The 61,080-nt window shown below is 36.6% G+C and overlaps 4 protein-coding genes and 1 long non-coding RNA gene across 6 annotated transcripts; 2 read left to right on the forward strand and 3 right to left on the reverse strand.

The window, feature by feature from the left end:
* The first annotated feature begins 6,397 nt into the window (after positions 1-6,397).
* On the forward strand, positions 6,398-8,119 carry LOC149679545 (uncharacterized). Its single transcript, XM_089835684.1, has 5 exons — positions 6,398-6,526; positions 6,965-7,134; positions 7,474-7,506; positions 7,883-7,927; positions 7,997-8,119. The coding sequence occupies exons 1-5, from the start codon at positions 6,430-6,432 to the stop codon at positions 8,117-8,119; spliced, it is 468 nt and encodes a 155-aa protein (XP_089691810.1). The 5' UTR covers positions 6,398-6,429.
* An 11,011-nt stretch (positions 8,120-19,130) lies between these two features.
* LOC149679546 (uncharacterized) lies at positions 19,131-22,976 on the reverse strand. The gene is made up of 3 exons (XR_016365930.1): positions 22,898-22,976; positions 19,328-19,399; positions 19,131-19,230 (listed from the first exon to the last, which is right to left on the reverse strand). It is a non-coding gene; the product is annotated as an uncharacterized LOC149679546 (long non-coding RNA).
* Positions 22,977-36,168: 13,192 nt separating this feature from the next.
* Positions 36,169-39,292, forward strand: LOC149679547 (cytochrome P450 2B15-like). The gene is made up of 5 exons (XM_089835685.1): positions 36,169-36,652; positions 37,024-37,130; positions 37,290-37,545; positions 38,568-38,758; positions 39,117-39,292. Exons 1-5 carry the CDS (start codon positions 36,318-36,320, stop codon positions 39,290-39,292), a joined length of 1,065 nt encoding a protein of 354 aa, XP_089691811.1. The 5' UTR covers positions 36,169-36,317.
* An 11,449-nt stretch (positions 39,293-50,741) lies between these two features.
* LOC149679548 (uncharacterized) lies at positions 50,742-52,820 on the reverse strand. Of its 2 annotated transcripts, none has more exons than XM_089835736.1 (2): positions 52,653-52,820; positions 50,742-51,419 (listed from the first exon to the last, which is right to left on the reverse strand). In XM_089835736.1, the coding sequence occupies exons 1-2, from the start codon at positions 52,720-52,722 to the stop codon at positions 50,794-50,796; spliced, it is 696 nt and encodes a 231-aa protein (XP_089691862.1). In that variant the 5' UTR covers positions 52,723-52,820; the 3' UTR covers positions 50,742-50,793. The 2 variants fall into 2 exon arrangements, with proteins under 2 accessions (XP_089691862.1, XP_089691863.1); XM_089835737.1 differs by having other exon boundaries at positions 50,742-51,374; positions 52,653-52,803.
* A 1,201-nt stretch (positions 52,821-54,021) lies between these two features.
* Positions 54,022-56,004, reverse strand: LOC149679549 (uncharacterized). The gene has a single exon (XM_089835686.1). It carries the CDS (start codon positions 55,888-55,890, stop codon positions 54,022-54,024), a length of 1,869 nt encoding a protein of 622 aa, XP_089691812.1. The 5' UTR covers positions 55,891-56,004.
* Between the last annotated feature and the right edge of the window lie 5,076 nt (positions 56,005-61,080).

Below are 61,080 nucleotides of genomic sequence, written 5' to 3' on the forward strand. Positions count from 1 at the left end.
AGACTATAAAAATTAGCCAATATTACTATTGAGTCCATGTTTTTACTCAATTCACCATTAGTTCGCGCTGTTTAAGCATCTAAAATACAATTCAACGGGGTTTAATAGGCTACATACACGTGAAAAAATAAGAACAATTACCTATGGAAACGGTAATTTCATTTTTCCCAAAACTTTAATCGGTAGTTTTTTTTTTAAATTACGGTAATTTCAAGTGAAAAAAAAATAGAAACAATTACCGACAGAACTGTAATTTTATTTTTCCCAAACCTTTAATCGGTAATTACCGTAATTAAAATTTCTTAGTAATTGCTTTTAAAAATTACGGTAATTTCACAACTGTAATTACATGCGTGGTGCATTTTTAATTAGTTTCGAAGCACTTGGGAAATTCGTACTATATTTAATTGTTTTTCTTAAAATCTAATGGACATTGAAATTCCTTGATTAGTAATGGTTTGTACGGCGTTTGATAACTTATGGTTAACCTAATCCTGATGCCATAAAATAGTTGGTTGGCGTTTTATACCGTGAACCAACGCCTCCTCTTAAATTTGAGATCATTTTCGGGCACGGGAACGTTACGACATCTATCTGACCCTAGGGAAAACTAAAACTTTAATGAATTTTTTTTTCTCTCAATCGCTCCAAGCTTTTCATGGTTTTTACCACTACCTGGAAGGTTAGTTAAGCATTGGACAAAGACAATGATAGCTGGACAGTGATTTGAACTTTTGTTCAACCATAAGCCTATCATACATTTCCGAGGGGCCAGTCACTCAGCGTAAACGATGTACACGCAGCACGTTTTGTCTGTACCAGAAGTAAGATGAGACTAGAAGTAAAGAGCTCTAGCATTGGTAGTAGATCCTGGCACGAGCGAAAAAATTTGAGGATTTCATGCCTACCCCCTTCCCCTCAACCTAAAGCCGCGGAACACGGACGCGGGTGCTTGAATCTAGTTATTCAGTCTACCGCCGCGAGAGTCTCACGTTTTGGAGGGAAAACTCAGAAACCGCTACCAGAGGGCCAACCGTTGGTGTGTTATCAAGAATATTCACTTTCGCCAAGTGAAGAATTTGGTTAGCTCAGTACTTCTAGTCTCATCTTACTTCTGGCTGTACTAAAGTGATTACGAGTAATCGGTGTAAAGGGAATTTGAGAGTGATTAGCCCCTCGTACATTTCGTAAGCATGGTTTTAAATTATATTTCGATGTATATACAGGGTGTTTCTGATAAGTCTGTTATAAATTAAGGGGGATGTTCATTGAAAAGTCGATTTTGAGTCGAAAATGTTGTAACTTCTATCTCCATTTTGCCACAAGGGACACTGTTTTCCAGTTATGATTGGAGTATTATATGGATTACACCTTTATTTTAATTAAGAAACTGAAAGACTATGATATCTAATTTAACTAAGGGGTCATTCCTAAATTTAACACTCAAATTAAATAATTAAAACAGTGTCATATTTTCTACTCAAAGAGTCAAAATCGCCCAAAGAACATCCCCCTTATTTTTTGGTAGATATATCAGAAACACCCATATATAAATATATATGTTTTAGAGTCTGTATCTCCGTAACTAAATGTTATAAATTTCATGTTCTGTGACACTTTCCCTTTATTTTGACCCAAATACCTTTTACTTTATAACAGACTTTATCAGAAACACACTGTATAATAAAGTATTTCTTTTTAGTATTCCATTCGAAAAGTATGTTTCAATACAAAATTTAATAATGTATTTACTATCCTTATAATATCTGCTATAAAGCTCAATTTAGTTGTTATTTTTAACCTAACCAATACCCAAGAACATCAAAAATCTGAGTAAAGCCCTAGGGTTAAAACTTTGTATCTGAAGTCTGTTACAACATACATATATGGACAAAATATTGCATTTCGCAAAATCTCGGGAGCAGGTCGAAAAATGTATTGACAATGAATGATAAAGTCGTCTCTGAATCAATAACAATCCTTTCCAACCCCTTGTCGAAACAGCGTTGCTTGAAGAAATGGTGCTTCAAAAAAATGGAACGTATTTTTTCATTTCGAATTTCAAAGATATTGTTGACGTAAACTACAGTATAAGGAAAACGGAGAAAAAGATCTTCAAGACAATCATTAACGAAACACGTCTTGATTGACTTTGACTGACTGATAATCAACGCCATGTCTAAACCGCTGATATTTTGCCGGCACATTATTCTTAACAGAAGTAAGATAAGGGACTAGAAGTATCGAGCTAACCAAATTCTTCACTTGGCGAAAGTGAATATTCTTGATAACACACCAGTGACACCAACGGTTGGCCCTCTGGTAGCGGTTTCTGAATTTTCCCTCCAAAACGTGAGACGCTCGTGGCGGTAGACGGCCGAACTAGATTCAAGCACCCGCGTCCGTGTTCCGCGGCTTTAGGTTGAGGGGAAGGGGGTAGGAAATGTTTTTGGAGCTCGACCAATTTTTTCTCTCTATTGTAGGGGCGATTGAAGCGGCATAAAATCCTCAAATTTGTTCACTAGTGCCAGAATTTATTACCAATGCTAGAGCACTTTACTTCCAGTCCATTATCTTACTTTTGCTCTAAAATGAAAACGAAGAAGTCTTTCCAAACCCATGAATTCAAGAAGCTCTGTCTCGAGTAGAACTACCCTTGAATGTCTTGTAAGGTTTTCAATAACGCAAGCTTCAAGCAGGGTAGGGTGAATTACAGGGACCTCACTCGGTGGTACATTGACAGCCGATAGAAATCAACATCCACGAAAGCAAAGCGCGCGACAAGCAAGTAACGATTTCTTTTTTTGGAGCACTGACCAAAAACTCTGTTCGCTAAACCATAAATACGTGTGACCACATCTACAGATAGAATCGTATCCAAAGCGAAAAATATCATTCAGTAGTGCAATGGTTAGAAATAATTGTTATTAATCGACAAAATTTAATTTTAAGTTAAAGGGAGGGTGAGGAGGAAAATCAAGTGATTAAAATCAAGTGATTTTTTATCGTTTCAAAATTCAAATTAGGTTCAGATTTTATGGATAAGTTGAAATAAGGACCTCCGATCAATCGCGTAACGCCCTGCCTTACTGTTAACAAAATTTTCGTTGCACGCTCTGCATCTCGCACCACGATTTACACATCGCGAGCAAATTTTATCAAATCTCGCGCTAAATTTCATTCGGCATGGAGCACGTGACAATCAGAGAATTTTGTTAACAAGAAGGCAGGGCGTTACGCGATTGGTCGGAGGGCCTTTTTTTTCAAATTATCCATGAAATCTGAACCTAATTTGAATTTTAAAATCATTCGGAGACTGTATTTCCTGGAGGTTTCACTATGCAGAATGGTCTTATAAATAGTAGAAGAATCGATAAAAATTACTTGATTTTCTACTTCACCCTTCCTTTAACGTAGAGATAATCTTACTGAAACATTCATGTTTCTGGTAAGTCTGGCATAAATTAAAGGGGAATGTTCTTTGGGTGATTTTGAGTCGAAAGTGTTCTATGACATTTTGCTGTCCGGGCAACTGTCTGCAGCTGGTATGGCGTTCCTTATATTTTAAATTACAAAAATAATAGCAAAATATGGGTCAGCATCTATAACCTTAGTGACCCACTAATCCAATAGCCGTTCCAAATTAAGCAATCAAAAATTAATTTAAAAAAGAAAAATCTCAGCCATACTTAACCATGCACCTGAATAAATACTACAAAGCATTGTAACAAAATATGGTTTTTCGACAATAGATTCTTATATTATTAGAAACAGAGTAATCTGAAATTATCTTAATGTAAGAGTGCTAAAAAATTCCCAGTATAAACACACGCTTTCGTTTTATTTTTTTTTTATTTAAAATTTGAAGAAATGTAGCTAATAAGGTGACTCCATAAATTGATAATCTACCATTAAGTTTACATGTCTAAAGAGGATCTATAGAAGACTAGTATGTCTCCCTGCTGCTTACGACCGTCCCTTAGTATGACACGCGAGATATGATAACAAAACCTCTCCTCGACTGCCGGTGAGTTTTTCTACAGTATTTTTCTCCCCAAAATATCTGTACCACAACATGATCGCTGGGGACGTTCCACTAAAGACCTAACGATGGACACTTAAAGAGGATTATTTGCTTATGATGCTTCCTAAAGTTCCTAATTATTGTTTTATAAAGGGTTTGCTGTTTTTGTCGACATCACAAAGATGCTTTCAGATGCAAATACCTTAGAACGATTCTGTGTAAAATTATAGACAGGATATATGCGTGATCTGTTTCTGTCCGCTTGAAACTTGGATCACCAAGTCTTAGGCTTCCAAGTTTTAAGTTTTATTTGCCTCTAGAGCTCGGCATTATCTATCCATTATCCACGTTATTTTATCTTTATCCATACTCGAAAATTATCCACAGAACTTACATGTTAAATCGTATTATAATCCACAACTTAGTTTATAAATAATCGGTTATCCACCAATTTGTGGATAATGGTTAGAAAATTCCGATCTCTATTTGCCTCCTGTTTTTGTTATTTGCATATAATTAAAATTTTAGTATTGATAAGCATATTTGTCCCAAATGTTAAAATGAAAACTTATCTTCCTCAATTCGCAGCAGAAAACCCTAAAGCCAAGGCCTAATTTGAATGTTTATTTTAGACTATGAGTGCTTTTAGACAAATTTTAAATCATAAATATTTTACAGGAATCTTCATTCAAAATTCAATTTAAGTCTTCAGTCTAATATACTTCATGTATTATGAATTAATGACATCGGAGTTTCTCGTATTCTACTTGACATAATAGAAAGTACAAATTTACTTTTCAATTAAACTAATTTTATCTCAAATCTCATAAATATTTAATTTAACCCTGGAGCAAAATCTGGAGTCTCTCATAGAATTCTCCTTTCTATACCTATACAATAAATATTCAATTAAACAATAAAGCAGTAGGGAATAAGACCTAATTCTACCTCATAGTCTATACTCGCATCTCATTTTGCTTCGTGAATGAAACTAATTTTCCGCGTTCTGCGTTTCGACAAAATTCATCTCGACCGTAGGATACAATACCAATGGATTGGTCGCTTACAAAGTACATGGTAAGCCTCGTCAAAGGAAGAGTCTCGCAATAGACCTTTCAACGTAAATAAAGGGGGTAGGCATTCCTCAATATCGGGGCATAGATGGGAGTTGATACATTGCCATCCGTCTCTGCGCACTTTCATGATACAAAAAGACTACAGCGCAGTCGCCAAAAAGCGAAATGGTGGGCAGAGTTTTACCCCCTAGTCTTTCCCTCTTAGTTACAATGAAATGGTCTATTGAATATTCGCGTTGTACTATGAGCTTGTCATACCCTCCGTTACATCGAAATGGTCTATTTCAAAAATTTTGGGTATTAATCTTTGAATTCACCGTTTACAAATATTAACTGTTTAGAGTTTAGAAATCGTCTAAGGATTTCTGAATTCAAATTAAGAGTAGACTAGAATTATTTCTTCATTATTCAAAGATGTATACGAAATAATGAACGATTCAAAATGGAATTATGTTTCTATTTACAATTTAATAAAGATATGGCCAGTTAACACGGGTGGTTTGAAAGTATAAAATTATTTTGGTCAACTAAACCATGCATCTCTTGCACCAGGGATAGATGTACTTTTAGAAGTAGGAATGGAGAACAGAGTAATCAGGACGCACGTCAAAGTCCCGCACCCCCATTCCCCGGGAAATAGGGTGAATGAAAGAAGAGGCGGGTCATAGGAAGGAATTGCATATTTTTCGCCGACCCAGTCAGCAACGTCATCAAAACGTACTTGAAGTGAGCCAATAAGAATTTAACATTTTCATTACGTGTTCGAGGGAGGGGCTCTACACTGGGCTATGATTCGGACTAAAGTAAATACTAACTGTTCTCCATTCTAGCTTCTAAAATTAAATTTATACCTGCATGCACATAAAGGCCCAATACGCAGTTAGTTAACTTATTAAGTCATGTCTAGGCTGTAAATTGAACAACCAGTATAAGACATTGGTTAATTTTGTTGTTTGTTGACAGGTTTTGGTTTCATGACAAACCCTCGTAGCGAAACTAGAAATATTATTTATTTATTATTATTATTACTTCATAAATTGTGTTTTTTTTTCTGAGAATTGTCCTTTAAGTCTTGCACCTATGCACCTATTTAATCGCACAGAACCTTCGCTGTGAAATGAACTAGCATTGTATTTAGTCGGATGAGCGGTTCAATTTGTGGGCGGGAGACCGGAGGGGGGGGAGGGGGAGGTCTACGTAATAGATATAACTTTCACTGATTGTCATAATTGGATAATTAGAATTTATTTAGCTTAAATAAAAGTTTATATAAAGCTCTCTATTTTAAACAATTCATTTACAACCAAAGTTTTCGAATTTTCAGGAAGTATGAAGCAAATCGTTTATTTAATTTTGATTTTAACGGCGTTCGATGTTGAGAGAAGTTTGGCGTTTTTCATGCCATTGCCCATTGGACAGTTTTGTGGTGAGTTTATGAATTTATTTTTGAATTGGACAATATCCATTATCCACTATTTTTATCCATAATCTAAAATAATACACGTTAGTTGTTTGCTAAATTGTCTTGAATCAATAATGTATTTGTGTTATTAAAAATATAAAAATAAAAAAAAAGTTAAAATAGAAATATTGAAAATTTTACATGGAGAAATATTGGTAAATAAATAGGAAATAATTAAACATTAGAATTCAGGTTTAGGTTTTTTTAAGAAGTGATTAGCTCCTCGGTTGATACGTATAGACCGTTATTCTGTGAAAACGTTCTTAAAAAATCATTTCTGGCCGCCATTTTCCAAGATGATTGCAGATTATAAAATCTAGGTGTTAGATAAATTAGTTTTTGCTTGTTGCCTATAAGATTCAAGACTGAAATAGATTAACAAAGAAATTTTGTATCTTTTAGCTATGTTATTTGAAAAACCGCTTATAACCCGCTCCACCGAATGCTTAATCATGAACGCACCAGACGTGATACTAGAAGCTACTGCAACGTGTCAAGAGGAGATTGACCCAGACGCTGACCCCATGGAATTCCTCGTTTCGTTATGCGCGGATCCAAAAAGAACTATCACGGTATATTTTTAATTTCGACCTCAATTTAAAGTGACTGTAAAGAAGGCATCGGTTGGTGGATAAAAATTATTTGAAATACGTCAGAGGCACGTGACTGAAGAGAGGTGTGGTTCAAAGAAATATTTTTATTTCGAAAATTACCACTTCGAGGAATTGGCGCTGCAACCTCGCCAAAAACAAGGACTAGGCATCCAAAGTCCCACTCCAAGTGGAGGCTTTGTATCTGGGCGTCACGTGGTACCTGTGACGTATTTTAAATAACTTATCCTCACCCGACGATGCCAATTATACAGTCCCTTTAAACCTAAATTAATTTATTTATTTTAATAAATTCCATAGTTTGGATTATGTCAAACCAGGGAACTAAGCAAGGTAATATCAAGAAGTGAAATCTAGTTTATTAGGGAGAAGGTATAAGATGCCCAAGTACTCGCGCACCATAGTCCCAGTCCCCCTTTCAAAATACTAAGGGGGACGTAAAAGGAGGCCGGGCTATTTCGCCTCTCCTCAGTCGGAAAATACGTAATTTTCGTCATTCACGTCGCGCTGACGTGAGTTTTCAAGAACCAATGAGATGCTGGTTGTAATTTAGAGGCGGGGATTAACTCCGGACCTACGTTTGGACTGGAGATAAAGATGAAAAAGTTGCAAATTTAAACCTTCTCCCAAGTAAACTAGATATCACTTCTTGGTAATATAATGTAAAGTAACTGAAAACCTATTAATTTCTAATAATTTTTAATTATAGCATAAGTTCACTAAAATGGAAATTCAGATGCTATTAAATATTCCAGTATGAAAATTTACTTTTAAGGATCTTAAAATATTTTGCAGGAACTAAATTTTATTGAAATCCATTTAGAAGTGTATTTTTAAAGGCAGTGGAAGTGAAGGCGGATCAGAAGAGGCAGAACAAAGACTTTTATCATTTCGAAGATATCGCAATAATTCAACCGATTTAAATTCTCCCATAACCAATGGTTAAACCTTTAAACACAATCATTTTAAATAAAACAAACGTCATGAACCGTTGCTTTGAGATTAATTCCTAAAATTAAGGCACGTGGTCTGGATTAGCCAATGATAGACGATAATGATATCTAGATTTGGCTCTTCCGGACTGTGGAGTCTCAATTTTAGCAGAAGTAAGATGAGACTAGAAGTACTGAGCTAACCAAATTCTTCACTTGGCGAAAGTGAATATTCTGGTAGCGGTATCTGAATTTTCCCTCCAAAACGTGAGACGCTCGTGGCGGTAGACAGCCGAACTAGATTCAAGCAACGGCGTCCGTGTTCCGTGGCTTTAGGTTGAGGGGAAGGGGTAGGAAATTTTTTGGAATTCTACTCATTTTTTCTCCTCTAGCGTAGGCGCGATGGAAGCGGCATAAAATCCTCAAATTTGTTCACTACCGATGCTAGAGCTCTTTACTTCTAGTCTAATCTTACTTCTGATTTTAGTAAATAATTTCACAGCTGTCTTTTATGAAATAAATAACGTCACTGTCATGGCGGCGCCCAAGTCTTAAATTTTTTTTTTGGTATATTTTAATTTTTCATCAATGAGATAATTTTTTAAAATAAATTAGTGTTTAATTAATTTAAGGATAGTAAAATAGAGCCTTTCATTTAATCAATATTTAAAAATATCGTTCTTTATTCAAATAAACAAAGTAATTTTCTAAATTGTACAAAATATATAATCTTTTATTTATCAGCTATCTCCTCCGATCTAGTCTAATAAATGTTTGCAATAACCGAGCAATCGAGAGGTAGGGCACTTGTACCGAATACCCCGTACCTGAAATACGTCACCACCTGTAAAAACCTCAAATAGTTAATTCTCTAATTAATCACACACCTTGACCCTGATTAACCGTATCCGCTCTTGACCTTAGCTTATGATTCAGTTTAATTTTTACTATTATAAGGCGCTACTGTTGTCTTTGAAACCCGAAGTTCAAAAATTCCTGTTCAAATTCATGATTATATAAAAACGTGGGTCACGAATTATTTGGGGGAAATTTTTCACGATAAAAAAGAGTGATATAAAAAATTGTAAGCGATCTGTCCAATATCATTAAATAACTCGCGAATCACGATCGCATAAGTACGTGAAATTTTAAATATAAAATACCTGAGGAAATGCACGACTTCTCACGACGAAAAAGAAAATATTTTCGGTGTTTTTGACCATGGTAATAACTTAAAAAATAATAAAATCGGGGTTAAAAATTTTTCAACAAAAGGTGTGAAAATTTTTATGGAAATGAAAACCACCCTTAGCAACTTTATTTTTTATAAAATTAACTAATTAATGGATCTTTTTGAAATTTTAACCACATATTGTGGGCCAGAATTGTAGTTCTGTGGAATTTTTTCAATACAGTTAATGAAATACAAAAAAAGTTACATCCAATCAAAAAACCCTCCTTATACATTAAGAGCAGTATGAAGTCTTATCTAAGAGAGCTACCGCTCTCTCAGAATTATTCTATTCAGTTTCCCTTTAAAGACGTTACAATTATTTTTTTTGTTAAAATAATTAGACAAAACCAGAAGTATATAATACTTCTCTTCGAGAGAAGTGTACCAGCACAAAGCGGGGGTAATTGTAACATCATTTTACATTGGGAGTGCACAAGGTTACTAAACCGAATCACATACACGATAAATAGCCCCCCTATCTTTACTCTATTAGTGCTTAACTATTTGCCAAGGCGCATGCGCTTGTGTATTATTGTCCCACGTCAAGACAATCAAGCTTTGTGGGTTGATTGCCTTGGATTTAATATCAAACAGTTATAGAATTCACCCTAGTACGGTGCGATGCCCATACCCATCTGAAGTTTGATGAGCAGGAAAGTAAACTAAAAGGGTCATTCTTAGAAGAATCATGCTACATAACCATGAGTTAATAATATGTTAGCTCCTTATAAGTTACTCAGGCAATTCATTTTTATGCTCCAGCGTTTTCTCCCGCGCCGCCGGCTTCCCAATTATATGCGACGCTCTGCGGCCGCCACGTGAACGAAAATCTTATTTGCTCTTCTTTCCGGTTTTGCCCCGGAAGCGCCTGTAGTGGGAGCTAGCCAATGATATCGGAGCTATTTAAGCAGCCGAATATTTCGCTCAGTAGCCTCGGTTAAGAAAACAGTTAAGAGATCAGTGGATTGGATTTAGCTGTTGTATAATTTTCTGGTTTCAAGTCACAATAACAAATCTTATCTTTGGCATCCTTTATCAATATCTGCAAATTGCATTGAGTTGCTGCATTTTTTTGTCTCAGTACTGACACAAACGCCATGATTTAATGTTAAATTGTTAAAACATAAACATTCACGACTAAAACGCTCCCTTGGTGAAAAAGCAGCCGACGACTCGAGGTCGAGGAGTACGAGCGGGATTTTTTTTCGACAAGAGAGAGCGCAACATTCGGATTTTTTTCACGCGCGGGCGAAATGAGAAGAAAACGCTGGATACATTACGCCTATGGAGCCTGAGTAACTTATAGGAAGCTAACATATTTTTAACTCATGACATAACTTAAGTATTAAGAGCATACAGAGTGTCATCCTTCTTTTATTATCCCCTTCTGATAAAACGCATCTTGAAAGACCGATAGATGGCGAGCGCGAGATTTGAAATTATAAGCCACTCCCTAAAAACCTACAATGCAGTCGAAGATGGTTTAAAGAATTCGCTACGTTCAACGTTCTTCTTACATTAATACGTTTTTGATAACAGCACAAAATATGCTAATTTTGAAGAATACAAAAGTACCTGAAATTCCAAGGATATTCCAAATTTTTCTCGTCACTCTAATATGTAAATGGCCGTCACCTTACACTAATTTAAGCTCCATTTAAAATATCTTCTCGAAGTTTCGGAGAATAAAGCTATGGCCTTCATAACACTTTGAATAGAATTTCCATGTCTTAGGTAGGCAGTTTTAAAATATTATAAAATTTTAATCTTTCAAAATTACCTTTGTTTTAAGAAAGCCATATTTTACTCTATAATAGCCGAGCTTAAAGGGTTAAGGACTGTGTTTAGTTTGGCATTTAAAAGGAAAGGTAGTTGCGAAATTGGCCTGGGATATTTGAGAGATTTAATAGGTTAAAAGCGTTTTGGGGAAAAGGTTTTTGTAACCGAAATGAAACCTTACTCTCGAGGAGGAGTAAATAATTTTATATATAAATAATGAAATAAAATAATATAATATATAATATATAATATATAATATATAATATATAAATAATAATATAAAATAATTATATAAACACTAATATAAAACATAATATAATTGTGTAAATAATAAAAATTAATAAAGCAATAAAATATATATAATTAATAAAATAATGTATTTATAATTTATGAATGCATTTTAGTTTATTGTGCGTAAAAAAAGTCACAAGCGACTCGCAAGATTACACACATTATATGGTAAAAGAAAAATAAATATATACATCAATGTAAGGCTGAAATACGCAGTGTATTTCAAATCAAATAAAATAATATAATATAATATATATAATTAATAAAATAATAAAAAATGAAAAAATATAATATATAAATAATGAAATAATATAATATATAAATAATGAAATAATATATTATATAAATAATGAAATAATATATTATATAAATAATGAAATAATATATTATATAAAAAATAATATAATGTAGTATATAAAAATATATATATTAAAAGTCACTGCATACTTCATAAGATGCAACAGTGCAATGTAAATTTCGTGAGCTAGCTTAAATATTTTCAGAATTCCTTTAGGAGCCTATTCTTAGATAATCCCGATTTTGATACAAGGCTTAGCACAAAACACCTCTTGATTTCAATCGACGTCTTCATTTTCCTGCCCCACGTGATGCGAAACGCGTGCTTACCCATCCTTATACGAATCCTAAACAGAATTAAAGAATTTAATGAAATGCTTCCCACTTGGTGTTATATCCCAGCATTCAACAGGGCAGAAGTAGAAAAGTCTAGCTAGCTATACGAGAATGTAATTTCTAGATTCCGTTTTATGGGATGGTCATCATTTTAAAAGTCTATGGCGATTAAAAATGGGAGAGAGACCTAAGCTATAATAGTTACGCAGGCTGGCAGTCTGGGAGTAAATCGTCCGAGGGCAAAATTTAGTATCCTCCTTGCTCTTAAATTTCCAGAGAAAAGGTGAACCTTTTGCTCTGAAACCCTTTAAGACCTTTAGCATCAGTGATTTACTTCTTAACGTCACGCTACCGTTTCCACAGGCGTTATTTTAAAACAACACTCGAGGGGTCATTCAGTAACACGTGGTGAATTTACTATACTAATTTCGAGTAGAGATGAACAGATAACGAAACGTATGCAATAAATCGTATTAATGATGATTTAATGTATTTGGAAGATTATCCTCCGGATGTTGCTTATTTGATATGGCCATAGATGTAATTTTAGATGTAGGAATGGAGAACAGAGTAATGTGGGCGCGCGTAAAAGTCCCGGATCCCCTTCCACGGGACGGAGGGGTATGAAAAAAGAGGGGGCATAGCGACAGAGGTAAAAAGAAATACGTATTTTTCGCTGTCCCCGTCAGCAACGTCATCAAAACGTAGTTTAAGTGAGCTAATAAGATAATTTAAAATTTTCGTTACGTGTTGGAGGAGGGAGGAGCTCTTAAATTCCGCGTGTTGAACTGCGTCACTCTTTCATTGCTGTAATCGATACTTTATCAATACTCGTAGTTTTTCGTTAATTGCCCTTGCGGTATAAGACATACAGTATATGGCTATTGCCTTCCAATAGCTGCAGTTTCAATTGTTTAAAAAATAACTCAATAATAGGGATATATATAAAGTTGAACACAAATTTTTATGGGCTTCAAATATTTTTCTAATATTTAAAACAGTCAGCTCACATTTGTCAAGCCAATGGCTCTTTCAAAGAAGTGAGATTGGTGATATTAATTACAAATCTGCATAGCATCAAAGAGCACTGTAATGAAAGGTGGCATTTCATAGCGTAGATATTTTTTAATTTAAATGGCATTTTCAGACCGAAACTCCATAAGGCGCTTTTTAACACTTTGTAAAGCCTTGAAAAGTAGCTATTCTTTAACAATTGTACTAGAAATAGGTCAAACTTCGTCCATTTAGCAACAGCCTACAAAATTTTTGTCTCAGCATAGATATGTTCCATAAGTATGACAATACAACGCCTCACCAGGCGTCGTTTTATGAAAATCTATGACCTATACGTCAGTTCATGACAAGCTCTTAGTAACCAGTGACAAACATATAAAACATATCTTATGAACTTATGGTCTCAGTAACATTATCCAAGCTGTACTTCAACTATCTCTATACCCCAAACCTTGCAATACACCAAAAATATACCGTTCTAGTCTGTTAAAGGTAAACGTTTAATAATAATAATAATAATAATAATAATAATAATAATAAATTTATTTCCCATTTGAACATGGTGGCAGCCAAGTAAAGGAGAAACTCCCAATACGAGCTTGGCTACCAGTACAAAAACAAAAGACAAACAGATTAACCTTAGACCTTAGGTAATGACCCCTTCAATGTCGTCCAGCCGTTTAACGCGTAAGTTAAAACAAGAGCGCGTATATATACTTCTTCCTCAATTTTAAGCTGCAGACAATAACCCCATTCTAAGTCTAGTGGAAAAGTGCGTAAATTTTTATAGTAAGTGTTATCCCGCGTCACCTTCGACTACGGGCTAATATCCCTGAAGGTTCCCCCGCCCTTAATAACGCTGTAAAGCAACGTCGATCACAACCCCTTTAACAAGTTGCGGCCTTTCACGCGCACCGACATTAACATACGAACGAGCTCGTCCAAAAGAGTCTAGGGTACATTATGCCGAAATGTCTACGTTAGATGACCTTAAAGTTAGACCCTAGTTAAGGTATGCGAACTTTGCAATATTCTGGACTAGTAAGGTTGTCTATGGATCAAGTCTCCGAAGCCCGAGTCGCGAGGAGCCTACTGAATTATGAGGGGTCAAAATTAGCTCAGGGAGTCGTTGAGAAACTTCCCTCTACAATACACCGTAAAACATCTAGCCCATGGATACAGAACACACTCAGAAGTTGATTAAAAGACGAAGTAATGAGATCTATATATTTATTGTTTCATGGAAATGAAGCTTGTCTACATGTACTTACCAATAAGAAGCTAATTCGCTACCAAGGAGTAAATGATTCTGGATGAAAGTTTGACAGAATAGGTAATTTCGATTGATTGAATTACACGAATTTCACTGAGCTGATGGGCTTGATAAGCTACCTCTGCTGTAAGTAATACCAAAAAGCGATATCTATCTTACTAGGGAGAAGGTATAAGATGCCCAAGTATTCGCACGCCATAGTCCCAGTCCCCCTTTCAAAATACAAGGGAGGACGTAAAAGGAGGCCGGGCTATTTCGCCTCTCCTCAGTCGGAAAATACATAATTTTCGTCTTTCGTGTCGCGCTGACGTGAGTTTTCAAGAACCAATGAGATGTTGGTTGTAATTTAGAGGCGGGGATTAACTCCGGACCTACGTTTGGACTGGAGATAAAGCTAGATATGTGGCGAATTAAACCTTCTTCCTAGTAAACTAGATATCGCTTCTTGGTAATACTGTACAAGTTGAAGAAGAACGTCTGTTCATTTAAAAGAAATATTCCTAGAGACTCTTTGTTTATAAAATGTCTAATTTTGCTTTGCAATATAAAAAATTTGACTTACGTCAGAGCATCGGAATTAATTAGTGAAAAGCTTAAACGATGCCATGGGTGATCGATATCAGTCAAGGCTAATTTGGACAGTGTTGTCAAGGGTAGAATTACTCTTTAACCCTTTGGTATCTTCAGTCAACTTCAAGTCAGCAGACGCTATTTCAAAATTTAATCGGCTGTATTAACTACTAATCGAGTAAATAGTTGAGTGTTCTGGTTGTTCGGCAAAGTTTTGGGAATATGACACATGGTGTCGGCGATCTTACTCTATAGATACCGACTGCTCCGTGTTCGCTGGAGGTGACTTGACTTGATCCCACCACCCCTTCAGTCCCTGATTAATAGCGTCATGAAACCTAACTAATCGCATCCTTAACAACTCAATTTGTATTGAAACTCATAATAAAAAAATAAATAAATACATAAATATTGTACTTCAAATAAGAAGAAAGAATGGCTATCGTTGATGAAAATACACGTGAGCATAGAATTTGATAACTTCTACACATTTTAATTAAAATTGGTTCTGTGAAGAGTTGGGGCAGACGCTCAAATGTAAATTTTCTTAGTTTACTAAAAACAATAAAATTTTAATTTTTCTTGCAAGAAATTTTAACGATAAGGTTGTTTTTAAAACAAGTTGGGAAACCAAAATAAACCTCTCCGAGTCAAGACGCGATTAAGAGGTTTTTCTTAAATAAATAAATATAACTGATATTAGTTATTTTAATCGTCACTATTTTACCTTAATTATAGTTAAATAGTTTTAAGTAACTTTATTCCTAAAATAATATTAAACATAGCTATTGTTGACGTTTGAATTCAAGTGTATGCCTCTTTAACAATTTTTGGAAATAAGACGATTGATTCACAATAAACGATAAGAAAACTGGCTATTGCATGAACCTTTTGTGGTAGCCCTGCCAATGGGACGCTAGACGTTTCGTGTAACACTTGCCGAATGCCGCGTAAATCTTAACCCTAACGATGATAATGAACACGTTTGCTCCGATTTGCCAACTGCGAACGCGGTGACAGACACACACACAGATACGTCAAGTATAATACCTCTCCTTGACGCCACCGTCATTTGGAGAGGAAAAAATAATCCTTATCATAGGCTTTCTAAGGTCTAGTTTAATGTATTCGTCAATATAATTCCTATAATAATTAATTCAATACTTCTAAATATAGTTTTCAACACATCACATAAAAATAGACAAGTTGGGAAAACCAAAATATTACCTCTCCGAGTCAAGAGGTCTACTACTACTTCGTAAAAATTTACGAAATATTGAAGCAGTATTCCAAACATAGCGAATGTACAGTAAAGCAGACCACATTTTACATCCAATAAGGATAAATCCTGGACACATGGAAATCAGTCAATGGGGAAAAGAACAGGAAATGAAGTCTACGCTTCAGCTGTTTACCCTATATTCTGATAGCTACATTCACAACTGGTTTGCAGTGTAAACACTATCGTCTCGTCTCACCTCAACAATACTCCTAGTTTGCCAACATGAGTGTTAACGTTAAATAACACCAAAGCTAAATTGTAGCTAGACGCACTAATAGTCAATGCGCACCATAAAGAGAATAATAAGTCTGTAGCTACTACCCGTTTACCATTAGCCATTTTACGAATATAATTGCCATCATGATCTTCTCTTCTATTATAAAATTAACCTGATTATTTAAGAGTGTGTTTAACTTTCGGTTCACTCTGAACCGTTTATGTCTCTTCATTTCAGACACGAAAATCAGAGCCAAAAGTTTATTTCACCTCAGGCCTCAATTATTTACACTTTGTTTCACTAAGCCTATTGCGGATAATACTTGTTATACCCGCCGGAGTCTAGGTCTTAATTTTCTACATGAAGTCACTAAACCAAGGATTATTCTATATACAGATGTAGTATAGCTTAAGTAATATATAAACAGCCATTTCAAATAACAATATTAAAAACAATCTTTGGAATATCAAAATGAAACAGAGTTTTAAAGCTACAAAAGTACTAAATGCATCATAATTACGAAAAATACTTCCACATATTCACTTTATATTATGGAAAAAGGGAATATTAAGGTTTTGTACGATTTCTTAACACATCAACACAAGGCTAACTGCTAACGCGACGCACTAGTGTAACAATGGACGGACACACACAGACAAAAACATAAGCTGCTTTTTAACTCTTTCCGTATTAATTTTGAGTTGAGAAACAAGATTATCTTTAATATTTAAATAAATATAATTATTTTTAATTATTTTAATCTTCAATAATTAACATTAATAATAGTTAAATCGTTTAAAATAAAGTTATACCTATTATCATCTTAAACTTTGCTAATATTGACGTTTAAAGTGAAGGGTACCCCTCTTGCCCGCTTTCTTCAAATTTTGGGGTATATATACGATTCGTTTCCATTATAATAGTAAGGAAAAAGCGCAATTGCGAAAACCTTTGGTGGCGATCCCACCTTAGGGAGGCTAGACGTTTCTCGTAACCCTAGCTGATCGCCGCGTATATCCTAAAACCAAACGATGATAATGGAGTAGAAGCCAATGAGACAGATTGGTGTCTATGTGGAATAGACGGAAGACCAGTAGATGGTGGTGTTAGAAGCCAGAATGTACAGACTGGTGTCCAAGTGGGATGGACAAAGACCAGAAGATGGTGGTGATTAGAAGCCAGTATGTACAGACTGGTGTCCATGTGGGATGGACGAAGATCAAACGATGGTGGTAATTAGAAGCCAGTAAGTACAGACTGGTGTCCGTGTGGGATGGACAAAGACCAGAAGATGGTGGTGTGAGAACTCAAGTAGAGGAGCCATTTCCGTGACTGTGAAAGCAGTTCGGAAATGGCGAACACGTTTGCTCCGATTTGTAAACTGCGAACGCGGTCACGTGGGGTCTGACAGACAGACACACAGACAGACACACAGACAGACACACAGACACGTTCAGTGTAAAACCTCTCCGTGACGTCATCGTCACTCGGAGAGGTAAAAATTTGGAAAACGTTTTCAATTATTATAGGGATATTTTTCATTAAAATCTATTCAGAAAATAAACATATATAATTGAATCGGGCGGAAAAATGAGATAAAACGTTTTGGGAAAATGAAAATGGATTTCAAATCGGAAAAGTTCTATTGAAGATTTAAAGGAAAAGGAAATTGCTCTTCAGTTCTTTCCATACATTACCAGCGACATGGATTAACTAACGCCAGGGATTGTTCACTAACCGTGCTTCCCATGTATTTCTATCGCCAACTGCATGTTCCCAATTATTCCCCCAATTTATTGGACCAAAACGGATGTAGATATAGCGCCATCTCTAGGCAAAATAAATTGGTTTTTGCGGATTTTAAAGATGCCGGCGCCCAATTTTAGGCGGGATTTTAATTTTGACGTCATAGGACACGTGATATTTGGTCCAATTTTCTTGTAACTTCCGGTTAGGGATAGTAGCTGCTGCTAGGGGGCGTTTGGAACATGCATGCTTAATATTTTAGGGGGAACGAACAATCCCTAGCGTTAGTTAATCCATGCCAGCGACAATCGTGTCTAGAGTTCGAATCGAAAGAGCTTGTTGCGAGTAGACGGAAAAGTTTCAAAATTTGCATTCGCTCTAAGTAGCAACGTAAAAAATTGTAGGGTAATTTTTTTTCTTAAGTTGCAAGGCCGAAACATTCTTTCAAACTCTTCCTTTCTAAGAAGCAAAGTAGGAAAGTTCTCGGTATAGAAACAATCTTGCGTAATTCTTTCCTTGCAAGTGGAACTGTAGAACAGTTCTAGGTCAATTCTTTCAGTTTAAATTGAAAAGTAGAAAAAGCATTTATCCTTAATAGAACTAAAGAACAATTCTTTCATCCTAAGTAGAAATGAAGAAGAATTCTTTCATCCTAAGTAGAAGTGTAGAACAGTTCTTTCATCCAAAGTAGAAATGTAGAGCAATTATTCCATTCGAAGTAGAAATGTAGAACAATTCCTCAATTCTAAGTAGAAATGTAGAACAATTTTTCCATTGTAAGTAGAAATGTAGAACAATTCCTCCATTCTAAGTAGACATGTGGAACAATTCTTCCATTCTAAGTAGAAATGTAGAACTATTCTTCCATTCTAAGTAGAAATGTAGAACAATTATTTCATCTTAGTTGGAAATGTAGAAAAATTCCTCCATTCTAATTGGAAATGTGGAACAATTCATCCATTCGAAGTAGAAATGTAGAAAAATTCCTCCATTCTAAATAGAAATGTGGAACAATTCATCCATTCGAAGTAGAAATGTAGAAAAATTTCTAAATTCTAAATATAAATTTGGAACAATTCCTCCATTCTAAATAGAAATGTGGAAAAATTCCTCCATTCTAAATAGAAATGTGGAAAAATTCAAAGGTCATTCTTTCATTCTAAATAGAAACATTTTTGCGTACTTCTTTCCTCCTAAGTAGAAATCTAGAACAAATTTTTCATCCCAAGTAGAAATGAGGAACAATTCTTTCATCCTAAGAAAAAAAATATAGAAGAATAGTTTCAACAATAGTTTAATCTTGTAGCAATTAAGATAGAAACATCGTCAAGGAATTTTTCCTCCTAGCACGTTAGAAAGCCTCTCATGCAGGCAACATTTCCTTTCGAGTGATAATGTAGAAAAATTATTATGGGAATTCCTTCTCCCCATGTAGAAATGATGAACAATTATTTCCTATAAAATAGAAAGGTACAAACAATATTGGGAAGTTCTTGCTTCCTATATGGCAAAGTAGAAAAATTCTGATTAGATTTTCCCTTTAAGAAAGGGCAGCTTTTTGTTATTTAACGAAAGAATCTTTAGGTGGAACAGACAATTCATGTGTGAAGAAAATGAATTTAATATATCCGCTGTTTGGGTGGGATACAAAAATTCTTTCGTCGTTTACTTAAACGGACTGTTACAATGGGACAATTTAAATGAATATTCGTAGCACCTTGCGCTGGGACAAGTTTCAAACCAGTCTCATAGTAATGGTTTAAAGTGACCATGGCATAGCGTCACGTTATTTACTAGTCCATCAAACTTACGTGTGTAGTCTGTATTTTGTTCCCAGGTAACATATTCTTAAGATAAATTACAAAGAGCTCTTGAACTGAAATTTACTTCCAATTTGTTTCTGTTCGTGGCTGATGCTTAGTCCAGTTTTTGAAACTAAATCGTGCTGACCACTATAGATATTATATACAAAGGACTTGGTTTGCCCAAGCCTAAAAATCAAAACGATAAGAGTTTTTTCCAGTTGACTGAAGCGCGGATATTTTATTTTTCTATATAATTTTAAAGACAATCCGTATTTTACTACTCTTTAGAATTTAATTCAATCTCCTGATTTTACTGGTAATGGATTTATTTCCTATAAATTAATTGATATAAAAAATTACTTATCTCAGATTTTTCATGATAAAATTTTACGAAAATGGAATTGTTGTTGAAAAATCTGAGATAAGTAATTTTTATATCAATTAACTTATAGAAAATAAATCCATTACCAGTAAAATCAGGAGATTGAATTAAATTCTAAAGAGTAGTAAAATACGGATTGTCTTTAAAATTATATAGAAAAATAAAATATCCGCGCTTCAGTCAACTGGAAAAAACTCTTATCGTTTTGATTTTTAGGCTTGGGCAAACCAAGTCCTTTGTATATAATATCTGTTCCTTCAGTCTGCATTTGTATTAATCTATTATAAAACAATTTCTTGCCTGAAATGCGAAATTTTTCACTTCTAGGACGAGGTTAAAAATGTTTCTACACTTCTAGGACGAGGTTAAAAATGTTTCTACACTTCTAGGACGAGGTTAAAAATGTTTCTACACTTCTACTAATTCTTAAAAGATACGGCTTACAATTCGTTTTAGAACCCGAGCTTTATAGTCAACATAAAAACCAACACCCTGCCACGATTTTTAAACTATCAAAGCCGTATCTTTTACAGTCCACTTTACGATTGCAATTATCCATGACATTGCGTTCACTGCCCTTGTACGTTTACAGTGAGTGGCACCGTGGCCAGTTATTTTAATTAAAATACCTAGGCCACAGGTCCAGTTTTAGAAAAATTCTTATTTCCAACAGTGATCCATCTATCCTTCAAGCTTTTACAATCACCCATTGCATAGACTCACTCAATAGTCTGCTAAGCATGGATTTATAATAGAAGCTTACGCTTCCTTGATATTTCACTCACCTTAAAACGCGCACAACATTTATTCCTCGTCTGAAATAGTACCAGCCAGGCACGCGCGTTTGTGACGTAGAATTTGAGGAAAATTCGGAGGGGGGTTGAAGTTTTTCACATGATCGAGATCTAATTTTTAATAGCGCGCGCGAAAATATTTTTAGAAAAGCGCGCGCGAAATTATTTTTAGAAAAGCGCGCGCATGCACGCCAAAAGAAAAAAGTTTGCCTCAATTTCTACGTCATCAGCGCGAATTTTTATGACATAAATGTGTTTAAAATCAAAATGCCTTACTGAAGGCTACAGTGAAATATCCATGAAGCGTAAGCTTCTATTATAAATCCATGGCCTAAGTAAGCCAACTTAAGCCTTGGTCAAAACTAACATCTAAAATATAAATTAAAGAGGTATCTTAAGTATAGAATTTAAACCGAGACACATAATTAAACGAAAATTAGACCCGACAGAGAAATGTTTAATAAATATAGTGTTATATTTATTGAAAACTATCAAGTTAAAAGTTCAAGGCGGTGAAATGGCAAATTAGCGTCGTCTACTTTAGAGTAATAAACAATTAGCGTCGTCTGCTGTAGAATAATCTTTTGAGGTACTTACATTTTTAATTAAATTAACATACTTAGACTTAATTAATTTTCATGAAACTTGAAAAAGGCACACCTTGAATAGTTACTTGTTAATTTGAAAGTATTCCGAAACGTAACTTCGCTTTAGTTTTTAAATGATTCGATGTACAGGAGCACCAAAAATCCCATGTTATTCCTATGGGAAAATCGGCGAAAATCTGTGAATTTTCATTTAACATTACGGGAGGGTGTGGGATCTTATCTAGAAGGGCCTACCGGCCCTCTAGAATACAAACTATGTTTAATAAAACCAGAAGTAAGATGAGACTAGAAGTACTGAGCTAACCAAATTCTTCACCTGGCGAAAGTGAATATTCTTGATAACACACCAACAGTTGGCCCTCTGGTTGCGGTTTCTGAATTTTCCCTCCAAAACGTGAGACGCTCGTGGCCGAACTAGATTCAAGCACCCGCGTCCGTGTTCTGCGGCTTTAGGTTGAGGGGAAGGAGGTAGGAAATTTTCTTGGAACTCGACCAATATTTTTTCTCTCTAGTGTAGGCGCGATGGAAGCGGCATAAAATCCTCAAATTTGCTCACTAGCGCCAGGATCTAGTATCTACTACCAATGCTAGAGCTCTTTACTTCTAGTCTCATCTGATAAAACGTTTAAAGAATAATAGTATTTTCGAAAATAAAACTGTTTTGAAAGACTCTTTAAATCATACCACTATAGACCTTAGTTGGAACTTGGTTGGACAGTCAGTTATAAAACAAACAGACTTAATTTGGCTAATTAACCCACTACAGCCGCGAAAATGAATAACTGAGGTTACATTGCGATATTATAGTTTTAGGTTGTGGTAAGATTAGACACCTAAACGAAACCCCCCATCCATTGAAAATGAAGATAAGAACTGACGACAAGAAACGTCAGAGGAAAATCTCCCATATCTGAAAAAACTTCTCACGCAGTAACGAACAAAAATAATATAAAATAGATTCGCAATATTTTTCACCATCAGATGACACTAAAACCAAAGGGGGACACGAGGAACTCAGTTCAGTGAGAGTAAATAACGACGGGAGGTCTTTTCTCGTTCACTTTCAACGAAACGTTTCGATCAAAAGATGTCGGTTAGTACGTTTCAGGACACAACTTGAATTGCGATTATTTTTCACGATAGATTTCAAATCGCGTTAATTACCTGACCTTTTCGATGTAAAACAGGGGGTAGGCAACCCTCAGTACCGTGACATACAAGGGAATTGATACATTGCCTTCTCTGCACATTCTCATGATGCAAAAAGACTACAGCGCAGGCGCCAAAAAGCAAAGTGGAAGTCGAAGTTTTAGCCCCTTGTCTTTTCCTCTTAGTTACATTGAAATGGTCTATGGTTACACAATAAGCAAATCGTAATCTCCGTAAGTATATGTCGTAACTATAAGCCCTTTGGCGGGCCATTACCTATGCAGATAGGAATGAATTTGTGTTTTCTGATTGGACAGGACCAGTTGGTTTGAACCGATACGTCTATCTCATCAGATGTGTAATTATCTCTGAAGATAAATAATTGTAGTGAAATATTTGTTCCAATAATTGTTACCAGTTTAGCCTGATTCTAATTACTGTTACCAGTTTAGCTTGATTCTACTTACTGTTACCAGTTTAACATAAAGCTACCAGTTTAATCTGATTCTGGGCGCGTTCAGTAACGCTCAACGGAGGCTCCGTTGAATGCGCATTCGCCACTGAACGATTTTCGGAACTTCCGGTTTGACGTCACGATTGTAAGCGAAGAGGCATCGAAGTCATCGGCTGTAAGAGCCGATTACTTCGTTGAGGAACGCAATTTGTGACGTAGTGGCAATGCCGGAAAGTTATTGGGTTTTAAATCTTAAGCCTTGGCTAAGTTACTGGTCAGAGTTTACTCTTATTTCGGTAAGCAGGCCCTCGCTTATACATTTCCATGAACAGTAAGCAGACGACACAACGAAAAGTTCGCAAAAAACCGTTCAGTAGCCTAATACGTCGCATGACGTCACGTTGATCAACGGAGCTCAACGCGATTGGTCTCCGTTGAGCCTTACTGAACGTAGCCTCTATTTACTGTTACCAGTTTAGCCTGATTCTATTTTCTGTTACCAGTTTAGCCTGATTCTACTTACTGTTACCAGTTTAGCCTGATTCTATTTATCCTGTTACCACGTATCTAAAGATGTAAAATTATAATAATTATTAAAAACAGCCAGTTTAAACTACGGATAAAAGTACAATAATATTTTGCATTAACACTTTTATGTTCCTTCCGCCTCAGAGCGCCAAAGATAATAGAAGACATGAATGGTTGGTAACTTACTAGAAACATGATCGGTAATTTACCGATGGTAAAGTATACTCACGTGTCATCCATATACCTAAAGGTAACCAAAGAGAAAAGTATAAATTTCCAAGAAAAACTTCGGAATCATTTTTAAGATATCAACTCCTTATTTTATTTCTCTGATACAACGCTAGTATGGATTCGATAAATTCTTAACCTGAAAAAGAAACTGAGCAAAAGAAGATGGAACGCGAACGCGAGCGATTCTGAGAATCGCGTGCTCACAAGAGCGAAAACAGACAGACAGAAATCCTATTCAACGATATTTCTTATCGGCAAAACATGGACATGTATATTGTAGCCCTTTTTTCCCAGAGAAAAAATTTATAGCGATAATTTTCATTCAAAAGATCGCCCTGTTCAGACTTTCCGAGCATTAATCGAAATTTGATTAAAGAAAATGTCTCGTCTCATAACATAATACCAAGAAGTGATATCTAGTTAATTAGGGAGAAGGTATAAATTCGCCACATTTCCAGCTTTATCTCCAGTCCAAACGTAGGTCCGGAGTTAATCCCCGCCTCTAAATTACAACCAGCATCTCATTGGTTCTTGAAAACACACGTCAGCGCAACGCGAATGACGAAAATTACGTATTTTGCGATTGAGGAGAGGCGAAATAGCCCGGCGTCCTTTTACGTCCCCCCTTGTATTTTGAAAGGGGGACTGGGACTATGGCGCGCGAATACTTCTCCCTAATAAACTAGATATCACTTCTTGATTAAATGTAAGGGGTCATCTGTAAAATACTCTTAACAATCTTAACTTGAAAACAGTGTCCCTTGTTGCAAAATGGAAATAGAAGTCAAATTTTTGACTCAAAATGGATTTCCCAATGAACATCCCCCTTAATTTATGCGACACTCAACAGAAACATCCTGAATAGATTAATTTTTTCGAATGTTTCAGTTACAAAATATCGAACCTGAATTTTATTTTTATTTTGACATAGTTTGTTTCATTCTTCAGCTATCTGCGAACTCTCTTTCCCGCCACTATCTTTTTAAGTTGTTGGTAGTCTTCTGATCAAACATTTTAGCTTAAGTAACTAAATTTCGGTGTTAAATTCAAACCAAATATTGAAATAGATGTGTTTTAGGGTCCGTGAGGATTGCTTAGATTGGGGGTCGGGAGTGCGTGGGTTCTGAATAAGGATAAGTGTACTCTAGGGAGATTGATTTGGCGTTCCTGTCGATATGGCGAGAACTTCACCCTATAGGCTATAGGATCATCCCTGGTGGTTTCCTCGTGGGAGAGATTGCCTAGTACCATGGGATATTCCCATCCGCCATTGTATACTTAAGAGTTAGAAGCAACATAGGCCCACTTTCACGAAACAAGCGCGTTCGCATACAAACTTTCTCAGAAGTAAAAATAACGCTTTGAAAATACACCATGGAGATTTCAGTTAAAAATCTTATTCGTTTTTAGGATAATAATAAATGAAACAAAAATCTTGATAAGCTTCTCAGAAAGTAATTAAAAGCTCTATGTTTCTTTACGCATAACCTTCTGGCATGTGGTGTTTAGTAAGCTGCAGAAATAAAATTATTTGGCAATCAGAAATCTAGTAATTATACATTTTGATCAGTAATATACCAATATCACTTTTTACATCTACTTTTGCTTTTTGTAGTAAAAGCCAATGTTACAGATTGGTGTCTATGTGGAATAAAAAAAAAAAAGAAAATAATGGTGTTTGAAGCCAATAAGTACAGATTGGTGTCTAAATAATTTTCGAACTTGGGATTATATATGCTTAAATTTTGATTTGTTGCTATATTTTGTTTTAACCTACGCTTATAGAAAAATAATTTTTTAAACACTAATTTTAAAATTATAAGCTATAATTGCTTTTCAAAAGTAGGACTAAGTACCTTACTCTTGGGTCTTTGCTTTTAAATTTCTTAAATTTCTTGAACTGAGCCTTCCAATAAATAATTTCAGTCTTAACAGGGATAGAAGCAGGAATGGAGAACGGTTAGTATTTACTTCAGTCCGACTCATAGCCCAGTAAAGAGCCCTCCCTCCAACACGTAACGAAAATTTTAAATTATCTCATTGGCTCGCTTAAACTCCATAATATGTAGTTCCTTTTTTCCTTTTTCTAACTTTGTTAATTTCAATAAGTACTGCTCCTTCATGGAATTCTTAAAACTATACTTTTATTTACAAGAAAAAATTATTATTTTGGGAGCATTCGGGCCGCGTTTCTTTCTCAGCCAACTTTTAAATCTATACCCTTTAAATATATTAGCATTGTCTTTCAGATTCTTGCTAAATTTAAGGCTTCCTCTGTAAAACAATGTAATCATATTTTGAAAACAGTGGTTCTTTGAGGAAAATGTCATAGAACGTATCGTAGTACTTCGATCCTAATACCACCCTTTTTGGAACACCCTGTATTAATAGAGGCTGACTTTATTCATTTCAAACCTGACCATGTTATGTATGCATATTCGAAAAGTATTTCTACGCGCTAGTCCTGTCGGAAAAATGCGACTTATTCATGAAGATCTGTAATTATTTTTCAGATATACTGCCCTTAGCAACTGAATGATGAGCCCCGACTCGGAATTTAATACTAAACTAACACTAAGACCATGCATTAACAACCTCTGGGACTCGCAACTCAATAAGATCCTCGTATTGAAATTTCCGCCTCTAGGAGTTACGGCTATTTTCGCGACAAGGGTGCCACCAAGCGGCAACGGATAGAAACTTACAATGTGTACAGAACTTCCGGTTCCGGATATCGCTTAAAAAAGAAATAAGATTGTCTTCTTCTAAATTCGGAAGCCGAGGCCGCAATGGTTTAATGTACAATTATGATAAAATAGCGAAATAATATATCGCTAAATTAACTTGATATCTGCAATATGGTAGTTAAAGGGAGCCATCGGAGGGTTTGCATTTCCCTCCCGCGGATTTCCGAGCCCTCTTCTAGCTACGAGGGGAGTGAATAGAAAGTATCCCCCTATGGCCACCTAGAACCAGGCTTCTCCCACAGAAAACTGAAACAAAGTTGGACGTGCAGATTCAGCGCCACAAAAGTGCAGCGTCGAAATTTGAAACGAATAGGCAGACTGGCTAGCATGCCCTCCGGTGGCTCCTTTTAAAATACATAAGTCTCTCAACTTGCTCAAACATATGTACACGTTAGCATTTTCATTCTCATCTTCTTCGTCGTGGTCCGCCATTTTTAAATAGCAAAGAGAAACCTGTAAACCGGAAATTCGGTACCCCCTAAAAGTTTCATCAATATACCACAAGAGTCGCTAGGATCGCGCGTAACAGAAAACCTCGAAAAGTAGAAAGCTTGCGTAGCGAGTCCCGGGGGTTGTTAATGGTCTAGAATAATAGCAGAGTCATCCGGCGGTGCCCGTCAGTCAGTCCGCCGGAACCATTTATTACTTTTTGGCTCTCCATTTTAAAAAATGGCGGCAAACCGAACTCCAAAATCCATAAAGCCCGTCAATGGGGTATAGGCGGAACCAGTGTACTAAATATTAAAATGAAGCCTCATAGATTTCATGAATTTCAAGCGACCATAACTCGGGTTCTACGCATCGTAGCTTCATCTTGCTTTGTTTTTCTTAATTTAGAATGACTTTGCTATGGAACCATAGTGTCCAAACTGCGATAACTATTTTATTTATTTTACATTTACTTTTAAACATGATGTCAGAAGCAAAACATTCTTCGGGAGAACATACGCCTTTTGCCTACGGATTTTCTCCGAGAGTTGTGCTCTTTTCTAGTATACCTTAAAAGGGTTAAATCAGGGCATCATCGTATAGAAATATGTTGAAATACACGGAATTTATTCCACCAAAAATAGTAATTTACATTTCTGGCTGCCAATTTTCCAGATTAGTCATCTTTATTGAAGATATTCCTTTTAGCCTATGGATAATTTACAAAAGGGTCGTTATAAACTTCAAGTTAAGTATACAACTTCTATATTGGTTAAAATTTTACAGATTTAATCAATAATAACTAATTATTATTAAAAGTTCTTTAAGAAGGTTAACTGTTTAATATCTGAGCCAATTCTGTTCAATAACGTGGCACCCGGATATGATAGTCGTTTCTGACTGTAATTCGATATTTATGAGGCCACATACAAGTTTTTTAGCCATATCGTGGTGGGGTACCTCTTAGTCTGTGGGGTCGGATACTTTTGAATTTTTATCTGTGGGGTCGGATACTTATGAATTTGTATGTTTGGGGTTTTTATATTTATTTTCTTTTTATGTATGTGCTAATTGGCCATATGTCTAATCAGCGCCACTAGCGGATGGTCTGAGAACTACTCCCATAGAGACTAGGTATATTTAAGAGGGTTTGCAGATTTTCCGCCAGGTGGCTCGAATGCCGCGCCATCTGACGGAAATTCTGCAAACCCGCTTAAATATACCTAGACTCTATGGGAGTAGTTTTCAGACCATCCGCTAGTGGCGCTGATTAGACATATGGCCAATTAAATAGATAACGATTTTCCCCATTTCCTACCGCGCTCATGTGTTTCGTTCTCGTTCGGTAGCTATCGTCATCTATGTTATGTTTGACTGGAACGTTTTGGCGGTTAATTCAAATGTGGGTTTAGATAGAGCTAACATAGTGCTAAATGAGCGTTATGCGTTTGATCATTTTAGCATTACTAAAGGTAATTCGAGGGGATAATCACTAAAATGCGTAATCACTATAACTAAACTTTCTCTTTCAAAAGTTTCTGGGCATAAGTCCTTGTTAGAAATTTATAAGATGCGATAAGTGTGCATCGGCAAATTCGGCATAAGTCTATGTTGTAAGCTCATCGAGGGGATTATCACTAAAAACTATCTTTTCTTCGATTCGCCGGAATATTAGAATTAAAGCATAAGTAAATTTATTCGGTTATAATTTAATCACTGTTTAGAGAGTAGGGAATCGAGGGGCTATTCACTCTGATTTTATGCACGGTAAATCATTTAAGCATTGAAAAAGATAGCGCTATTCACTCATTAGGGTAAGGTATAGAGGGGTTATCCACTCATTAGGGTAGGGTATAGAGGGGCTATTCACTCGTACGATATGGCTACTATTACGAGCCCTTGGGCCGTCTTGTTCTTCCCTACGTGCATCTGACGAACGTAGTCAGGAACTATGGAATTTTTGGCACTGTACACGAATCTTGATAAATGCAATTTCTGTCGGGCCTCTAAAAGTAACGAATATAGCCTAACTTGCACAAGATTAGTACTGGTCCACTTAAAACCTAGATCTTTCCAACCGTATTTTCGCCGTGTTTGAAGTTTTTGTAGCGAGGTCGAAGTAGCCGTGATGCGCAAGCGAATAAGACAATATTGTAAAGTTGTGTAAATAACTGTTCATGCAATTTTAAAGCATGTAGGCCTATATTAATGTATAGTTAATCTCATTAGTAATTTTTATTTATTTTGTAAATAAGTTATTTGTTTTCATGTTGTATGTTATTAATTGTTTTGATGTATTTTTATGTAAATATTTTTCGAATTTTGCTTAGGAATTTTCCTTATAAGTCAAGAATAAGCTTCTGTATAGCTTTGGTAATTTACCGTGAAGGTTTGAAAGAGAAAAAGAATTTTGTAGAACGTTTTTGGAAAACAACTTGTTGTTTTGTTTATAAAAGAAAAACTTAGTGACATACGAAAAATTTAAAAATAATATTCAAATTTATAATCTTCCTTACGAAGGTAGAAAAAATTATTATAGAATAAATCAAATGCATTTTAAAATGAAAATTGAAAAACTATCATTAATGTTAGAGTCAATACTTTTAATGAAAATAAATAATTATTTAACTTCATAATATGGTCTTAATTTATCAGCTTACAAAACCATTATAAGCCTACAAAGGGAGGAATTTATAGATACAAATCTCTTCTTTGCCTACACAGTCATCCTTTGCTATCAATAACAAGTTGGGAAACCAAAATAAACCTCTCCATGCAAGTCGAGACGAGGGCTAATATTTTCAATTAAAAATTTATTCTATAAACAGAGGTCAATCAGACAAAAAGAAGAACCAGAAATATGTCGCACAAATTTTACGCGATAATGCCTAGTGCATTTGTAGAGGCTAAAGTGTCTAATCTCTTGCAATATATCCTCAATAATGTGTATTTAACTTTCGGCTCACTCTGAACCGTTAAGACCTCCTAAAAGATGTCAGGAAAGAAGGCCAATTTTGGTTTAAGTGTAAGGTATCGTACCCAATCGTAACAACGCTTATGAAAAGATAAAATATTAACATCTACATTATCTAGTGAAGTTTAAATTTACCTTTACAATATATATAAATGTAGTAAAGCAGAATTAAAAAGTTCACATCAAATTGAAATATTAATATCAAAACATGTTCTTGGAATATCGACATAAAACAGAGCTTTATAGCTACACAACTAAAAAAAGAATCGTAATGCCGAAACATATAAAATATTTTCATTTTATATTCTGGAAAATGAAAATGTTTTGTAAGAGATCTTTTCATCCTACTCGCTTTATATTAACTTTGAGATGCGTGTAGTGTTTCGATTCAGATGCAATCTTCATTACTCGTTCTATATTAACTCTCACTTGTGTTATTCCTAAGATAGAGGTTTATCTTAAATAATTAAATAAATATAACTGATATTAATTATTTTAATCGTCAGTATTTTACCTTAATATTAGTGAAGTCGTTTTAAGAAACATTATTCTTAAAATGATTTTAAACATAGCTATTGTTGATGTTTGACTTCTAGCGTACACCGTTTTCAAACTTTTCGTAAATTTAGGCAATTGATTCACAGTAAAGGATAAGAAGAAGCGCAGTTGCGTGAACAGTTGGTGGAAGCCTGCCTTTGAGAGGCTAGACGTTTCTCGTAACCCATGTCGATCACCGCGTATATCTTAACCCTAACAATGATAATGGAGTAGAAACCAATGTTGCAGATTGGCGTCTGTGGTATAGAAGAACACCAGTATATGATGGTGTTGTTAGAAGCCAATAAATACAGATTGGTGTCAATGTGGTATTGACGATGGTGGTGTTAGAAGCTAATAAATACAGTTGGCGTATACGAAAGACTAGTACATGGTGTATGTAGATGGTGTAATGAAGTACAATTTTCCGACTTTCTATGAACTGCGAACGCGGTTTGGAAATTGGAAACACATTTGCTCCGATCTGCCAACTGCGAACGCGGTGACAGACACACAGACAGAGACGTCCAGCGTAATACCTCTCCGTGACGTCATCGTCACTCGGAGAGTAAAATCAGAGAGAATTTATAATTTATTATAAATTCTCTCTGGTAAAATAGGGCAAGAGATTGAAAGAGATTGAAAAGGGGAAAGAAATTAAACCCCCTCAAAGAACTGACGCCCGTATACAGGCGTCTATGCTCTCTAACTTTCGTCTCCCTTTCAAGAATATGTTCATTAATGATGGGGTCCCTGTTCAAGCATGTCCCCTTTGATTTGGGTTCCGTTGTCGAACTGACATTGGTCATCGTAGCCAGCCTCCTCTTGGCGTCTGTCCTTCGGAAACGGTTCCATTACCGTAAGTACAATTTGCCGCCGGGCCCATTTAGTTGGCCAATTGTGGGACATTTGCCGTTTTTACTGAAGGACAGACAGTTCTACTATATCGAGTTGGCCAAGAAGTACGGAAACATTTACAGGTACGTGCTATTATTTTCCTTTCCCATATATCGTAAAATGAAGGAATAACCTCTACTGCAAGTTGAGAAGGTAAAATAATGTCTTCAAATAGTACTTAATCATGTGTTTGGTCAAGGAGAATTTAGAAGGAATATAGGACAGTATTTTATGTCTAAAAAATTGATGTTTGTGTTTTAGTCAAGACAAAATGTACTATGAAAGTACTATTAGCAAAGGCGTTACCCGTCAGGAAAGATTTATTAGCTTTCGGTTCACCATTTTAAAAGATGACGACAAATCAAACTCCAAAAACCATAAGGCAAATCTATAGGACATACGGAACCCGAGTATCAGTTGAAATGGATCAAACGCACGGACGTTATACCACAATCCTCTCCCATTCACGAAGAACGAAACATTTTATACTGCCAAAGGCACGACGCCGCCGACGACAACAGGCTAGAATATTTTCTTTTTTAATCGAAAGAGCGTATAAAATCTATATCTATATAAATCAAAGTCCTGACTGACTGACAGTCTGACTAGGTTTCGAAAATTACGGTAATTTTGGAAAATGGTAAATTACGCCGTAATTTACCGCGTAAATTACCGTACATGGTAATTTACGAAAATTCAAAAATAAATTATATTGATCGTTTATAAGCTAAATAATGAAAAATATCACTTGAACATAGCTATACTTTTTATAGCATAGTATCGTGCATTATTTAACACCGAGTTTGGATGTTTGTAGCTCAAAATACTTTTGAACAGAAACATCCATTTTTTTCTTCTTACATATTTTGCGAATTATTGCTATTTATGGTTTTAGAACCAAATTCTAGAGACAGGCCGATACCAGTTTTAAAGGCCGACTTCCATCGAAAAGGGGTTCTAGCGAACTGAAAACCGAGCATCGAGACTAACAATGGAGCGACCGTGCCAATTTTCAAATCCCTACTGGGGTAAAAGATGGAAGGGTTCTAGCTAACTGAAAGCCGTGCAATGTGGTTCTAGCGAACTGAAGATACGCAATAGAGAATTTCCTACAGGGAAAAGCAAAAATTCGAGAGGAAATAAATTTAATAGGGTTTCTATTGTTCATCTTCAGTTCGCTAGAACCACATTGCACGGCTTTCAGTTAGCGAGAACCCTTCCAACTTATGACCCAGCGGGCCTTCGAAACTCGGCACGGTCGCTTCATTGTTAGTCTCGATGCTCCGTTTTCAGTTCGCTAGAACCCTTTTCGTTGGAAGCCGGCCTTTAAACCGATACCGATATATCGGTATAGCCAAATATCAGTACCGATATTGGTATCGGTATCTGCCCATCTCTAGTAAATTCAAACAACTACATGGTTTCTAGCTGACGCAAAGGAACTCGACAACAAGAATAGACAAGAAAATAAAATTTCATTTTCTTAATCAAATTTTTCCCACGCTTGCCGTTCGGCTTTGCACGACCTCAGGTATGACTTACTCATGTCTCATGAGAAGAAATAAGTGCGCCTGCGCCGGTAGAGCAAAATATGGAGCTTTTAGACCATTTTCCAAAAGAAAGAAATGAGAATTCGGTGGTAAATTACCATTGTGGTAATTTACCAGCGTAAATTACCACGGTAATTACCAGGGTAATTACCGTTTTCGTAATTTACCCGAGAAAATCGTAAATTACAGTTACCGTGGTAAATTACCGTGTAAATTACCATGGTAATTTACCGATTTAGAACCCTCATAAGTAGTAGGCGTCTACTAAGAAAGATTTTTCCAATCCGCCGCCATCTTAAAAAATGGCGACCAGAAATGTAAAAAAACTTCTCTATGCAACAAAGTCCGCCCGTTTGAAGCGATTTCACAAATATTTAGTACGGGCTGAATGGTCTTTTGGGTTCGATTTGTTGCCATCTTTTTAAATGGTGGCCACAAACTTAAAAAAACCCTTCTTTATGGAATAATTTCCGCATGGAAAGTAATAAAAAATGCATCCCTAGGGGCTGACGGGCAACGCCGAGTTCCTTCGCTCCTAGGGTGCTACAAAATATTAGTCATCAGTAAAATCTTCATATCATTTTGATGGAAGTTCTTATTACACGCGAGCGACGCCGCGGGTAACAGCTAGTATTTAGTATATCAATAAGAACCCTGTTTCTATCTACAATATTAAAGAAGACTCAAGTAATTAAGTTTCCGCCATTTTCTTTAATATTGCAGAGAGAAACAAGGTTCCAATTGATGTAATCATTTTTTATACGCTTTTTCGATTAGATAGAAAAAAATTATAACCCAAGGCTTGCCGAAGGTATCCCTTTAAACCGTTGTTAGTATACTATACTTACTACTAAACTAAGGATCGCAATTTGCATCAAAAAATTTTAAAAATCATCATCTGTTGGTATTAAATATTGTCGGCCACCTAGATTCTAGTTCTTGAACATATGTTTCCTAGTTATCAAACTAGTTGGAAAATATTCAAACTTTAACCCTATCGAATGTATATTATTAATATAGTAAACCAACCTCAATTAGGAGAGAACACTAGATTTCTTTAATGAATTGGTCGATGTTTGGAGGAAGTAGATCTTAACTAATGTATATTATCGGAAGTATATAATACTTCTCTTCGACATTATCCCCTTCTGATATTATTGATCAGAGGAAATAATCTCAGACTTTAAGGGTATAACTTATCGATGCAAAAGACGAGAAATATGACATGGTAATGGGTAATGTTACGTTAGGGTAGGGTTGGTTTGGTTATTTGAACCTCAATGGTATTAGGTCATTTAAGGTTAGGTTAGGTTTAGTTATTTGAACTTCAATAGTAGTAAAAATTAGATGAGGTGAGGTAAGCTTATAGGTAAGCTTAGGGTATCATGATATATTTGTACATAATAGGCAAGACAATCTGTAGGGCTACGTTTTGTTCAAAGCTCAAGTTAAACACTGCTAATACCCAAAGCAGCAGCCGCTATTCTTAAAAGAAGTTTTGATCTATGCCGCTGTTTTTTGGAACCGTGGTTGCTATTTCGGGAACTGCTCTTACAAGGTACAGCCATAAATTCTACCCTTAGGGTCAGGGAATAATTAAACGACCCCCCTCCCCCAAAACTATAATTAAGACCCTCCCCCCTCTTGAAGACTTTGCGAAAAATTCGAGCGTGGTTATCGCGTAAAAAACGCGATGTAAAATTAACATAATCTACTTTTCTCTCCTAACTCCTGTTGGTTTACTACTTAAATTAGTAGGGCTCGGCATTGCCTATCCATTTTCCACGTTATTTTATCTTTATCCATAGTCGAAAATTATCCACAGAACTTACATGTTAAAGCGTATTATAATCTAGAACTTAGTTTATAAATAATCGGTTATCCACCAAGTTGTGGATAATGCATGCCGAGCTCTATAAATTAGCATAAGTGTGACCAGGAGTTCATAATAACCCGAAGTACGAAACTGGTTAAAAAGCCCGTAACAACAAAGTTTCGCCGTAAAGCTCAGCGGATTCATACACCGCTTAACTCCCAAAGAAATAGTTACCCAATTTTTTAGCGCCCACGCGCATTAACTTACACACTTCCGGTTTAGCACTATTTTTATCTTGTGATTTTGGGAGCGAAAATGGCTCACGTCTGCTTCTGTCGGAACGGTGTAGATTAAGCCTTGGCTAAGAAATTGGCTTTTAGTCGGGGTTTCTAGTTTTCTACAAAACATTTAAACGATCGTCATTAATGTTTTGTTGTGATATGTGTGAGTGAGAATTCCGTGGTAAAATTAAAACGGTTTGGACAAGTTTATTCGCAGTATCTTTAATATAAGAATTTCATCGTGTTTCTACGTCCACCATAGTGGCCATTTTTTCTTTTCGACGGAGATCCCAGCCAACGGAAGTTTTTGAACGAAAACCAAGGAGCATAGATACCACTACGATATACTGTAAGGTTGTATGTCCATAAACAGGCTAATCCTTTCTATGCGCAACGACAGAATCTTGTTGTTCGCGATTTTTACCATTAGCTCTATGGCCAGTTTCATACTTCCCCTCCGAAGGGGGGTTATTATGAACTCCTGGTGTGACGAAAGCAACGACGTTGTCGGTTCCAGGTTTAACGACACCTAAAACTTATACTGCTACCATTGACGCTAAAGGTGTTAATACTTTCTAGACATTTCAACACCACCACCTTACCGGACTATCGATTTCATTTCAGTTTGTACTTGGGCGACAAGTTGCACATCGTTATCAATGACACCGACTTGATTCGCGAAGCGCTTAGGAAGGACGCTTTCATGGGAAGACCTCCAAATATGTCCATTGTTCCCCATACACCTAGTAAATATACAGTGTTACATAAATTATTTACAGAAAGAGATTGTATTACAGTAATTGGTCCTTTTTACCTCAATGCGATCTAAAATTCACCGATTTTTGACACACCTTTCTGTAACACACTTTATTACCGGCTTGACCCTGCGATTCACTCTGGGAATTCCTTTAACTCAGGTATAACGGAGTTGAGCGGACCCAAATGGAAAGAACAAAGACAGTCGATCAACCGTAATCTAAAGGAACTGTTCATGGGCAAGACAGAGGAAGCCGCCATTTCAGCGAAGAACCTATCTGACATGGTGGGCGACTTCGTCGACAAACTGAGGAGATCAGAGGGTAAAGCGGTTCGAGTTTGGGACATCCTAATGCACGACAGCGGTAAACTAATGTTCAAGATGATCACGGGCAGCAGTGTCGAGGAAGGAACAAAATTGTCGCAAGTCATAGAAGAATTCCAGTCGGGTTTTCCGTCCCACGTCTTGAGAGTTTTCAGCTCGTATCTTTCACCCATCTTGAAGCCGTTCTCATCCATACTTAGCAAAAATTACTTGCAAAGTGTGAACGAACTCGCCAAAATATTTGAGTCAGTTAAAAGCTTTTTTGACTTACATTCTGATCTAGCACATAGTATGCCACGGCTAATGACATCAGAATTGAAAAAATTTAAACAGAAGGGGATACGGAGACACAATAAATCCTATTGGCTGTATGGATAACAAAAGCCTTAAATCATCGATTCATACCATCTTTGCGATTCTTATTTATTGAGAAATTTAACATGCCATCATATCATACCAGTCTTATCTTTGTCACTAAACGCTTCCCGCGCACAGGATATGGGTAGGGCGGGGGATTACAAATGAGATCGCTGCATACTGTTTCTCGTCAAATTAATCACTCGCCAAATAAAGTCAACCTCGCTTTAAAACTGTTTTTTATTGGTATTTATTGCAGTCAAGAAATTTCTCGGCACGAGAACGACCCCGAGTTTAGCACCAAGAAAGATTACATAAACAATTACCTTCAAGAAATGAAAGAAAATCATCAGAAATCACACTCAAGTATGCTAGTCTTAATTGTCTTAGAGAAAAATTCCAAAATAAAAAAGATAAGGGTCTGACGCGAAGTTTAACTGTTCCTTCCGAGGCGAACATTTGACCAGCCAGCCTCGGATAAATCACTTTCCCATAAAGCTAAGGTCTTGTTACCCTCATGCGCAGGAGGAATTCTGTTGGCAAACTCAGCCAACTTAATTTTTGCGGGAGCTGAAGCGACCCGACAAGTTTTGGAATTTATGTTCCTGACGATGGTCCAGTACCCTGAGGTCCAGAAAAAGGTCTACGAGGAGATCTTGAATGTCGTCGGCAAAGATAGGATGCCCGAATGGAGTGAAAGGTCCCTGATGCCGTACACGCTATCCGTCTTCTGGGAGGTCATAAGACATTACAACTTCTTTCCACTCAACGAATCACGATAGTAACTATATACCCTAAATTTTAGAGTTTAAGCTACCATTCCACTATACTTTGTTAAGCGTCGTAGCTCATTCAAATATTGCGTCCACTGAGAACTGCTAGTACTATATGTTGGCCAAGTAGCTTGCGTCCGTGAGCGCAGCATTCAAGCTGGTTATGCTGTTATGCAATATACCACTAGATAAACTCCTCCTATCGCCCAGTAAGAGGCGCCTAGCGTACGTCTTGTCCTGTGTTACCGAATAAATTCATGATACTATTTGTTAATGTACGAAAAAAAGTAAAAGTATATCCAACCATAGAGGATTGTCTTTAGCTCAGCCTTTAGCAATGCATAAGACAATATCTAGTCAAATGATTTCTATTAATTTCTGGACTTTTCTCATTGGTTTATTGATTTCTGTTGAAGACTTACAATTGTAGGTTAAAAAATGTCGCCTGCTTTTTTGTATATCATCTAAGACTGTGGGGAGTGATATTTAGACAAAGTTAACCACATGTCAACCAAGAAACCCAAAGCCGGAAGTAGTACCAAAAAGTTTAACGGAAACTGTATACAATAATTGTCGTCTCCTCTATCTTATATGATAGAACAAAGAGTCTTGACCACAGTTAGATCACCGTGGTTATAGGTCTGATCGGGTTGGAGATAATTTATCTTTAGTATGAACAAACGTTAGCAATTAGGCTGGATAACTAAGAATATTGTTGAAGTGCAACTAGAGGGCGGTGTTTACAGGCCAATCGAGTTGCCAACGGATTGCCAATGGAACTCTCAATAACGGTTGAATATCCATTATTTAATACTTTAAAGCGTGAGTTGCTTATCAATAAATAACAATAGTTTCAAATTAAGGTAATTAGGTGGGTAGATAGTCCTCATCTCGGCTCGGAGAGGTAATATTTAGGTTTCCCAACTTGTTTTAGTAATGAAATGTAGCCCGCTCATAGCACTGTAATTCCTGGTAAATTACCTCATCCCAACCCGCGCACTTTTCACGAAACGTCTAAACGTAATTGCAGTGTCCTGGAAGACGAAAACCTGGGTGGCTACGACGTACCTAAAGGAACTGGTATTATCATGGTTTTCCGCTCATCGCACATGGATCCCAAGATTTGGGACGACCCTGAACGATTTCGACCTGAACGGTTCTTGAGCGAGGACGGCAAACTCCTCGGCAACGTCGTTCAGAATGTTATGGTCTTTTCTAAAGGTAACGTGTGCTTTTACCCATTTTCATGCTATGAAATGTGCTACTAGCTCTTCAAGGACTTGGACAATATTTTTCCGATATTTTCGTTTTGAAGAATCGTTCAATTTATCGTGTGTGACAACTTCCATGTCGAGTTTCTCTTAAAGAATTATATTCCATAAAGTTAATTGTGGTGGTGTTAGTTAGTTAACTAATTCCCATTGAAATTATGGTAATCGATTCACGTAGCAAGTATATTTAACAGCTGTTGACAATGTGGCACCACTTTTAGAGCGCCTAACAATATAATATAACTTCCACCAATGCTTATATGGCATCTACACTATATGGGCGAATCACTGAATTTCTTAATTTTCAGGGAAACGAAGTTGTCCAGGTGAGAATCTGGCCAGGGTGAGTGTCTTCGTGTACTTTGCTGCTGTTGTTCAAGCCTTCGAAATCTTGGCTCCAGAAGGAGGAATCGATACCAGCTCCAGCTTTCTCGTGTCAGTACAACTGAAGAATGCCGCCTTCGTCTTTAAACCCAGAAATTAAGCCCTGATCTTTGCCTTTCCTTTCATAAGAGTTTACTTTCAAACCTACATTAAAAGACAATCCTTGTCAAATAATGAAAAAAAAAAAAAATTTGAGCATTTACCTAAATAAAGTGAAAATTTTAAGAAAAAAAAAGTTTCATACTTCAATCGTGGAGTAGAATTACGATATAAAGTAATCTGTAAACAAGTTGGGAAACCAAAATTTTACCTCTCCTAGTCGAGATTAGGGCTATCTACTCACTTAAATACCCGAATATTCTGCTATTTCTATTTATTGATAACCAACAATATGTTAAAATTTTGAATAATACTTTATTCCATTTTCAAAGAACGATTTTCAGAACTATCCTAAACTGAATCTGTACTATAATTTCGTACAAGTTTGTATTTGATAACAAATGGTAGGAATATATTAGAATCATTTAGTGAGAATCAGTAGCTAAATCAAGTTTTTAACCTGGCCCATTTGGTTATTTTCTATTCTTGTAGCGATGAATGAAATCCTTTAAATTTTGATTTTCAACGAAGAGTGTACAAAGGCTATTCGTACAGCCTTACCTATAATATCCCTGGTGAATCTTAACGAAATTCAATGTTGGCTTTTGCAACGTTGCCACCCGTCTACCTGCTCCGATAACTATTGGTTTTCTTGAGGGGGTTTTGCGCTCTTCCCCAACAATGAAAGCCAATCTTTCGATAAATCCTTACTAGAGCCGAGCGGAGACTCGACTCCCATACCGAGAAAAGCCGGAAACCGACTGTCCAAAGATAGCACCGAGTGACTGCATATGTATAAAGTGAGAATGAATGGAAAGTTACCGTTCCTCGCTTTCAGGAGGTTAAAAAGAATGAATAGCTATAGATTGAAAGGTTAAGGTTACCACATATCAAGGCTTAGAAATAAATAATCTCACCTTTTCTCTTCAAAATCGGAGAATTAAATTTCAATAGAAAAAACATAATTCACCACTTTAGAGTTTTAACTTACAAGTTGCGCATTTACAGAGCTTCCAACACTCCAATCGGTGAAAGCAGAAGTAAGATGAGACTAGAAGTAAAGAGCTCTAGCATTGGTAGTATATCCTGGCACTAGTGAACAAATTTGAGGATTTCATGCCGCTTCCATCGCGCCTATACACTAGAGAGAAAAAAATTGGTCGAGTTCCAAAAAATTTCCGACCCCCTTCCCCTCAAGCTAAAGCCGCGGAACACGGACGCGGGTGCTTGAATCTAGTTCGGCCGTCTACCGCCACGAGCGTCTCACGTTTTGGAGGGCAAAATTCAGAAACCGCAACCAGAGGGCCAACCGTTGGTATTTATCAAGAATATTCACTTTCGCCAAGTGAAGAATTTGGTTAGCTCGATAATTCTAGTCTCAACTTACTTCTGGTGAAAGTAAGAAACTATAAGTATGTAATTTGTTTCGTCTGCTACATATAGGTCGCGATTGAACCTTTTACGGTTAATCTCAAATGTCAATTGTTTGGAAATCAATTCTATTATGTACAGGGTGCCGGATAGGTCTCCATAATTTAATGGGGATGTTCTTTGGGAGATTTAAGTCCAAAGAAACCGTCTGGTTCTAATTCAAGGCTTATTTTCTCACTTTATTTATACATTGCGTCATTAGTGGATTGAATGTTTTTTTTCGAGTTGATTTTTGTACCTATAAAAATCAAGGAACTGAAATTTTCCGATAACTAAGTAGACCTCCTCGGTTTCAGATTTAAAAATATAGTTGATAATTGCTAATTTTCATAAGTTGCAGAAAATTAGCAGTATCACTAAATTGAAATATGTTTGATAAACTTCGAGGGATTCCACCCAAAACTGTTTATAGATCATTTTTAAAATGTCTGGGTTAAAATAGAGTCTGGTGTTTGACGGTTGACCACCTCACATTACATTCGGTTTATGGATCCATGAAAAGTTATGGCTTCAAACAAGAAGACACTGGTGGACTGGTAACTTTGAAGCCATATCTAGCGTTTTTGGATCTGCAACCGGATGTCCCATCTTAAAGGCCGACTTCCATCGAAAAGAGTTCTAGCGAACTGAAAACCGAGCATCGAGACTAACAATGGAGCGACCGTGTCGATTTTCGAATCCCCGCTGGGTCAAAAGTTGGAAGGGTTCTCGCTAACTGAATGCCGTGCAATGTGATTCTAGCGAACTGAAGATACACAATAGAGAATTTCCTTCAGGGGAAAGCAAAAATTCGAGAGGAAATAAATTGAAAAGGATTTCTATTGGTCATCTTCAGTTCGCTAGAACCACATTGCACGGCTTTCAGTTAGCGAGAATTCTTCCAACTTTTGACCCAGCGGGGCTTCGAAAATCGGCACGGTCGCTTCATTGTTAGTCTCGATGCTCGGTTTTCAGTTCGCTAGAACTCTTTTCGATGGAAGTCGGCCTTTAACCCTATAAAATCAGACGAAAACAACGTCCCTTCCTCCTTTTTAGCAAAAGCGCATAGATAACCAGAAAGTGAAGAACGAGAAGCCTAAACCGCAACGTGAAAAATGAGTTCCCCCTAAGTCGATTCAAGATTTCCGTCCCCCTTACAGAGCGACGGGAAGAGTTGGTCTTATGCCGCGGCGGAGAGTTACTTTCGCGTAGTTTTACACAAGGTACATGCGTAAGTTGGCTCGAAAATATAGTTCACTTATTTCTTTATTTTCGTGTCGTCTGCTATAGTTTAATTCCAAGGCTTAATATAATCTAGTCATTTAGGTAGTCGGGAATCGGCACATTTGTCAAAATGTCAGATTTGAATTTAGCAAGCATTTTAGAAAGCTACGAAAAGGATGACTTTTTCCTGATTGATAAAGACGGAAAACATAAAGGTGCAATAGAATGCGTGAAAACAATATCAAAATTCAACTTAACGAAACTTGAAAATTTCACGACGATTGAACCGAAAGAGCGCTAAAGAACAACCGTTAAGCCTAGTTAAGCAGCCGATTTCTCAATAGTATTCCCCACTATCCCCTGGAGCCGCTACCATCGCGAATTTCTTTCCGCTTGTCACGTGACATTAACGATGACGTAATATATCTCTGATTCGATTGGTAGTTGAAAACGAGGCTCACCAAATACCCATTTGTGTCCCCCCTTGCTTCTCATTTTACACGAATACCGTTGCTAAAGGCTGGAAAGGTTTAATGTTCTTCACTTTCTGATCTATGCGCTTTTGTTTTTAGAAAGGTCTTTCATAATTGGCCTTAATAACATAAACAAATTGAGCTTTTAAAACAAAAACAAAGGCCTAATCGTACGCTCAAGTTGTGAAGCAATGAGAATTTATGTAAGTAGAACGGAAAACGCTACAGAAACTCTTGTATACGGGATGTGCATGCAGGAAAACGCTTCGATGTACATGTATATGCATACGGTGGTATGTATGTATAGGATTTTTGGATTGACGTGCAGCGGAAATGGATAGATAAACAGCAAGGCACCCTCTCCTGATATTGCCGCTTCCCTACACAGCTCGACTCAGAGATAATTCACCAGCCAGTCTTGCTTCTTTTTATCCCCACAAAGCTTTCCTCTATGCAGGAAAAGAAACCCCCGTTTCCTGATTCGCCTTCCCTATTTCACCCAAGCCAAAAAAGTCTTTTAATTCTAAGAAAACTCCAGAAAACCTTTCAAATAAAATATTTTCTTAAAAAAAAAAGAAATATGAAAAATCTAGTGACGAGGTCGTGGAAGACACGTGCTTCCGGCGAGAACGATTTATCCACGTGTCAATGGTTTTCCAGCCATTCTCTTACTTCAAGTGTTAAGAAATTAATCCGAAATAATCATTGTATTTTTCATTCAAATATCAACTTTTTATCAATCTTTGAATTGATAAAAATTGAAAAATAAAGCAAGGATTCAATTTGTAAGGAAGGATTTCGTCGACAGGGTGTTTCTGTTAAGGCTGGGGGGTCTAAACTATTGAGTGTTTAAGAAAGTGGTTTTTGTCGATGTTTGTTCTTTATGGACAGCTAAATACTTGATTTAACTTATTTTTTTGTTTGTTATTGTTTTATCAAGATTCGAATGAAAGTTGTAAGAAATTTTGAAACTGAAAAAACAACATCAAGCACTAAATTGCATTCATAAATGCTGTTAGTGTTTTAGTCGGTATAAAGAGTGAACCCTTCCTGTTCACCTTTTTGTTAAAACACCTGGCCGGGTAGATTCAAAGCTAGTGTCATATGGTTTAAGAAACATGTTAGTTATCCAATATTCTTTTTTAAGAAACCTACACAGTTTATTATTTATACGTCACCATGTTTCTATCGTGATTCGTTAAGGATGGTGTCAAACATGGTAAAAGCCACACATGCATTCCACCGGACAGCGACACAGTTATGACGTCATTACCCCCAGCAAGCTGTGTGCCTTTCGGTTTTCGGTTTTCGAAATATTTCCAAATTTCAATTAACAAAACTAACTTGTACCAGAAGTAAGATAAGGGACTAGAAGTAAAGTTTTCTAGCATTGGTAATAGATCCTGGCACTAGTGAACAAATTTGAGGATTTTATGCCACTTCCATCGCGCCTACACTAGAGAGAAAAAAATTGGTCAAGTTCCAAAAACATTTCCTACCCCTTCCCCTCAACCTAAAGCCGCGGAACACGGACGCGGGTGCTTGAATCTAGTTCGGCCGTCTACCGCCACGAGCGTCTCGCGTTTTGGAGGGAAAACCCAGAAACCGCTACCAGGGGACCAACCGTAACTTGGTGTGTTATCAAGAATATTCTCTTTCGTCAAGTGAAGAATTTGGTTAGCTCAGCACTTCTAGTCACTTATCTTACTTCTGCTTGTACTTAAATGTATAAAACCATCATGGTACTCAAAATTAAGCTATCTTTGAGTACAAGTTCTTTTAATAACTTTCATCACAATCTACTTTTTGTGGTAGGGCAATGGAAGAACTCGATGGTTTTAAGATAGCTTACTGTCTGAGGGTTCTGACGTGCTTTCGGGATGCTATGGTCAGTTTTATTGATAAGAGAAGCCTAACGGAAATCCATTTCTGACCGCTGGAACTTTCAGCTTTAGGATCGGAGCGAGCGAGACGCTGCCTTGCTATCTCGTATGTTAAAATGCAAGCCTAAGCTAGCTACCAGTTGAACTTACTGACAGAAATGTGATATATTGTACCCCCATTAATTAGAAAACGGGTTATGTGTCCTATTCACAACTAAATAAGATTCGCGTCATACTTAGGTCCAGACTAAATGTAAACCCCCATAGAATATAATTTACCAGTGATGAAATGTTCTAAATTCCGTTCATCTTCCTCATAATGGGCCTTAAAGTGAGTTGTTACCTCTCCGAATGACGTATGTCACGGGAGGTTCTAATTTCGACGTGTCTGTGTGTCTGTCTGTCTGTCCGTTGTTACACCCACGTGACCGCGTTCGCAGTTTGCAAATCGGAGCAAACGTGTACTCCATTTCCAGACCGCATTTACAGTCCCGGAAATTGTATTCCACTTACAGGCTATTACCTGTCTAACAACTCTGTTCATTTGTCCACCCCACACGGACACCAGTCTGAACTTACTGGCTTCTAAACACCACCATCTTCTAGTCTTTCGCCCATTCCTCATGGACACTAGTCTGTACTTACTGGCTTCTAAACACCACCACCTTCTGGTCTTTGTTTTTGTCCATCCCACATGGACACCAGTCTGTACACCTGGCTTCTAACACCACCATCTTCTGTTCTTTTTTTTTGTCCACCGCACATGGACACCAGTCTGTACACCTGGCTTCTAACACCACCATCTTCTGGTCTTTGTTTTTGTCCATCCCACATGGACACCAGTCTATACACCTGGTTTCTAACACCACCATCATCCTTAAGGTTAAGACATACGCGGCGATCGGCTAGGGTTACGAGAAACGTCTAGCCTTCCAATGGAGGGGTCTTCCTCCAAGGTTCACGCAATTGCGATGTTCTTATCTACAGCTGCGATTCGAATCCTTTATATACTACCTATTTCAGTAAGGCGAAACAACAGTCATATCCTTCAATTCAAACGTCAATATTAGTCAAGTCTCTCAAGGTTGTTTAATTATTCTTTTTTAAAACGATGTAACGCTCAATAAGGCGAACAACTAACGAAGAAAATATTAACTACTAATTATATTTATTTTAATATTTAAGATAATCTCTTTTTTCAATTCAAAATTAATACGGAAAGAGTTAAAAAGCAGTCTATTTTTTGTCTGTGTGTGTCTGTCCGTTGTCACACTAGTGCTCCGAGTTAGCAGTTCGCTTTGTTTTGATGTGTTAAGAAATCCTACAGAACCTTAATTTTCACTTTTTCCATAATATAAAGTGAATATGTGGAAATCTTTTTCGTAATTACGATGCATTTAGTACTTTTGTAGCTTTAAAGCTCTGTTTCATTTTGATATTCCAAGGATGTTTTTTAATATTATTATTTGAAATGGCTGTTTACATATTACTTAAGCTATACTACATCTGTATATAGAATAATCCTTGGTTTAGTTATTTCAAGAAGAAAGCTAAGGCCTGGATTCTGTCAGGTAAATCAAGTTTGATCCGCAATAGGCTTAGTGAACGAAAGAGTAAATAATTGAGACTTGAGGTGGAGTAAACTTTGGGTTTTGATTATCGTGTCTGTATTGAAGGGACCTTAACGGTTCAGAGTGAGCCGAAAGTTAAATACACGTTTAAATAATCAGATTTAGATTTTATAATAGAAGAAAGCATCATGGTAGCAATTAGATCAGTGAAAGGGCTAATCGTTATCGGGTTAGTGGTATGCATCAGAGAATAAAATTCAACATAGAACTTATATACTCTCTGTAAATAATGATATGGAACCTAGGATTAGCGGATGATTATATATTTTGACAATGTAAAGAAAACTATTCAATGGCTTAAGCCTCGTTAGACAAAACAAAGCGAGAAAATGTTGCTCTAGTATTTCGATATTGAGTCTTATACTAGTCTTTTCCCCGACTCGGAGAGGTAATATTTTGGTTTTCCCAACTTGTTTTAAAATTAAAATATTTTCTCGGGCTTTAGTTGATTTTTTGTACCATTGGGCAGTATCAGAAGTTAATGACTTCTTATCCTGGGAAGTATTGGACACTAAAGCTTTATATAGTATCCATCCCTGCTAGTCAAAATTTCCTATGGCAATCGTAAAAGAGGGTCGAAAGTTTCCTCCCCACTAGGAAAACTATCTAATCTACTGAAAAAAATCCCACGCCGAGAGACTGTGGCACTCAAACTGTGGGGCGTGTTCAAAACTTCTTCAGCGCCAATCGTTAAAAAGCCGTCTGGCTAGAACTCTATGAAAATCCATTACAATCCGTGGGCCTAGGACCCGACACTAGTTTGACCGGAATTTCTAGCAGTCTATTAAAACAGCTGTTCTTGTCACCGTTTCTGATTCGTTACCTCAAACCACAGGACACACCTTAAAGTTTCGTTACTTGCCCGCTGCTGGCGCTTAAATCACCCTGCCAATTCAAAATGAGGGAAATGCCGTAGGTGGCGCCGTGATCGGACCTAATAAGAAGTTGGCTAACAGAGATGGTTCCGGATATGGTTAGAGTCCAATACTTCCCAGGATAAGAAGTCATAAACTTCTGGCAGTATTATTATTACATCCTAAAAAGGTCTACCTAGTGGGGTTTACCTTTAAAAAACTCGTCCAAAGTGTCATTACACGTATTGTTCTTAGATCGAAGACTATTGAAATTCTCTAAACAAGATGGGTACTGTGATATATATTACTCCTCATGTGCACCAACTTTCTTGTTTTAGGGGCCAATATTTTTGGGGCCGTACTTCCGATACTAAATGTTTTAGACCCCATGTTCTATGACACTTTTCACTCAATCTGACTCAAAGAACACATTCTTTAATTTATCAGAAACACCCTGTATATCTGAGAAAGTGTAGTTTATTTTTTGTTCTTTGTGCACATGCAGCCACAATTCGTTACCAAATTTGACCAAACTACATTTAATTAGCACCAGCGAAAGGTTTTATAGAAGTAGTTTTGAAGTGGTTTTACTCAAAGTTGGGTCTGCGAACTCCTAACCATTATTCCGGAAAACATCGCCCTATTACAGGACCGTAACATCACTTTATTAGCATTGAAAATTTTAAAAAATAAGTTACTAAAAAACTACATCATACAGACATTTTGAAAGGGTTTGGGTATAGATTGCATCGTGAATTCGTGAGGCCACGCCAAGAAGGGATACCTAGTTTACTAGGGAGAAGGTATAAGATGCCGAAGTATTCGCGCGCCATAGCCTCAGTCCCCTTTCAAAATACAAAGGGGACGTAAAAGGAGGCCCGTCTATTTCGCCTCTCCTCAGTCGGAAAATACGTAATTTTCGTCATTCCCGTCGGGCTGACGTGAGTTTTCAAGAACCAAATAGATGCTGGTTGTTAGAGGCGGGGATTAACTCCGGACCTACGTTTGGACTGGAGATAAAGCTAGAAATGTGGCGAATTTATACCTTCTCCCTAGTAAACTAGATATCACTTCTTGGCCGAGCGTTTTGGTTGTCACAAGTAATACGACACCTTTGCCCCGTGTCCTCCGAAGGTGATTTGAACCTACCATCCCAAAGTAAACCTCATTAATTCCCTGACTAATCACGGTCATGAAATGTGATAAATTGCATCCTTACCGAAGACCCTAATAGGCACTTAACTTGCATTGTAACAATTATTTAGTGTTTACTGCATACGAAATAAGAAATGCTCATGGTTTTTAGTCCATAATAACAAAGGGGCAACTCCGGGTAGCTTAGCTATAGTTTCGAATAAATAAAACTTTTAGTTTCATAACTATTTCTTCAAGTAACCAGTGGTATAATTAGCAGCCATATAATTAAATTAGGCTTAATTTGAATGTCAACTCTAGCGTATCAAAAGGGAAACTTAGTTTGGCAACCACACCCTGTTCCATAAAGTTAAAGTTGCACCGAGAATTCAGAATTCACCGGTCCGTGTATAGCTGAATCCATTGTCTTGAGCTAATAACCGTTGTTAAGGATTTCCCGACAACTTCGGAATGATGTATCTAAAATCAATGCCATTTCATAGCTCCCCTTTACCCCGTCTTGCTCAAAAACCTATAATTATTAGCGGGAATCCTAAGTGAATCCATATCAAAGGGATACTGTGCCGTGACCAGAAATTTACGTTCGTTGTATCTCGAAGAAGATATTAAACGAGTGAAAATCAGAAGATACCCAATCATGGATATATATAAGTACTAACGTATTATACATTCTCAACTAGGCCAAAAGGCTGGCCACCAAATAGGCGATACACTCGCGGATGTTAGCTGGCTCTAAATTGAGTCGGAAGTATCTTGGTCACGTGGGGAATCCTCAGTGGTGAGTTTGAAATTTCGTTCATGCGCAAAGAGAGAAAAAACCAATTTCCCTCTCCCTCACAAGGGGGCACCCAAGAATTGTCATATTTGACGTCACTTTTCTCCAAGTAGAGAGAATCTCGCCTCTAGTCTAAATGCCACCTTACCCATGCGCAAAGATTATCCAATGAGACCCTTATGATCACACATAGATCTTTACTGCTGGCTTCCAGAAATCCGCCAGTATAGTCGTTCCGGCAAAAAACTACTTAAGTTAGCATCAGCCGACATCTCCGTTGACAATCGCAGCTCCATTGGCCTTTGACCTTAAAAACTAAAAGACCAGCTGCAAAAAAAGCTAAAATCACTCAAAATTTCTATTTTAATATTTGCAAAACCTGGGAAAGTAGATCTGACATACACTTCAACAAAATCTCAGAACATAAAACTGTAAAAAGTAAACCTACCTATCAGACAACGTCTTAAAAGTCATCTCACCTGTAAGCACCTGGAGTTTTGACTCTATAGTCTTGATTGTTAATTTAAGAAAAATCCTATTTTAATTCAGTACAATTAATTCAACTTATCATGGTTATTATACAGGGTGTTTGTGAAATGTCCATCAATAATGAAAGGGCGTATTTATTGGGCCACTTTGAGTCGAAAATGTTCTATGACATTTTTCCGTCCGAGCCACTGTTTTCAAGTTATGATTGGAGTAATTTACGGATGACCCCTTAAATTTAATTAAGAAATTGAAAGACAGCGCTAATTTAATGAAGGGGTCATCCCTAAAATATTCAAATCATAACTCGAAAACCGTGGCTCGGACGGCAAAATGTCATAGAACATTTTCGACTCAAAATGGCCCAATAAATACGCCCTTTCATTATTGATGGACTTTTCACAAACACCCTGTATTCATCAGGTAAACTTATGTCTTTCAACAAAATGTGTTTGCTGAACTGTTACGTATCCCTTTAAAAGAAAACCTTTCTCGGGCTTCTCTCGAGCGTTTAATTGTAGTCTCTGTAGCTCAAGTAAGGTTTCTTTCTTCTAATTATTGTGTGTATCCATTTTTGGGCAAATAGGTGGAGAGCACTTTCTTCTGATTTCGCTACCTTTAATTATAGGTCAATATGGTATAATTTCTTGAGCAAATTTTTTTAATCAATAAAAAGTTGTTGCTTACTTTGGTTCTCCATAATTACTAGCTTAGAACTGTTGAAAGATAATTGAATTTGTATTTACTAACATAGAGGGTGCAAAATGCACATACAGTCATAACTCTCTCTAAAGCGTGTAGCATTGACATTGTTTAAATAGACTGTTGCACCATCTCTTTTAAACTAGAACAGAACATGAGTGAAGTTACGGGCTTACGGATAGGGTTAGAGATTACCGAAGATTACAGTAGCTGATGTTTTATGTTTACAGGGACATCACCTACCCTTTTTATGAAGGAAGAGTGCTCATAGCAAATAGACCATTCAATTATATACTTGCAGGAAACCAACGGAAGTGGCTTATTTCCCTGAGGCAACATCAGTTGCAACCCAAGTTCACTACAGACAGGGGAGCCTAGCCAATTCGCACTGCCTCTTGCGGTGCTTCTTAGCGCGAGAGGAATAACCTAAATTAGTGGCCCCGCCCCTGTAGTGGTTGCGTCATTTATGGAATTAATAGGAACGGTCAATAGCCTTCGACCAGTAAGCACGATGAAACTAAGAAGGAAAGGAACGGGGGTAAAACCTTGACTTCCATCTCGCTTTTCGGCGCCTGCGCTCTACGCACTTTGGGTTTAGAGAATGCGCAGAGAGATGGCTATTGGTCAACCCCATTGTATGTATTGCTTGTCTACCCCTTTTTACAACGAAGTGGCTTATACTTAAGGAGAGTATTTTAGGCTAACGACACTTCGTAATTGGAATAATTATATACTTCATGCATTCAATTATCTCTTCTTGGAATAAGCCTAGTTGTAAGGGTCACAGAACATATTGATTGTCACGTCAGCTTCAAATTTTTGAAAATCATGCAATTAGTATTCAAAAACAGTATCTTTTAAATCACATTTTACTCAATCACTATTACAACATGAATTAATTCAACAAGATTAATTAAATCCTAAGTTGGTCAATGGAACTTTTACCATCCTTTCCTCCAAAATCTCCTTAAAATTTTTCTCCAAAAATCTTTTAATTCTACCCTTAAACTCGTTTGTAATCAAGCTAATCAATTTTCTCACGGCTCTGGCGAAAAAATTATTTCCTCTGATACCCAGCTCGATTTCTCTGGCGTTGTTAACATTTAATTCACTCAAATGAACTGCGGGTGGTCCTACGAAAACCACGTCCAAGACAGCATCGGCTTCTAAAGTGTTGATGACCCCATTCATCGGAATCCAAGTCTTCAGTCTCCAGTTTGGCGAGACGTCAAAATCAGAGTCCAAGGGTTTGGAAAACTTCAAGGGGACACGAATTCGAAGTCCAGTTTCAGTACACTCGTAAGTACTTGGTCCAGTACGATAGAAAGAGTCGAGTCCTTTGACCAAAGTGTTTCTCGATGCCATAGTGCCTTTGTTGTCGTCTGGTATTTCCATATCGCCGGGAACTAGAGTGGCCATGTAATCGACGATGCGGTCACTAAGATAGTCGATATCAGGGTAATTGCAGGCATCGATGTCCGAACCATCGTCTGTAAAGGAGCGATCATCATTTACATTCAAACGTTCAATGTCATCTAAAGAGTTATTTTATTTGCAGGTGGGAAAATTTAAGTACAGAGATAGTGGTTGGTGAGTAAATCTAATGTCAAAGACGATAAAAGGAAAAAAGGGTTCAGAAACGGATTTGCGATTCTGCTAAGGGTTGGGAAAAGTAACACGAGACTCTCTGCATTCCTTTCTTGGGTTAGCTGAAAGTTCGATCATTTGCAAAGCATATTTGATTCAGATTTTAGGTCTAATATCGGCAACTTTGAAAAAAGGTTTCAAAATCCAAGCAAAAGTTTTGGCTGACTCTTTTAGAGCCTATCTTAACCTAGGCTAAACCAAATAAATTTACTTATGAAACCCTTGAATACGGATCACCAATTAAATATATGTTTGAAACCCTAGCTGTACCCTACATCCAGTCCTTACTCTTTTAGAGCCTATCTTAACCTATGCTAAACTTGACAAATTTACTTATGAAACCCTTGAATACGGATCACCAATTAAATATATGTTTGAAGCCCTAGCTGTACCCTACATCCAGTCCTGGTTTTAAGATTCGAAACCGCATAAAATAAACTTGTTTCAATCCTTCATACTCTTAATACAAAATACCACTTAATTGACGAAATTGAAATAACTTGGCGAAATTTATTTTCTTCAATTTTTAAGGTAAAAATATTATTTCTTCAATTAGCAACTCTTCCCTGATTTTCCACCTCATATCACAATTACAAATTTTACATCCATTAATAATTAAAATGCCTAAATGAAGATTACTTTGTCAAAATGTTAAAATTCTGTGACGCCCATTATTAAAAATAAAAAGTGATTGGACACTCTGTTTATAATTAATGTTAGCATTTTGCAAGATAGAGCGTGAAAAGAATATTTTACATGCTAGGCCTGGTTTTGAATAAGTTTTAAATTTTTTTCATTTAACTTTTGTTAGGGCATACACAGTGAAAAACTGATCTTAGAATATTTCTAACACTCTTGTAAATTTTTTTAAAAAAACAATGATTAGAACCGTGTTTCCATGCCCTTTTCAAATACTCTAGACAAATTTCATTCCAATGTTATGAATAGACTAGCATCTACATATCTATACATTTTTTCGCTAGTACTTTCTTCACCAGCATATAAATTAAAAATAAACATTCTAAGATATTTATTTCCTACGTCTTTAAAAATCTTCAAGGCAACTTACAAAAATAAAGAAATAAAAAAGAACTGAAAATGATGGCAGTAATATAACTCACCAGCGTTTATCAGATTCGAAAGGCAACTTAAAACAGTTAGAAGTAAAATCTTCCTCGTAAAGGAATACATTTTTTTCACGGAGAAAAATTGTAAGGGGCCCAACTAGACCAAACGGATAACTGCGTTGAAAAGATAATAAAGTCCTCTCTTACAATCCCTTATAAACAAAATCATCGCCGGAAGTTAAGCGTGTCTGTAACTCTAGTGATAAAAAACGAATGAACTACATCACAGACAAAAATATAAGGATGAAATCAAATTTCTCAGAAATTTTAAGAACTCTAGATATGATGCAGTATGGAGAGAGAGAAAAAAATTATAAAATATTAACCAAAAAAACTGGTTTTATATTATTTATATTATACTAGTTTTAGTTGGGTTTTTTCTTAGAAGAAAGTTTATATACAATTCATTAATTTAGTTTAAGAATTAATGTTCAGGTAGAATAACATTGTCAAGGTTTTTGAAGTCGCTTGCTTGTAAATTAAGTACATGCCATTTTAAAAGGAAAAGATCCCGGTTCTACATATTATACCTTAAAAGAACGGCCTTTTTCTAAATATAAAAGGGAAAGCACTAATTTTGTTTTAAATATATTACCTCTTATTAAATAATAATTAGCATTTAATTAGTCTTAAAACTAGGACTGCTTTCACGTCATTGTTTAGCTGTGTCTGCTGTTCAGAAGCCCTAACTCCTATAGGATTGGTTGAACCAATTAGGTGAGGGTTCTGGCTAGCAGACACCGCTAAACGAATGGCAAGAGAGTATTCAACGTTTTTAAGACCAATTAAGTGATAATTACTTATAAGCGATATATCATATAATTTTTTAATATTTTTCGTTAATTTTTTTTTTTTTTTTTGAAAAAAAAAGGCGGTTCTTTTAAGGCATAATGTTATGTTGCGTGAAAGTGTACCTTTCCTTTAAATTTTACAGAAGGATTATGTTGTTAAATTATGGAAACGTTAATGAACCAAAGAAAAACTGAATATATTAAATGATTATTAAAATATTACCAGAGTTGTTTCTAAGATTAAAGCTTAAAGTGTACAGCGTTATCATTTTCAGGATGCTTTGGTTACTTTTCTAGCTGCTATTTAAAACCAAAAAAAACATAGGTTAGGAGTTAGGTTTCAGCTGTTGAAAGGTACGGACGTTTTTCACTTCTGGACACCATTTAAAAAAAAAATTGGTAAACTTTAACCTAAAACGTTACATCATGATATTTTCAGATAAAAGAAAACCTTCGTTCGTTGGAAAAGGGACCCACAAAGTGTAATTTTGGACTTTTGGGAATATAAAACACTATTTCTTACAGACTTCAAAGATAATTTAAAAATTCGTTCAGTGCCTTTATTTTCAGACTCAACCAAGAACACTTCTTTTACAATAACAATACCTCTTTAACACAGCGTCATCCATACAGTCACCTTGACTACCGTACCGATTAATCCTACTCACATCGCCTAAAATAACCCATTGACCTTTAACCTTTCTTAAAGTACTTTCCAAATGGGCATCAGATGGAGACACCGCTATCCTAATCAGTACTTCACGGTCAGTAAAACTAACCAACAATCTAGGATTATTAATTTTAGCAACACGGGCCTCGTATACCTCTTTTAATCTTAATTCAGCGCAGTTAGGGTTAACTTTAACCATATCGTTAACTAATCGTACCAACTCAAACGCAACTTGACGTACCATCGAGGTATTAACGGAAACTCGTTCGAACATTTGACAAGTACACCAGTGACTCGCTATGCCGGCTTCTTCGCATGTCCTATTTTCTCTAACTTCGTTAAACAAACTAATGCCACCTTCACGTTCATTTAGTTTAACTGCAGGATTAATTAGATTTAAATGATGAACTAATGTCGCGTGAATATCGTATGGCGTTGTTAGTCTACGCGTATTGGTGTTTAAGTTTGCAGCAAACTTTGGGTACTTTGTTAGAAACCATTCCGGGAACGACAAGTGCATTATGGGCCAGTTTTCTTCCAATTTTCCAACGTAAGTGCTTCGAATTGAACCAAATCTTATACCATGGTCGCTGAAGAACGCGACTATACTGTTGTTAAAGGCATTTCGTTTTGTCAAAGAGTTCAATAAGTCGTAAACAGGTAGGTCCGCGTACCCCGCGTTGTTAACCGCATCGTGAGTTAGCCTCGCCATGTAAACAAACGCGAAAAATGGACGGTAACTCATAGTGTCCACGAAGTTCAAGAAGTAGTCGTAGAAAACTCTGTTTTCCATTTTATTTCCAAAACAGAATCCCTTGCTGTTTTTGAACCATTTAGAACGTTCAACGGCTAGCGTAAAGGGTCGTGTATAATAATCCGTAATTGGCGTCTTAAAACCATTTTTATGGTAATTGAACGTGGCCATATTAGGGGCATCCTCTACCAATAATGTTCGGTAACCGAGTTTAGCGTAACGTTTGAAGACAAAGTCAGAATCATCGTAGAATTTCCCTGATTTGACTGATAAAAATATGGGTTTCTGGCCGGTTAACAAGGGAAATATGTTTGGGAAGGTGTTATCCCCCACTTTCAAGTAGCCATGAAATTCTATAAAGTTAAGGTTACGCAGCATCTGTCTAGTTTTTTGGAAGTGACGTTGATAGTTCAGTTTCGATATTGAATCAATGCCAATAAATATCACATTCAGTTTCTTTATGCTATCCATCATGGCACAGCGATCCTCAACCTCTTCTTTAATCCTGACAAGTGGTAGATACTCCTCAAGTATTTGGCTCTTATTACCACAGTCACAAGTCACCAATATGGCGTCTTCATCCAAACTTTTTCCCCATATTATCTTGTACCACTTGGGGCTGTACAAAATTTTATTGTCACTTGGACTGGTACGAATACCAGGGTTTCGACGTATAGCCTTGTACTTGCAAGTAACTTTACTTGAATTAAGGTATTTGTAGAAAGATTTGAATATATTTTGATTAAAGTACAAGGTGCTGTTTAAAACCCTGATGAATGATGGTTTACCACGGCAATTGTACGTTTCCGGTACTTGATGGTAAAATCTCTTGATCGATGGATGAAACGGGTCTATTTCAGGCATTTGACAACCTGATGTGTCAACTAGAAATCCTTGACGACTAAATTTTGGTTTAATCCAATGGTAAATGTCTGCAAAATGGGATTTCACTTTGTAGTCGTCTTGAATGTTGTAGACGTACATGAAAATTATCAAACACATTCCGGTGAAAGCCATAAACGTTATTGAAATCTTGTGGGATGACGAGGTGCGTGGGCATTGTTGTGATCTGCTAAAAGAATATATAGAGGTATAGACAAATTTGATTATTTCAAACAGAGAAACCAACACACAGGGCGAGGCCGCCATTGGGGTATCATCCCTCTCGCCAAGAAGCAACGCCAGATGTAGCCAGAGTTCAGTACACGAGGGAGGCTAACCAGCTCGCACTGCCCCCTCCCCAATGGCGACCACGCCCCTGTGTGTTGGTTTCCCTCTTTGTAATAAACGAATTAGAATTAAGAATCAGGTTTGTTTGAAAGTTTTCGAGTTAATTTCTGACTGTTTTATATTTTTTTCCACAATTTCCAGACATGACATTGTCATAGATTCTCGTAAAGCGACGCCTAGTGAGGCGCTGTAAAAGGCTTAGTAATGCAGACTAAATAGGAAGATGGACTGCAAAATTAACCGAGTGTAGACAATTCTCGCGTGGTTCTCGAACTAGCCCTCAGTAAGTCTCTTGAATTACGAATTATGGGTAGCGTCAGACTTTTGGAACTATCTTATAAACTTAATGATGTTATCAATTGAAATGAGGTCGGTTTGCAAGTTCACTCCAGAACATCTGACAAATTCCCCAGCCACTACCTTCCTTTGCAAAAAGAGCTGCACACAAATTTAATGGTAACTTAAGAAGATACATTACTCTCCGGGAAGCTTGATTGCAAGTGCCACGCAGTACCATTTCACAACGTGAGGCTAACACACTGATAACTAACTAATTATTTAGTCATAGGTTCAACTCATTCTGTTAAACCTTAATTTAGAAAAAAATTAACGAAAACTAGGACTGAACTAAACTAAAGAAATCTTGCAAAACATTACAACAGAATAGATCAGAGTTGAATGAATGCAAAATAAAATAACTTACTTTGGATCCATGATTTAATTAGCAGTGAAAAATATTTATCAAAGATAAAGAAAATATTCTGGGATATTTAATACTTGGCTGCTATTTTGCGGGACGGTTACCACTGGACTGATTTTCAGTTCCTAAATGTTCCTATCTCTAAACCCTATACGTTTAGCCTGTACTAAATGGGCAGCCTTCGAAATTATCTGTAAATCAGTCTATCACATTATGAGTAAATGTAGTAAAAAGCGTGTTCCACTGCCTTAACGATACATCGAACACACCCAGCCAGCGTTCCGGATGGCTTAACGAGTGTCCTAGTACAACTTATTTTAAAAGCTTCGTGAGAGTGTGGACCGATACAATTAAAGGACTAGTGAAGGCAAAATAAAAATTGTATAGATAGATACATAGTATCAGAAGTGAGATGAGACTAGAAGTGAAGGGCTCTAGCATTGGTAATAAATCCTGGCACTAGTGAACAAATTTGAGGATTTTATACCGCTTCCATCGCGCCTACACTACAGAGAAAAAATTGGTCAAGTTCCAAAAACATTTCCTACCCCCTTCCCCTCAACCTAAAGCCGCGGAACACGGACGCGGGGGCTTGAATCTAGTTCGGCCGTCTACCGCCACGAGCGTCTCACGTTTTGGAGGGAAAATTCAGAAACCGCTACCAGAGGGCCAACCGTTGGTGTGTTATCAAGAATATTCACTTTCGCCAAGTGAAGAATTTGGTTAGCTCAGTACTTCTAGTCTCATCTCACTTCTGATTAAACGTATAGCCAAAATTTTTTGAATGGTGAAATTCCATTACTTACCATGGTGAGTTTAAACATTTTAAAATAATAAATTGTTGCTACTAGAAATGTTTCACCCATAAACGTTGAAATATATGTTTACAACAAGTTATAGCAGACGGTATTGGCAAAATAGCTTTTGAAAGTGAAGTACATGGCGCCACCACCAAAGATGTCCATCCTTAGCCAATTTCAAACAAAAAGGTCACGAGAACACGATGGCAAATTAAAACTCTATATTTGAGTTGAATGCAATCTTAATTTACGCTGTAGTGGGTAGCCAGATGGCGCTAACAGACAGAAATTGTTAACTAATCCCTTTTAGTTACTACTAGTAAGGTAGTATTTGGATTTACTGTAAACATTTACGAACCCACAAAACTATCAATACTAATTGGTTGCGATGATAAGTAGACTTAACTTAAACAAGAGATGTCATACTCTCTATAAAAATTTGTAAGAAGATACCAAAAGAACTTTGACATATCAATAACCAAAAGGTCTCAAATTCATCTGTAAAATTGTTGGTGTAATCTTATCCTTTAAAACTGCTTTAGAATAAACATTACTATAATCAGAAGTAATATAAGAAACCTCCCTACGGGAGGGAAGTATACAAGGCGCCATAGGCATAACGTTAAAACACGCGATACATCCTCGAACCACCAAATACCATATTCAGACACTATTGCTCACGGACAAGGTACGGCAGATCGTAGTACTTTGATATGGTCGTTGGAATTGGGAAACTGGTGTAGTCTGCTTAGCCGTCTGTCGTAAAGAAATAGAAGATTCCTGATTTTGCTAATAAATATTCACATACGGTTATTTCGAAACGAAAATTTAGTATGTTGTGAAGCCAAGAAGAAGATAAAAATTATGAATACAAGAACAAAATTTCGAGATAGATAATAACACCATTTTAAAAGCTATCTATGTATAGTGTTAGTCATATACCTTGGCAAGGTAAGGGTTTAATTCAAATTTTATGCAAAGACCTATGAAAATCCTATAATCGAGTCACTGCCTGTTTAGGAATGATTGATTATCATCAAAATCTAAAAATGCTGCATGAATTATTTCATTGGAAAAGTTTAAAATTACAATGAGTCTTTGAAATTGACTTAACTTAAGCAGCCGACGCAATCGTGAGATCAGAGAATGTATTCCTACGCTCTACGCGGCGCGGCCCTATTTTTTAAACTTTGTTTACGGCTGTATAAGTGCGCGGGGACATTCGCGGTACGAGGATGTATCGGGAAAAATTCGCCTTTGTATACTTTCCTCCCGAAGGGAGGTTTCTTATATTACTTTTGCTATAATTGACAACAAAATCTGAGACTGCATGCTGATTTTATAACTATTTTTAAGATTCCCCAAAACGAAAACATTAATGGGCTGTATTTGGTTGAGATATGTTAGATTTAATAAGGTTAGGGCAGGAATAGATTTAATTTTAGAAGTAGGAATGGAGAACGGCTAGTATTTACATCAGTCCGATTCATAGCTTAGTATAGAGCCCCTCCCACCAACACGTAACGAAAAGTTTAAATGATCTTATTTTCTCACTTAAACTACGTTTTGATGACGTTGCTGACGGAGACGGCGAAAAATACGTAGTTCCATTTTACCTCTGCCGCTATGATCCTCTTTTTCTTTCACCCCAAATCCTGTGGAAGGGGGTCCGGGACTTTGACGCTCGCCCAGATTACTCTGTTCTCCATTCCTACTTATAAAATTAAATCTATCCCTGGTTAGGGTTCGTAGTTTTCTTAACGTACTTCCTGTTTATATAATAAGAGAGCCATTTCTAGATGGAAAATAACTTGAATTCAAATGATAGTGTCATAACATGATCAGTTTTTGCAGTTTTCCTCCTAAATCTACCTCAAAATCTTTCATATTTTGGGGATATTACGGTAACCTATGGTGTGTTAGGTTATTTAAATCAGATATGGTTTTATTAGGTTAGGTTTAATTGGAGGGAAAGGTCAGGCTGGCGTCTTTTAGCCCATAATTTTGTTAATTTCTAATTTCACTTCAATGTCGATCTCAAAAAAACTTACCACCGCAAATCCATCCTTGCATATCTTTGTTCGTTAACGACACTAAAATATTAGATTTTTTATACCAAGCATTTATTTAACGCTTTAGTTGTGACTGCTGAGTTTAAATTGGATGAAAGGCTTTTTAGAATGTAAGTAGTTTTGTGGGACCCCTTAAATTTTCGAATTTTGTCCAAAATTATTCGAAAACCCTTTTATTAAATAAAATGCATTGGCCATACCCTATGATCATCCGCTGTTTTTCCCCTAAATGTTTTGCTGACTGACGTTTCTGCATTTTAACCTTTTCGTTACAGCTAGGAATAACATTTAAATTTAAATGATTTCAAACGCTGGTTGGTATAAAAATTCTTCTTGTGGCTTTAAAGTTAATCTTATCTAATCTAATCTAATATAGTAATATACAGGGTGTTTCTGATAAGTCTGCCATAAATTAGAAGGGGTTGATGTTCTTTGGAAAATCGATTATAAGAGTCGAAAATGTAACTCCTATGATCGAATTTGCCACAAGGGCCACCGTTTTCGAGTTATGATTTGAATGGTGTTTTAGGGATGACCCCTTAATTAAATTAGAAACAATTGTCTTAATCAGTTTCTTAATTAAATTTAAGGGGTTATTCATAAAATACTTTGGACAATTTCTACTTGAAAACAGTGGCCTGGACGGCAAAATGTCATGGACATTTTCGACTCAAAAACACTCAAAAGGATATCACCCTTCATTTATGGCAGACTTATCAGAAATACACTGTATAAACTAACGGAATTCATATTGTGTAATTAAATGTTACAAAACGGCACCTCTTATCTAAACTAAAGTTGTTCCGCTTTTAAGGCTATAAATATGCCATGGTTGTTTTTCATATACATATTTTAAGCTCAGTAAATACCCAAAACCATACTAAACTGAGCAGACCTTCCAGTCAAATCTTCCTTTGTTCAGATGCGGTTTTCTCAGTCACTTGATAAGCGATTAAAATGAACTTTTGCACTTTACTAGAACTATAAAGCATGGTTTTCACTTGACCGAAAAAGCTACTTTGCGGCTGGAGGTCAAACGTCAGATTTGTTTTTTACTTTGTTGCCCAGCGTTATGGTGTTTTCACTTAGCGTAGTTTCCGCAAATAATGGAACCAAGGCTTAGCAGATAAATCGAACATTACACCAATGGCAGCCCATCTATTGTCTATCTTATTTTGGTTTTTGTAATTTTTGTGTATATAATATCATAAAGAAATGGATGGTTCCTAATTTCTCAAATAAAACTTTCAGCATTCAACTTCATCATTCTCAGGAATTTGTACTAGTAACTGACTCGATTAGGAACTAAATGAATGAAAACGTCCTTTCCAAACATGCGTGGTTGAAAATGACGTCACAACTCAAACTTATTGCTGATTGGCTTGTGCAGAGCGTTAACGTTGAA

This window comes from Phalangium opilio, unplaced genomic scaffold (genome assembly GCF_054372755.1).
Source record: "Phalangium opilio isolate 3A_F unplaced genomic scaffold, DU_Popi_V2 ptg000041l_1, whole genome shotgun sequence".
Taxonomy (NCBI): domain Eukaryota; kingdom Metazoa; phylum Arthropoda; class Arachnida; order Opiliones; family Phalangiidae; genus Phalangium; species Phalangium opilio.

Coding starts and splice junctions, on each gene's coding strand:
- LOC149679545 (XM_089835684.1), top strand. CDS start 6,430: ATGAAGCAAATCGTTTATTTAATTTTGATTTTAACGGCGTTCGATGTT. Junction 6,527..6,964: donor GCCCATTGGACAGTTTTGTG/GTGAGTTTATGA, acceptor TGTATCTTTTAG/CTATGTTATTTGAAAAACCG. Junction 7,928..7,996: donor AGATGCTATTAAATATTCCA/GTATGAAAATTT, acceptor AAATCCATTTAG/AAGTGTATTTTTAAAGGCAG.
- LOC149679548 (XM_089835736.1), bottom strand. CDS start 52,722: ATGTATTCCTTTACGAGGAAGATTTTACTTCTAACTGTTTTAAGTTGC. Junction 51,420..52,652: donor TTCGAATCTGATAAACGCTG/GTGAGTTATATT, acceptor ATAACTCTTTAG/ATGACATTGAACGTTTGAAT.
- LOC149679549 (XM_089835686.1), bottom strand. CDS start 55,890: ATGGCTTTCACCGGAATGTGTTTGATAATTTTCATGTACGTCTACAAC.
- LOC149679547 (XM_089835685.1), top strand. CDS start 36,318: ATGGGCAAGACAGAGGAAGCCGCCATTTCAGCGAAGAACCTATCTGAC. Junction 36,653..37,023: donor GAACTCGCCAAAATATTTGA/GTCAGTTAAAAG, acceptor TATTTATTGCAG/TCAAGAAATTTCTCGGCACG. Junction 37,131..37,289: donor TCATCAGAAATCACACTCAA/GTATGCTAGTCT, acceptor CCTCATGCGCAG/GAGGAATTCTGTTGGCAAAC.